We start from the raw sequence: 72,089 nt of genomic DNA, 5'->3' as shown, positions 1-72,089 counted from the left end.
CTACCATGAGGCGCGAGACCCCATTGTGAGTACTAGGTGGTTGGAAGATGTTGCTAACGTGTTCCGCACCAGTAGATGTCCCAAGGGGGACAAGGTCAGATTAGCATCCTGTCTTCTGAAGGACAGGGCGCACGACTGGTGGGAGGAGGTTGGGCATGTCATCGAGGATGACGCAACACTTGATGCTATGACTTGGATTGATTTTTCTACCAGGTTCAGAGCCGAGTTTGCACCGGTTATTGAGGTGCAACAGTTAGCCAGGGAGTTTCAGGATCTTACTCAGACTACAGAGACAGTGGCAGAGATTACCACCAAATTCAGGGAGAGGGCGCTTCTTGTTCCTCAGTATGCAGCTGATGAGGAAATGAAGAAGACCTGTTATCATGAGATGTTGTAGAGTGATATTCGCTAGTTTGTGAGCCGATCCAACTGTATAACCCTGGATGATATGATTGCAAGGGCATGCAAGAGAGAGATAGATCTAGAGATGGGAAGGAAGAGGAAGCCAAAGGTGGCTACATGTACAGGGAGTTTGGGCAAAAGGCCCAAGGTGTCAGAACATAGGTCCAGGGGACAGCAGAGCCACAGTCGGTGTGGCAAGTGTAGGAGAGTGCACGATGGGGTTTTCAAGGTAGGGAGTCCCGAATACTTTAAGTGCGGCCGGAGTGGGCATATGAGCAGAGACTGTAGAGCTACCACCACCACAACATCAGATCTGATTTGCTTTCATTGGAATCATAGGAGACATAAAAAGTCCCAGTGTTCGAGCTTAACCGCAGCAGGGAAGGTGTCGACACCTGCACCTGCTACTTTGAGGATTATGGACAGTCGTTAGGGTCGAGCCGAGGCGCCAGTGGCGAAGAGTAGAGCTTTTCAGATGACAGCAGAGGAGGCGCGAGCGACTCCTAACGTGGTGACGGGTATGTATTTCCTTTTATCTCTGCATTTATTATTGATTGTTTCTAATGTTATATATATATATATATATATATATATATATATATATATATATATATATATATATATATATATATATATATATATATATATAAATTTGCGTATAAGGTCGTTCTTAGTGAACGGCATTTCAGCTACATTATTGTTTGATTCGGGGGGCTACCCGATCATTTGTTTCGCTTGCGCTCAGCAAGAGATTTAGCAAAGCTCCGAGGGAGCTGGATTGCCCACTCGAGGTGGAGATAGCTGATGACAGGACCATCAGGGCCGCGAGAGTGCATAAGGCGTGCTCGCTGCAGTTATTCGATGAGCGGTTTCCGGTAGACCTGGTTCCTATTCCTTTGCGAGGGAAAAAGGTCATACTGGGCATAGATTGGTTGAGCCCCAATGGGGCAGTGATTGATTGTGAACTGCAGTTAGTGATGGTTCGCACTCCCAGTGGGGGAGAGCTAGTGATTCAGGGCGAGAGGCCACAACGAGGACCGATTCTTTATTCAGCAGCGAGAGCACGACGATACTTCCAATAAGGTTGCGCAGGGTATGTCCCCTATGTTTTAGATGCCCGGGAAAAGGGCAAGGCGAGCGTTGGCGATGTACCGGTGGTCCGTGAGTACCTGGATGTATTCCCGGATGATTTGCCTGGGGTACCTCCTGAGAGACAGGTCGAGTTCAGGATTGACCTGGCCAAAGCACCATATCGGTTGGCTCCTCCGGAGATGCAGGAGTTGTCTATGCAGCTGCAGGAGCTATTATATAAGGGTTTTATCAGGTCGAGTAGTTCACCATGGGGAGCCCTGATCCTATTTGTGAAGAAAAAGGATAGATCGCACCGTATATGCATAGACTACTAGGAGATGAATAAGGTAACGGTGAAGAACCGTTACCCACTCCCGAGGATAAATGACTTGTTTGACTAGCTTCAGGGAGCATCTTGGTTCACCAAGATTGATCTGCGCTCCGGATATCACTAGATGCGGTTCAGAGGGGAGGATGTCCAGACGACCGCTTTTAGGACCCGCTATGGTCATTATGAGTTTGTGGTGATGCCGTTTGGGCTCACCAATGCTCCAGCCGCATTCATGGACCTCATTAACCGCGTATACAAACCCATGCTGGATTGGTATGTAATAGTGTTCATTGGTGACATCTTGGTTTACTCCAAGACTCAGGAGCAGCACGAGGAGCACCTGAGAGAGGTGCTAGAGACGCTGAGGAGGGAGAGACTTTTTGCGAAGATCTCCAAGTGCGAGTTCTAGTTGCTCGAGGTGCAATACCTTGGTCACCTCGTCAACCAGAAGGGTATTCTAGTGGATCCGACCAAGATCGAGGTCGTGATGCAGTGGGAAGTCCCAAGGTCTCCATCTGAGATTCAGAGCTTCCTGGGATTGGCAGGGTACTATAGGAAATTCATCTAGGATTTCTCTAAGATAGCAGTTCCACTCTCTCGACTGACCAAGAAGTTGGTGGTGTTTCATTAGGGGCCTGAGCAGCAGGCGGCATTCGAGACCCTCAGGCGGAGGCTGTGCGAGGCGCCGATTCTTACCCTGCTGGAAGGTGTAGAGGATTTTGTACTCTACTGTGATGCCTCGATCACAGGTATGGGAGTAGTGTTTATGTAGTGGGGGCATGTGATAGCTTATGCCTCTAGACAGTTGAAGACTCACGAGGCTCACTACCCGACACACGATTTAGAGCTGGGGGTAGTGGTGTTTGCCCTTAAGATTTGGCAACATTACCTCTATGGGGTCCGTTGTACCATTTACATATATCATAAGAGTTTGAGGTACCTCATGGATCAGCCGAATATGAACATGAGGCAACGGCGGTGGTTAGACGTGGTGAAGAACTACGAGTGTGAGATCCTTTATCACCCGGGGAAGGCCAACGTAGTTGCCGACGCTTTGAGCCGCAAGGCGGCAGTGGCCCCAATCAGGGATATATGTCTGAGAATGACAGTGATTACTCTATTGTTGGAGCAGATTAGGGAGGCACAGGTCGAGGGCCTTAAGGAGGAGAGACAGAAGTGTGAGAGGATCGTAGGCCGAGTAACTTCCTTTGATTATGACAGTCGGGGATTGTTGACTCTTCATCAGAGAGTTTGGGTACCATAATGGGGTGGAGTGCAGTAGGTGTTGATGGACGAGGCCCATAAGTCTCGATTTTCCATCCAACCGAGGGCGACGACGATGTATAGAGATCTTCGACCTGACTATTGGTGGCCCTGCATGAAGCGGGATGTCACCTGGTATGTGGAGAGATGCCTGACCTACAGGAAGGTCAAGGCAGAGCACCAGAGACCCCACGGCAAGATGCAGCCGTTAGACATTCCCGTATGGAAATGGGAGGACATCGCTATGGATTTTATCACTAAGCTTCCCAGGACTGCACGTGGGGTGGATTCGATTTGGGTTATTGTGGATCGGTTGACGAAGAGTGCCCATTTTATACCGATCCAGGAGAGCATATCGGTTGAGAAGCTAGCCGATATCTTTGTGCGCGAGGTGGTGGCACGGTATGGAGTGGCTATTTCTGTGGTGTCAAACCGAGAGGTCCGTTTTACTTCCAGATTCTGGAAGCGGTTTCACGACGAGATGGGTACTCGTCTCCATTTCAGTACTGCGTTTCAAACACAGACGGACGGTCAGAGTGAGCGGACAATTAAAACTCTTGAGGACATGCTTCGGGCATGTGTTTTAGATTTCGGTGGTAGTTGGGATATGTATCTTCCGTTAGCGGAATTTTCATGTAACAACAGTTACGATGCCAGCATTGACCGGCCTCCCTTCGAAATGCTCTACGGGAGGAAGTGTAGGACCCTGATTTGTTGGGGCGAGGCCGATCAGCGAGTCATCGGGAGCACCGAAGTGATGCTCAAGTCCACCGAGTTGATCCAGTAGGTTCGCAGTAGACTGCAAATTGCGCAGGCTAGGCAGAAGAGTTACGCCGGCAGGAGGCGTTCGGACTTGGAGTTTCAGGTGGGCGATATGGTCCTCTTGAAGGTATCACCCTGGAAGGGTGTTATCAGGTTCTGGAAGAGGGAAAGTTGGGCCCCAGGTTCATTGGTCCTTTTAGGGTTTTGGCTCGGGTGGGTCGGGTTGCTTATCGGTTGGATCTTCCAATAGAGCTTGGTCAGATCCATAGCACCTTCCATGTTTCTCAGTTGAGGAAGTGCCTGGTGGAAGAGTCAGCAGTTGTTCCCTTGGAGGATATTTAGGTTGATAACGGCCTGAATTATATTGAGAGACCAGTTGCGATCTTAGATCGGAAGACGAAGACCTTGAGGAACAAGGTGGTTCAATTAGTGAAGGTGCAGTGAAGTTGCGATCTTGGGTTAAGGCCTACTCGACGAGTTGGTTCCCCTACTCGTCGAGTAACAAAGGGATGGGATCGCGTGATAAGTGACCTACTCAACGAGTCCATATTGGGACTCGGCGAGTAGGAGCTGGCAGATGAAACCCTAAATCTCGGGGTTTTACACCCTATTTAAAGGAACCTCAGCCTCCTTTGGGCCTCTTGACAGTTATAGAGAGCTCTTATGAGACCCTAATCCGTGTGTGTGTGTGTTCCCTTTATGTGTTAAAGCTTGAAAAGAGGATCTTTGGAGGGAGAAGGCTTGGAGTAGAAGGAGATTGGAGCAAGTGGAGTGTGGGAAGCAACACTTATCTATGTCATCATCTTCTAGAGGTACCCAAATCACCATTTCCTTCTAGATCTCTTCTATTGGTTGAGTTCTAGGGTTTCTTTTATGGAATGTTAAGTTGGTAAGATGAGCTATGGGCTAGATCTGAAGTTGTAACTTCAGATCTAGACTCTCCTTGGATTCTAGAAGCATAAAGTTGCTGTCTTGGTCATGATTGAAGTCCCTCTTGAGCATGAAGCTCCATGAAGAACTTAAAATAGGCATTTAGAGCCTTTATAGCCATGCATGCACGTAAAGTTTGTAACTTTACGTGAAAAGCATGTTGTAGAAGCTTGGATCTGAGATTTGGAGGCGCTGCATGGCTCAAAACAGGTCTGTATGGAAAAAGGACTTAATGGACTCGGCGATTCGCAAGGTTGACTCGACGAGTCATATGAAGATAGCCGTGGACTTGACGAGTAGGATGAGCAACTCGACGAGTCCGATGAAGATTGCCATAGACTTGACGAGTTGTATGAACAACTTGGCGATTCGGATGGTTTTTCCCCAAGTTATGAATGTGTGTGTATCCGTCGTGTTGTTAGAAGGAAACCCGGCGAGTAGCCTTAAGGTTTCGATCGAACATCGTAAGAACTCGGCGAGTCACCCCGGTAACTCGGCGAGTTAAGGTCAACATGGACTGTTGACCTTGACTAGGGACTTTGACTTTGATTAGGGGTAAAATGGTCATTATACCCTCAGTTCGGTTATCAGTATCTGATTTAGTGTTTGTGGAAATTGTAGCCGGGGAATTCCGGAGCAGCAGTCATCCAGCTTCGGATTTAGCATCTCAGCAGTTAGAGTTATGAGGTGAGTTTCCTTGCAGTAGCAACGGATCTAGGGCCTCAATGACAGCGCGTTTAGATAGTAGTTTCGGAATTAGTTCCGATACCGGGAGAGTCCTGAGAAATGGATATCTATGTTTGTTGTCTTTGTGATTCATGCATGTTATGTTCGATTATGTTATGTGCTATATGTACCAGACTTCGGTCTGATGCCGGGCGGGGCCCAAGATAGTTCCAGACCTTGGTCCGATTCTGGGCGGGGCCCAATGTAGTGAGCGGGGCCCAAGCTAGTCCCGGACTTCGGTCCGATGCCGGGCGGGGCCCGATGTAGTGGGCGGGGCCCAGTATTTGCTTATATGTCATTGTATCGTATGTGGTAGTTGGGGGAGCTCACTAAGCTTCATGCTTACAGTTTCAGTTTTTGGTTTCAGGTACTACCGCTAGTAAGGGGAAGAGCTCGGGATGATAGCATCGCACACACCACAGCTTCAATTTTTTTTTATCCTGAGAGTTTTCATTAGAAATTGTGATATGTTTTGATATAGTTGTTATGTTACATTTGTTCTGATATTTTGGGATATTGTTCTACACTTTTTGCTGGTATGATGTCGATGATGTGATTAACAACCCTCTTACTCCAATCGGTATCAAACATTGCATAAGAATGTGGTGTTCATGCGATTTCAACCCAATAATGTTAGTATTGGTATCGTTCACTTTTTTACGAATGTTAGAACCAAACCCATCCACCAGTTTAACATCTTTTGTAAATTGACAAAAGAGTTGTCGACTAGATTTCGTGAAAGAGTATCTTGAATGGGGTCTATGAAACTTGTCACCATTTTTTTTGCAACCATTCAGTTCTCCGAATGTTTAGTTTTTTGCAACCATTCAGTTCTCCGAATGTTTAGAATTCTCAAGTCCTCTCATGCATTTGATGTGTCTTTACTTTTATCGTTCATTAGAAGAGTACCTAACAAACTCTCGTCCACATTTTTCTGGACATGCATGAGATCTATGTTGTGTTTCAACTGTAGAGAAGACCAATACTTGAGTTCGAAGAAAATCCTTCGTTTCGACTAGTCCAACTCGTAATCGTGCAGCTTTGGCTCCCCGCCTCCATGCTCAGGGTGTTTACCCGGTTTACAAGTTAGTAGACGACCTAGTTTCTCTTGTATGTCGTCATTACTAAAGTGTCTCGGAGCGGGTCTTGTCTCTTCCATCCCGTTAAAGTCCAACCACTTTCTTAATGGATCATTAGCATCTAGGAAATGACGATGACTGATATATACGACTTTGTTTGTTGCACGGTACGAAGGAGTGTCTTCATTGCAATTCGCGGATGCTCTCAAGGTCTTTAACTTCTTGTTTTTCATTGACTACATGCACCAACAATGCGTGACACTCCTTTCACAAGTATTTTTGAGCTTTGATGCACGAAATGATGCGAAGGTTTATGCTTAGTTTATCGAGATAGATAACGAGGGCTTTGCCATTTGGCAGATTGAGGCGAATGACTTTTTCATAAAAAAGAATATCAAAGCTCAACCAATCCATGATGATGATGACATCAAAGCTCTTTATGGAAACCTACATGAGGTCAATTGGAAATGAATAATCATTTAGAGTGAGGGTGCATCCTATGAATATTTCGTTAGTGCTCTCTTTCTTTCTTTTAGCCATCTCGATGGTGAATGTTTCGGTTAAAGGTTGGGATTTATGTTCGAGTAGGTGTTTAAATGTATGACTGAAAAAACTCCTCTCCACACCACTATCAAAGAGAATGCATGCATAAGAGTTGTCAATGAGGAACGTACCTGTGACTATGTTGGGATCAGCAACTGCCTCCTCCTGACCCATTGCTAGCACTTTCCCTGTGTTTCCCGTAGTCGTTGCTTTAGGGAAATTCCTCTTGTAGTTAGAGGTACCATAGAGCAAGCCTACGATGAGAGTAGCAGAGATCAGTAACAGTAGAAGGGACTTGGTGGAGTCGAGGAAGTCCTTGAGGAAAGTACTGATAGATGTGGAAGGTAGTATGGGCCCATACTACTGAAAGCAGAGGATCCATACTTCAGTCGAGGAAGGCTGAGACGAGACTAGGAAACTTGTGATAGATGTGATCCCTCTAGATGTATCAGTATCACTGACGATTGTCATTATGTATTGCAGAATGGTGGTATTACAACTGAGGCTCGCATTTGGCAATTCAGGAGAGGGATCGAGTTCAGGTTCAGGTTCCGAACCAGTGGATGAGAGGCTATACGAGTTCATCGTATCCAAGATCACTAGAGTCATCCTTGACGCGACCCCGGTCATCTTTGGGTCGATCAAGGAAGTGATCATCGAGCTGATGGAGGATCGCCTCAGGACGTTCAAGAGTGACATGGCGACCAGCCAGTCAGGATCACACACACTATCCTTTAAGGACTTCATGGGTAATGGTACGCTGGATTTCCATGGGGCGAAGGACCCTATTTCCGCCAGACGATGGATTGCAAACATTAAGTCTGCACAGTTGACTAGCTTCTGCCCTGAGGGGTCGAAGGTGCGATATGCAGTAGGATGCTTGAGAGACTAGTCCAGGGATTGGTGGGAGTCGGTTGGTGATTCTCTGGGAGCCTCGGCTTTTGAGGCTATGACATAGCTGGATTTTGTGACCTGGTTCAGAGCTGAGTTCGCGTCTGCGGTGGAGATCCAGCATTTGGTCGGGGATTTCCTGGATATGATACAAACGACTAAGATAATGGTGGAAATCACCGCCAAGTTCCGGGAGAGGGTGTTATTGGTGCCCCAGTATGCCGGAGACGGGGATATGAGGAGGACCCGTTACCATGACATGCTGCGAGCCAACATTCTGGAGCATTTCAGTTTTTCAGCTTGCCCTACCCTGGATTCCATGATTGCCAGGGCAAGGGAGAGGGAGATTGGCCTAGAGCATGTCCGGAAGAGGAAGGTCAAGGAGAGACAGGTGACTGGGGCTTCGAGGAAGAAGTTGAAGGTATCAGACGTTGGGTCAAAAGGCCAGCAGAGTCGAGGCCGCTGCAGGAAATGCGGCAAGTCACATTCGGGAGCGTGCAGGTTGGGATCGTCGGGCTGCTATAAGTACCGCAAATTAGGGAATTTTAGCAAGGATTTTACTGCCCCTGCACCCACTATTCAGACATCCGAGTTGCTTTGTTTCTACTACAACCAGAGGGGCCATAAGAAGGCCAATTGCCCTTAGTTGACAACAACAGTTCCAATGAAGGCGCCAACTCAAGTGACCCTGCGGATTACGGATGACCGGTAGGGCAAGTCAGAGGCTTCAGTGGTAAGGAGTCTGGCCTTCTAATTGACTACCGAGGAGGCACGTGCCACACCTGATGTGGTGACGAGTATGATTCTTTCTCCCTGATTTATTCATATGAGGCTTATGATATTGATATATATATATATATATATATATATATATATATATGTGTGTGTGTGTGTGTGTGTGTGTGTGTTTAGGATCGTTCCATGTGAATGGTATCTCAGTTCAGGTGTTGTTTGATTCGGGTGCTACCCGATCGTTTGTTTCTCTTGCGCTTAGCAAGAAGTTTCCTGAGTCCTCGGGCATGTTGGATTGCCCTTTAGAGGTCGAGATTGTGGACAACCGGTCTGTGCAAGCATCATAGGTCTTTCGGGATTGTGTTTTGAGGTTATTCGAAGAGCGTTATCTAGTGGATTTGGTTCGCATACCGTTGAAGGGGAACAAGGTTATCATTGGTATCGATTGGCTAAGCCTTAATGGGGTAGTGATTGCATGCACGCAACAATTGGTTCGGATCAAGACCCCAGGTGGGGGAGAGATGGTGATTAAGGGCGAGAGGCCACACCGAGGACCAATTTTATGTTCGGCAGCGAGGGCTAGGTGCTACCTTCAGCAGGGTTGGGCAGGATACGTTGCCTATGTTATGGACACCCAGGAGATGGGAGGGGGCGACAGTGGGTGATGTGCCAGTAGTGCAAGAGTTTGCGGATGTATTCCGTGAGGAGTTGCCCGGGATACCTCCGGAGAGGCAGTTGGAGTTCAGGATCGACCTAGTCCCTGGTGCGGCTTCGATAGTCAAGGTATCCTATAGGTTGGCTCCTCCTGAGATGCAAGAGTCATCTACACAGTTGCAAGAGCTATTAGACAAGGGATTCATTAGACCGAGCAGTTCACCCTAGTGAGCCTTGATTCTATTTATAAAGAAGAAGGACGGGTCGCATCGGATGTGTATAGATTATCAGAAGCTGAATAAAGTAATGGTGAAGAACCGTTACCCACTCTCGAGGATCGATGACCTCTTTGACCAGCTACAGGGAGCATCTTGGTTCTCCAAGATTGATTTGTGTTCAGGTTATCATCAGATGAGGGTCAGAGAGCAGGATTTATAGAAGACTGCCTTTCAGATGCGTTATGGTCACTATGAGTTCGTGGTGATGCCTTTCAGGCCCACCAATGCTCCTGCTGCATTCATTGATCTCATGAACCGCGTTTGCAAACCGATGTAGGATCGATCCGTGATAGTTTTCATCGATGATATTTGGTTTATTCCAAGATACAAGAGCAACAAAACGAGCACTTGCGGGAGGTTTTCGATGCTTTGAGGAGGGAGAACTTCTATGCTAAGTTCTCCAAGTGTGAGTTCTGGTTGCGCGAGGTGCAATTTCTTGGGCACCTTGTCAACCAGAACGAGATATCGGTTGACCCGGCCAAAGTGGAGGCCGTGATAAGATGGGAGGTTCCAAGGTCTCCATCTGAGATTCAGAGTTTCCTAGGATTAGCTGGCTATTATAGGAGATTCATCCAGAATTTCTCCAAGATAGTCGTACCCATGACCAGGCTGACGAGGAAAGTCGTGGTCTTTCATTGGGGGCCTGAGCAGCAGGCTGCGTTTGAGACATTGAGATAGAGATTGTGCGAGGCGCCAATCTTAGCTCTGCCAGATGACATGGAGGATTTTGTCGTATACTACGATGTGTCCATCTTAGGTTTGGGCGTAGTTTTGATGCAGAGAGGACATGTTTTTGCTTACCCTTCGAGGCAGCTGGAGCCTCACGAGGCGAATTATCCGACGCATGATTTGGAGCTGGGGCTATTGTTTTTTCCCTGAAAATTTGGCATCATTACCTCTATGGGGTTCAATGTACCATCTATACGCATCACAAGAGCCTGAGTTATCTCATGGACCAGCCGAATCTGAATATGAGGTAGCGTCGGTGGCTTGATGTGGTGAAGGATTATGATTGCGAGATCCTCTACCATCCGCGGAAGGCCAATGTTGTGGACGACGCGCTTAGTCGCAAGGCAGCGCCGATCAGGGATATTTGTATGAGGATGACCGTGGTGGCTCTGCTGTTAGAGCGGTTCCAAGAGGCCCAACAGGAGGCGATGAAGGAGGAACACCGGAAGAGCGAGCGTATTGTGGTTCAGGTTTCCTCCTTCGACTATGATAGCAGAGGGTTGTAGACCCTTCACCATAGGGTGTGCATCCCCTATCATGGAGGCGTGCATCAGATATTAATGGAGGAGGCACATAAATCCAGGTTTTCTATTCATCCCGGAGCGACGAAGATGTATAGGGATCTTCGTCTTGACTATTGGTGGCTCTGCATGAAGTGGGATGTAGCATGGTATGTGGAGTGGTGTTTGACCTGCAGGAAGGTCAAGGCCGAGCACCAGAGGCCACACAGAAAGATGCAACCGCTGGATATTCCCATGTGGAAATGGAAAGATATTACCACGGACTTCATCACCAAACTTCCCAAGACCGCGCGGGGAGTGGATTCCATATGGGTAATTGTGAATCGGTTGACCAAGAGCACCCATTTTATACCGATCCAAGAGAGTATATCGGATGAGAAGATGGACGACATTTATATTTGAGACGTGGTGGCTCGGCATGGAGTGCCAGTCTTCGTGATTTCCGACAGGGATGTGCGGTTTACTTCCATGTTCTAGAAGAAGTTCCACAGTGAGTTTGGTACTCGTCTGCACTTTAGCACCACATTTCACTCGCAAACGGATGGTCAGAGCGAGCGGACCATCCAAACTTTGGAAGATATGATGTGGGCATGTGTGCTAGATTTCGGTGGTAGCTGGGATACTTACCTCCCATTGGTTGAATTCTCCTACAACAACAGCTACCACGCGAGTATCGATCGTCCTCCCTTTGAGATGTTATACGGGAGGAAGTGCAGGACCCCGATATGTTGGGGCGAGGTTTGCCAGAAGGTCATGGGGAGCATCGAAGTGGTGCTCAAGATGGCAGAAAGAATTTAGCAGGTAAGGAGAAGGCTTCAGACTCCATAGAGTTGGCAGAAAAGCTATGCCGACAAGTGTTGTTCAGACCTAGAGTTTCAGGTCGGGGATACGGTTCTCCTGAAGGTCTCGCCTTGGAAAGGCGTCATCCGATTCAGGAAGCGGGGCAAGCTGGGCCCCAGGTATATCGGGGCTTTCATAGTTTTGGTTCAGGTGGGCAAGGTGGCATATTGGCTAGATCTTCCTGCAGAACTCAGTCAGATCCACGACACTTTCCACGTCTCCTAGCTGTGAAGGTGTCTGGTGGATGACTCAGTAGTGGTGCACATAGAGGATATACAGGTTGATGGCATCTTGAACTACATTGAGCGGCCCGTGGTGATCATTGACCGGAAGTCGAAGGATCTGAGGAGCAAGAAGGTCGAGCTGGTAAAGGTGCAATGGCAGCACCAGAAGGGCTCGGAGTGGACGTAGGAGATAGTGGACGAGATGATGGAGCATTACCCAGAGCTTTTTCAGGACGAGCAGTAGACTTCAAGGACGAAGTCTAAGATAAGTGGGGGAGATTTGTAGAACCCGGTTCCTGTTATGAATTTCATTAAAGTATTATTCATCTTTTTTTGGCCTAGAACTCGGCGAGTTGAAGGCCAACTCGACGAGTAGGAGCAACTTGGACCCGGGAGTTTAGTGACCTACTCAACGAGTCGGCAGGTAGACTCGATGAGTAGGCCCTGACTGGACAAAACCCTAATTTAAGGGAGTGCACCCTATTTAAGCTTCTCATTCAGCCTCCCTTCGTCCCTATTTCTCTCAAGAACTCTCCATATCAAACCCTAATCATTTGTGTAAAGATCTAAGGCCTTTGTAGTGGTTTTTGGTAATTTTGGAACATAAGAAGGCAGATAAAGGCTTGAGTAATCAAGAGGATGCCAGAGGAGTTCGAGTTTGTGCACCCTCTGCAGTTCTTTAGAGGTATAAAGCTGATACCTTGCTCTTTCATATTTTAGATCCTTATTTAGGGTGATTTAGGGATTTTAAGAGCCATTCTTGGTGACCAATAATGAGTACAAGCATGGTTGGGGACTAAGACTTCAGATCCAAGGTCTTTGAGGGGTTATAAGGCAGAAAGAGACTGATTTTGGAGCCTTAGAGAGCCCCATGCATCTTAATAGTCTCATTAGGGCCATTCGAGCTCATAGTCCCATGCATGCATGTAAGGTTTGTAACTTTACGTGCTAGATCGATCTTAGAAGCCTAGATCTATCTTTTGGTCAAGTGTTGTACATCAAAAATCAAGAAATAAGACTTGGTCATTCTCAACTCGACGAGTCATTCTTAGACTCGATGAGTCCATGGCTTGACTTCCCTTTTTTGTTGTGGTTCGAAGGAACCCAGTGAGTGTTAGAGTGGTCTTAGAGGGGTCCGGGGGAGTGAGTCAACGTATTAGACTTCGCCATAGACCTGGAAATCATAGAACTCGATGAGTTGTTCATACAACTCGGCAAGTCAAGGGCGAACTTGTTCATAGGATGGGGATGAACTCGACGAGTTGTTCATACAACTCGGTGATTCGGATGAAGGTTCATTCGTGAATGTTTTAGAAGGATAACTCGTCGAGTCGTTGCTAAACTCGACGAGTAGGGGCCTGAAGAAGGAAAGATGAAGGGATAGGGACTCAACGAGTTGGAGGCCTAACTCGACGAGTCAGGTCAACTGGAAGTTGACTTTGACTTTGACTTGGTTAGGGGTAAAATAGTCATTTTACCCTAAAAGTACTTATCAGTGTCTGATTATGTTTTTTTATGGATTTATAGACGAAGGATCACCGGAGTAGCAGTCAGACATCTACCGATTAGCTTTTCAGTAGTCAGCCTTACGAGGTGAGTTACGTTCCAGTATAAGAGGTTCTAAGACACCAATGTCAGCCCACCAGTAGGAGTTGTATGTTAGATGATTGTCTTTGTGATATTCATCTAGGTTGCTACTACCTGATATTTATGTGCTAGTATGATATGATGTTATATGCTAGTAGCAGTAGGGGAGATAGTCCTTAAGATTTCCAGTTGATGGGGCCGAAGGGGGTAGTCATACCCTGTCATGCTAGATAGAATATGATTATGTGTTACATGTTATGTGGTAGTAGTAGAGGGGTGAAATAGTCCCCAGTATCCGGTTGAGAGGACCGAAGGGGAGGCCAGCACCCAGGTATGCTAGGTAGTATCCGGTCGAGACGACCGAAGGGGAGGCTAACACCCAGGTATGCTAGGCAGTATCTGGTCCAGAGGACTGAAGGGGAAGCCAACACCCAAGTATGCTAGGCAGTATCTGGTCGAGAGGACCGAAGGGGTAGTTCGGGCACCCAGATATGCCTGACAGTATATGTATGTTATGTGATTGCATGGTATGCGGTACGATGAGGGAACTCACTAAGCTTCGTGCTTACAGTTTTCAGTTTTGTTTTAGGTACCTCTTCAGCGAAGGGGAAGGAGCTGGTGTGGTAGCTACACATCATACACACACATTAGATTTCCGCATTATGAGATTCTTGGGATTGTACTCTGACATTGTTATATTATGGTTTGGTTTTTGGACATGAGATATTAGTTTTATGAAATGATATGTCTTCACTATGTTTTCTTATGGAAGTTTTATAAATCAATTAATCAAAAATGAAATTTTTGGACTCAAAATTTGGGACGTTACATATTCATCTTTAGACTCTAGAGTTCCTACTCTAGCTTTTGCATCTCACCCCGTGGGTAGTATTCGGCGAGCATTAGTTCCTTCAAATCATCCCAAGCCATAGCATTTGCCATCGGAAGAGTCAGGGATTTGACTTGGTTGTCCCACCAAGTTAGTGCTCTATCAGTGAAGGTGCATGTTGCAAACTTCACTTTGTTGGATTCGGGGCTTGCACATATCTCGAATATTCATTCAAGTTTATCCAACCAGTGGGGTAGTGCAATGACTCCTCCAGTGCCATCGAAGGATCGGGGTTTCGCATTGGTGAAGTCCTTGTACAAACACTCTTTCGTGTGTCCCTGACTGTTACTGAGGTTAGATGGGTTGGCACCACTACCCACCCCACTCGTGCCACTAGCATTGATCTACAACATGGCGGCAACCACAATGGATGTTAATGCTGCTTGGAAGACAGCAGGATCGTACTGAGGAGGTAGCAACGGCGGATTTGTTGGAGGATTTTTGTTCTTCTGTTGGACTTCTTCGAAGGTATCTTTCTCTAAAATAATTTAAGAGAAAAACAATCATAAGTCCTGTATAGTGGTCAGGAGTCAGGTGATACTGAAAAGTTTATATCTTATCCTGACAGCTATAGTGTTCTATTAATCGATTTACAGTGGAAGTATACTTAATAAAAGTAAACAATCGCCATGAAATTTATAGCAACACTTGGAATGAGATACGTACACTGTGTATGGCTCTAGTATCGTAGCGCTATGAAATACTCCTATAGTATTTTAGTTTGTATGCTTTGTTCTATTGCTCCTTTTGTATAGGGTTTGGTAAGTTTTAGACTTGTTGCAACACCATTATCACTCCCAAACACATGTTGCTCGTATCTCAAATAAATATTGTTAATCAGTCATTATTTATCCCAGATATCATTACATAACTGTCCAGGTTTAACCACAGTGTTCAACATCTAAATACTTTTGTTTTGTTCTTCTTATGATACTGCTTCTTGTATGTATGTAGTGTTAGTATACTTCTTATAAAATACTTAGATTTTAAAAGTATACTTTTAGTTCAGAGCGCTTCATCCCCGTAGTGTTTATAGTTGTATATCATGTACGGTTTTATATACTTAGTTCACTATAAACAATGCTCTTATACCAATCTATCACACCCCAAACCGAGACGGAGGAAACGTTCGGGGGTGGAGGACGTCATGTACAGTATCACAACAATTGCATCATAGTAAGCAAAGTAAACACAACCATTACATTGAATAAATAAGGTATTTACATATGTTCGATACATAGTTTGTATGACATCAAAATGTATGTCACAAGTATAAAAGACGCGACTCTAAAAGCTCCGTCTTCTCAAAACCTGTGGGTGTACCTGTCTACCGGTTCCTGAGAATACAAGTGGTTTTGAAAGTGTATGAACATTTAAGTTGGTGATTCATAAGAATGTTTTTGTAATGAAATATTGTCTTTGAATTTGTAAAAATGTTTATATGTTTCTCAAGAGAATCCCATATTTTCTTTAGTAGTTTAAAGTAATCTTAAACCCTAGGGCCAAATGTACATTCATTACTCTATTATGTAGTTGTATATGAATGTATTAGTATGTATGCTTGGTTACAAAAAACTATATCGTATAGCATTGTTTTGTATGAAAAACTTTGTATGAAAACCCTAGATACCACCAGTAATGTGTAGTATTTTTCTGTATGAAAACCCTGGCTACCACCAGTAATGTATAATATTGTTCTGTATGAAAATCCTGGCTACCACCAGTAATGTATAGTATTGTTATGTATGAAAACCCTGGCTACCACCAGTAATGTATAACATTGTTCTATATGAAAACCCTAGCTACCACCAGTAATGTATAGTATTGTTCTATATGAAAACCCTGGCTACCACCAGTAATGTATAGTATTTTTATTACTTAAAATAAAACCATGTCTTTGTATTTCCTGGAATCCTCTAGTTGCAGTGTATGGTAGTTCTATTAATTAAAATAAAACTATCTGAAGAATTGAAATCCCGTAAACAAATGGTTAGTTTATACTGTTGTGAGTTTGGTATAACCATGCTTGATTTGACCTAGTGACCTCTACGACGTTCTTCAGGCATCAGAATGGTATGCCATTTGTCACCCCAGGCCTGCTGGCCTAACTGTAGCTAACAGTTCATGTGTGAGATTGTCAGTCCCGTATAGATCTATACACAAATCTCATGCTCTCCCTCTAGGAGACTATGATGATAATGTATATGATTTAGTTCCGTACCCTGTAGGATACAATTGAAGTAGTGTCTCACAACCCTGTATTAACTAGTTTACGTGTAGTGTTGTAGTGTTCTTTTGTACTTGAAATTGTATGTATAACTTGTAGAGTAAAAATAATTATACTTAAATAATTATTTAGTTTTGTACTCTAGTATTCAGAAAAAAGTATAGTATAGCATAAACTATATCTACCATAGTTTATATGTTCGTTTCTGTATAAAGCTCTTGAATTAGTAAAATCATGTAATGTATCACAAACTATACCTACTATAGTTTGTGTGTATGTTCTCGTTTCATGTATTGAATTCTATAAAAGTTCGGTAATGTTCCCAAACTATATCGATAATAGTTTGATTGTATCTTATGTATTGTACTGAAAAATTTGCAATTATGGTTATATGTTGAAAACTACCCTTATGCTCAGCATGTTACAAAAGGGATAAAAATATCTGAATATTTTTATAAAATGTAATGATTTATCGGTTTGTATCAATTGCAAAAGTTTTTAATTTGTTTGAAATCGTTTGTATAAAAACACAAAATTCCTTATGTTTTACTTGTATTCCCCCATGAAAACATTAAAACCAGTGAAAATGTCGGGATATGAACTAACAATTGTCTTTTCACGTGTTGGATAGCGAGACTGAAAAGATGACCCTCGAGTTGATGTACGCAGAATTAACGGTATCCTAATGATAATTAAACACAGAATTGTATTTATATTAGCGAAACCATTAATTAAGGTGTTAAAAAAACACTTTTTTGTGTTAGGAATAGTTACCACAAATTTTTTGAAGTGAATAGGAGGGTTTACGGTCAAGGCTCAATCCCAGAACCAGATTCTCAGTTCTGAGGAGTTTTCGGTCTAAACTGGTTTTCGGCCGAACACAGGTTTCGGTTCTGCTGTTGTTTTCGGCCACTTGATAATATGAAGGTTGTTCTTGGTATTCTTGGTGTTATTGGTGTTCTTGGTGGAAAATATAAAGATTTGAAGGTTTCCACTTGAATGTATGAGTGTTCGTGGGTGATCCTTGGGAGCAAAATGAGAGTGCTTTCGGGTGGAAAATGTGAGAAATTATCTAGTTTTCGGATGAAAAACCATTATACCGGTTGGGTTTTCAGTCGGAGACCGAGATCTGTTTTCGGTCCGAGGGTTTTCGGCCGAAAACGAGTGGTTGAACGAGTTTTACCGTTTTGTGGAAAAATCTTTGTTTTTCGAGTGCTTTTTGTTCTAAAAACTTATATAAACCTAATTTATATCTTTTAGATTATTTTCTAACCCTCACGAACTTAACCGAATAATAAAAACTCAATTTTTTATTTATTGGGTTTGACTTTTATTGACTAAAAAAGTATCGGGTTGTCACATGATCCAAGTATGAGACTTGTGCTTCCGGTAGTATAGGCCTCTACTACCATTCACACCTACTCATACTCGTCCCAAATATTGTCTCGCAGTTTTCCAAGTCACCATACAAGAAAAATCATAAAAATTTAACACACCAGATAACAAAATGAAGGTTTTATATTATTCATTGAAACGATTACATAGGTGTTAAAGTTAACCCTAGACTATGCCTCTAATAGGCTACACCATATAATACTATCCACATGGCTACTACATAACTCGATCTTCGAATATCAAATCCTCACTCCTTATTCCTTGCATCGTCAGTAACTTCATCAAGGATCATCTGGATTGCTCTTTTCTTTGGCTTTGGTGGCACTTTTGGTTTCGTAGCCCCTTCCTTATTCGGAAAGTCTTTCTTGAAGTATCCTTCTTCACCACACTTAAAGTAGACTTCTTTCTTGGCAATGCATTCATCGACATAGTAAGCAGGTCAACTCTTTAGAGCATCTCCCAACGGGTTTCCTTCTACACTTGTCAAACCATTGTGCTCCTTCCACGAACTTCTTCGAACCAGACTTTGAGAACTTTCTCTTTTTGTCAGACCTTGAAGATCCTTCAAAATTTCTCTTCTCACCAATTTCAACCTTGTTGGCGGCTCTACTCTTGATCTTTTCCTCAACAAACTTAGTAGCCCATATAGCTTCCTCAAGAGTAGGTTCCTGACTTAATGGCACAATATATTCCCACGGTAGTCCCTTTGTATACTTATGGATTTTCATCAGCTCGTCAGCGACAATGCGTAAAGAAAATTTCTTCTTGCCAGTGAAGGCATTGGTGTATTCGTCAATAGACATGTTGCCCTTCTTCAAAGTTAGCAATTGGTTCTCTAGTTCTACCAGATTTGGGGCCGAGCAGAACTTTCGTTTGAAATGCACCAATAACTATGCCCAATTCAGTTGTAGTGGCTCATTAGGGTTCATGATCTTTCTCAAAGTGTTCCACCAACGAACAGTGTCACCCCTGAACTGACGCACTGCATAGGTGGTTTGTAGCTTGCCTTTGCATCCACATGTTATGAAAGCCAACTCCATCTTCGAGATCCAGTTCATTACTCCAACTAGATCCTCTTTCCCAGTGAATGTCGATGGTTTGCAAGTTGTGAAATCCTTATACTTTCATCCGATTCTCTCAATTCCTTCCTCTCGGTTATTCCTCCTAACCACTGGCGGTTCAACTTGACCAATGGTTCTACTGTAATTCTCTTCTTCCAACTGTCCATAATTTAGTTATGGTTGTTCAACAAGCATGGTAGGTTTTTCCCTATTGTTCAGCAGGAATTGCCTCATTTCTTCCCTCTATTAGGTAATCATAGCCTGAACCATGGCTTGTACTCCAGCCATTGTGATAGGCTCAGGTGCAACTTTTGCTACTATTACTTGCTCAATCACCTGAGGTTCCTGATTCTTGTTTCTATTCGTGTTTCCAACTCCGCTTCGGGTTCTTACCATTTTGATCTATACACCAAACCATTCATTCGCTATGTAATGACAAGAATTAAGATAGGAAAGATTTTATTTACGATTGACGTATAAATCTCCTTATCACTCCGAAAAGGTATATGCCAGTTCTAATACTGTAACTAAACGTTTAGAAATCTGAACATATAATGTTTCCATAACCGTTCGATAACAAACCATAGATCCGATCAAACGATAGCATCATAATGCATCACAAAATCATTTAGCACATACATGCATGTTAAGCATTTTCCCTAAATAAGCTAGTGCTTGTGTCTACTTAGGTGTACTACCTAAAATATTTTAGACCCATTCCTCATGGTCATCGCTTAGCATTCTAAGTTTAAGTCTAGAAATAAATCCTTATTCCTAGTTTACTTAAACTAATGCTCTGATACCAACTGTGACATCCCCATTTTCACAGCCAGAAAATACCGATTTCGTTTATGCTTTATAAAAATAAGAGTACCGTTTTAATAAAAATGTTGCGGAATTTGTTCCCAGAAAAATATGATACTTATATTATCAAATGATTTTTGAAGAAATGTATTTTTTTCCTTTTAAAACATTGGGATGTCATCGTCAATATAGAAACATAAGCATAAACAGGCCTTACATTCATTTACACTAACGATCTACATCTCCTTAGTCTCTCAGTGTAATATAGCTTCGTATCGACAAATGTGATACAAATAAACTGAGTGGGTCAGGTTAGGAAACCTGGTGAGTACATAGGGATTTCAATCCCACGATGTTATATCATATATATAATTTAGAACTCACAAAATATACAATTTCACCATACATATAAGCAACTCTTACCCCACCCCGTGATCCTCTCAACGACAATATCCGTACTCTCAGACCTAATATTTTACCTCTTACTTAACCCATACTCCCGGATCTAATCCATGATCTCAAATCAATAACTATGCCCATTTTATACTCTCAGACTAGGGACAAATGTCTAAATCCATAATCGTAGATTAATGTCCAATAACTATGTCCTATCCATATTCCCGGACTAAGGACTACTGACTATGTCTTAATCCATACTCCCGGATTAATGATAATTGACTATGTCCAATCCATACTCTAGGACTAGGGACAATAACTATGTCTAATTCATGCTCCCGGATCAATGACATATTTTAAAGTTCTATTCTCTGTGTATAACTCACTCGTACTCATAAGAAGATTCTATCCAATATTCCTCATAATTAATTAGGTTTACTCTTTATCCTAAATCATCATATATAATCAGGTATGTTCTTTAACATGTATTTCAGGCAACATCAAATAACTCATACATAAACATATATTTAATACTTTAATCAATATTTGTATTAAAATCATGTTGATAAAAGGGGCTATGCAGTCACTTGTTAAAGTGATGATTCCAAACTCGACCAGCGCTTCGCTTCTAACGATTCTACTTTCCTTCGATGAAACCTTGCATTATTATTGCTAAGTTTTAGTCTAATCCTTATTGCGACTATTTATTAGTATAGATTCATCATTAACTAAAAGTCTACTTTCACGATCTATTAAGTAAGGAACAACCGAGTAGGATCATATCGGAGGTAGGTCCAATTTGGTATACAAAGTATACTATTTGAAAATCTCACTTTAAACACCTCACTAAATCACAGCCTAAACATCATCCCCGTAAGTAGATCAATCAGTATAATGACTTGGAATCACTGATAAATCTTGTTTATAGGCTCACTTACTAGGGGGTTTGGTTAGGAACCGGACTCTACGGGGGCAGAACTTGACCTTAAACATAAGTTATACATAAAGTATGGTAAGCATAACTCACTTACTAGGGGGTTTGGTTAGGAACCAGACTCTACGGGGGCAGAACTTCTGAACCAAAATCTCTTCTTCTTGGAGCCTTCTGGTGCTCCGGGACTCGCTTCTAACACCTTGGAGGTGCTAGGGAAAAACCTTGAGGGTTTGGGGGTATTTGGGAGAAAAGAAGTGGAGAGATTAGAAGAAAATGGGAGATTTGTGCCTCTATTTATAGGTCGAGTTCGGTGTGAACGCAACGCGTTCAAGAGACAAACATAGCGCGTTCGTGAATGCAACGCATTCCCTAGATGAATTTAGGGCGTTTGTGGCCAGGTGTCACCATCTGGAGGCAACTCGTGGTAAGGAAGCAATGGCTCAGATCACGCCACGTGTCGCCTCCTTTTATTTTAAAAACTAATCATCTTCTAATTTCCATAACTTTTGCATATAAGCTTCGTTTTTTCCATTCTTTATATCCACGTGTAGGTAGCGATGGGATCTACAACTTTCTTTTTGACCCCATCGGATAATTCTCAACCGATTTTAATTTTAATAGTATGAGAAGATTACACTATGTTAACGACCGTGTAAAGTTCATAACTTCTCATACAGACTCCATTTTCAACAGTCTTTTATCGTTAAACTCCTATTAATGAGATCTTCAATTCTCATTTAGGTTGTGTCAGCTAAAAATCGATCGATCTCAAATTCGAATTTCGGGTTGTGCACTGTCATGTTAAATCTTAGAAAAATCACAACTTCCTCATACAAAGTCAGATTTGGACGTTCTTTTTACGCATGCACTCGCTTTAATGTATACTATGAATTTCATTTTGATCACTAAGTCTAAAAATCATTTTATTGTAAACTCACTTTTTACATCACACAGCTTCGTGCCAGTTTTGTCGTGAAACTTCGACTGGTCATAACTTCTTCGTTATAACTTGGATTTTTGCATTCTTGATATGTATGGAACCCTTGTGACATGTGCTAAAACTTAGTTAAGATTGTTCATTCTACATAATCTTCTTCCAAAAATGTCATTTTCGACGCTTATTGTCTTTAATTTGACTAGCCCGAATCTGCAGGGGTTACACTACCTAAATTAGATTTCAATGTGCTCATGCATTGCATATCCTAAATGGCATTATATATATATATATATATATATATATATATATATATATATATATATATATATATATATATATATATATATATATAAGCTTTTCTTTTTATGGTGGCTTGGTTTAGGTTTTATTTATGGCGCGTGAAAAAAGAGTTTGAGTCCTCTGTGAAGCTCAATTGCCTGTTCCATCTCATTCTCCACCTGTGCATGTCTTCCAAACATCTAGACATGTGTCTTGCTACAGACGCTTGAGAAAAGTTGTCCACCACCACCGATGCTCCAGTTTCCCATAAAGCCTTTCGCCTTGAAGAAGAAGCTTTCCCCAAGATATGACATTTGATCGAAGCTTCACAAGGCAACTATTTATTTCTCTTTTTATAATCCCTCGTCTCTCTTATTCGACGAAGTTTGGGTAGAGTTTTTTATTCCGGGTTATTCTTTTCTCTCGTTTTTTCTCCATCATTATTTAACATCATGTTTTTTTTTCTCCGATGTTTTTTTTTTTTTTAAGTTTTTGGGCTCTTGTTTTTCCCTTTTCAATTGATTATCATTAATTTCAATACACTAATTTTGTGCCATATTCTTGCAATTCGAAGATTCAAGAGTAAAGCATAAAGAAAAGGATGACATATATAGTTTCTTTCAGTAATCGTGAGCCCTGATTGTATGAAATTTTCTCAATTCGATGATTCGAGACTCATTAAAATTTTCGACTGCCACAAGGTAATAAGTATTTTAGGTCTTCGTTCCTTATTTATTTTCAGTTGATGACTTTCTTTTCTAAATGCACCCTTGAAACAGGAGAATATGGGATTTTTCAATTAATTTATGGAGGATCGCTTTCCATGAATACTATTTTATTAAAGTTCAACATGGATTTGATATTTTTGGTAACAAGAAATAGTATGCTTCATTCCCTTAAGTTTGTTTGATTTATTCTTTACTTATAATTTTGTTGTCCCATGTGTAAATGATGGTGCTCTTGATGTTAACTTTGAGGCATTCTTATTGAATGTTTTTTGTGTTAAGTTGATCAAAGATGGGTGGTTTGAGCCTAAGATCTCCTGAGATCTTGAACCAAAGTTTTCAAAGATGAAATAAGGATGTAGTTGCTGAGGGGAAGAAGGTGGATAATGATTTCTGCGATTTTGAAGATATTTGATCTGAAGGTTCTTTTGATATGTGCGTATCTTTCATGAGGTGTTTTTTTGACTGTTTCACCACTCTTTTTTCCCAATTAAACAATGAGTTTAGAGGAATCCACCATCATTGCCCCTTTCATCGGTACTTTCAATATGCTTAGGACACCTGCCTCTTCTCATTGTCTCCATTAAAAGCTCCCTTCTTCTTCTCCATCGCTTTTCTGACAAAAGTGACACCTGTTTATCCACTATCTTTTATTTTTCGGCAGAGTGGGTATGTTCTTCTTCCTCTATAAATAATATTTTACTCTTTATTAGTATCCTTGAAATCATGTTTTGGTTTTTGAACTTTGGTTCAAACATACATATGCAATGAGACTATTTGAAGAATCATTGTCGTCTCAAAGATAAACCGCAGATGAAGCTATATATCGTTTATTAAATCCAGGTTTGTCTATATGAATCCCTCTCTATCTTTTATGGTTTTGTCTCGGTGGTTCGTTGATGACCTTTTTTGTTTATGTCCTCGCTTCGTCTTGGAGTTTTGAAAATTTCAATTTGTTTATCAAGCATGTACGATCCCTCCATGTTGTGCAGCGGTTCGAGTGACCTAGCCAATGTTTTCCACTTTGTGTTAGTATTTTTTTTTCTTCGTTTTCTATTGTACACAAGGAAGTTCAAAAACACAAAACAATTACATTTAGCTTTTGTTCTCTTTCGTTAAAACTTTTATGGTAGCTTATAATTACTGCAATTTGTGAGGTTAAAGAAACCTAAAAAAATCTTTTCCATGCAGTTTATGAGGTTTAAGAAACATAAAATCTTTTGTGTCTAAATTGATACATATGCTTCTGAAACAAGAATTTTGTCAGTAATAACCTGGAAATCCTTGCCAATTAACCAAATCATTAGTGCTTCGTTCTTTAGTTTCACCAAAGATGGAGAAAGCCATGGTATTGTTTGAAGAAATTCCTACATAAGATATAACGTTAACTGTAATGATTCCAAGTCACTTACAAAAAAATGTATTTAAGACGCTTACAACCTGTTCGATGAAGTGCTTCACCAAGATACATTTGCATGGAACTTGATCATCCATGGGTAGGTTAAAACAGAACTTGAGCTGAATTTTATGTATACTTACAGTGAAAAATGTGTTGAATAACGTGTGAAAGTCTCAATATTTTTTTTTGAAATTTATATTGTTGTACCAGTTATGCATGCTTTAATTCAACAATTTAGTTTATTTTAAATTGTTTTCCTCTCATATGATATAGGTCAATTTTGGTATTTTTGTCAATGATGAATTTTTTAATTGACCATTCATGGAAAGCAGGGCACCTCATCTTGACCTGGTAATGAAAGATGTAAGCCAATGCAAACATTTTGAAGTTATCTGTTTCAGGGAAAATTTCTAATATACTACCATAGCAACTGTTATTCATACAGTACTTGCTTTTGGAATTTTCCAAGTGGATGCATGTCATTGACTTCACATAGAAACACACTCTGAGTTTTAAAGGAGTTGATGACATTTTTAGGCTAGATGACGAAGTTAGAAACACGTTGAAATGTTTGAAGGTTTCTAATCTCCAAATAAAAAAGTTCACGTATTTTTAGTGTTTGAACTATAATCTATCTTATGGTTCTCATATCATACTTTTGTTCTTTCATAATGTAATTTTCTTTTTAGGCCTCTTACAAAGGATGAAGAGGAAACGATCGCTCTTTCATGATGGTGAAAAGTGATTTCCTTTGCAAGTGATTCTTTTGGATTCATTTGTTGGCATGTTTGATTGTTGCTTTTTTTAGTATATTTGATAATTTATTTTTAGAGTAAGTGCTCTTGATTCTGCTTCTTCACTGTTACAATTGCCTATTAAATCACTAAAAAGAACATTCTGTTAAGCGTTAATATTTCTTTGGTGCACATAAACCCACCATTACAGATGATACTCTGGCTTTTTAACAAAATATCCACATGAAGACATACTATAATAAAAGGGTATTTAGACATTTACTAATTCCTACTTCATTTAAACCCAATCACTTTCTCAATTTTAAGAGATGTTTTTTTTTTTGAATATTTGTGTTTCATCCCTAAACCAAGTGGAAACTGTAAACAAAAGGGTATCAGATAAGAATAGATAACTATTTAGATAAATTGTATTTATCTTCTATCTTGTACAACTTACAAATCCTATATTTTAGGATCTCAATTGTAATAATCTTTAATATAAATATATCATCGTTCTACTGTAAGATACTTTTAAGCCAAAATACGTCGTCCTTTAACTAGATATCAAAGTACAGAATCTCGAGATCCTTCATACCCTTCATGTTAAATCGACCCTCCTTTGATCAATTACCATGACCACCCACAGTCTCATAAATTCCTCAAAAATAGCCACAACAATAACCTGTAAGTTGACTCGTATGGATTTTCTACTATGGAAGGCACAGGTAGTTCCAATCCTGCAAGGGGTCAAACTTTTTGGCTACCATGATGGAACCATAGTCATGCTAGCAGCAAAAATCACTGTTGGTTCAAGAGGTGCAGTAAAACAAGAGGAAAATCCTGAGTATGAGTCATGGGTCACTCAAGATCAAGCAGTACTTAGTGACTTACTATCTTCCATGACTGAAGAAGTGTTATCTTAACTCACTCATTATACAGATGCATCCAACCAACTATGGACTTCTCTCCAAACTATGTTTATTGCTCAACATAAAGGTGACTCTATTCAGATCCGTACACAACTCTTAAATACAAAGAAAGGTGACATGATAGCCTCTGAATACTATCAGAAGATGACTTCTCTTGCTGACACCATGGCCAATATTGGTCACCCGATGATTGATGAGGATGTTATTGGCTATATTTTAGTCGGGTTAGGTCCAGGTTATGGATACCTGTTTACATCCATCACGGTTCTAAGTAACACCCAAGAAGTCAAGTTGTCATAATTCTACTCATATCTCATCGCTCATGAATCCCAGACAACATTGATGAATGGATCAACAGATTTTGTAACCTCTGCCAACTCTATTGCAAAGCAGGGGGCTAGCAACCCTAGTAAGGCTCAAGGCAATAACAGGTACAATAATTTAAACCATAGCAGTAACCAGAGAAACAAGTATCGCAACAATGGCAACCGTGGTCGAGGACGTGGCAAAGGAAGACAATATGGTGGAGGCCCAAGGTTTCATGTTTGTGGCATACCAGGACTCACAACTTTGAACTACAGGAATCGGTTCAATCATGCATATCAAGCCGATGAGTATCATGCTGGGAATAGTGCCACATATGGAACTTACACCCATGATCCAAATTGCTATCTTGACACCAGAGCAACAGATCACCTTACAAATGACTTTGATCGTTTTTCTATTAATCCTAAACACTACCAAGGAAAAGATCAGGTTCAAGTAGCTAACGGAACAGGTTTGCATATCTCTCATGTTGGTCATTCTAAAACTTAAAGTTTAGGTCTTCCACTTGTTCTTAAAAATATCTTGCATGTTCCTGACATTAACAAACATCTTCTGTCAACCAATAAACTTGTTACTGATAATCATGTGTTTATTGAAATTTACCCCAATGCTTTCTTTGTTAAGGACATACACATGAAGAAAACGCTTCTAATCGGTAAAAGCAAACATGGTCTCTTCCCGGTGCCCATTTGTCATACTCCTTGCTATGTTGGATCAAGCACCAAAGATTCGTCATCCCAGTGGCATCAACGCCTTGGTCATCCTACTTCAACAATTGTCAAGTCTATCTTGAAGTCTAATAATTTAGATTTTTCCTTTAGTAATGAGTCATCTGTTTTTGATGCATGTCAACGTGCAAAGAGTCATCAACTTCCTTATAATAATTTTGTTCATGTCACTTCATCACCACTTGAGCCTATTCACATTGATGTTTGGGGACTTGCTCAAGTGACTAGTGGTGGTTTTAGATATTATGTTAGTTTTTTGGATGATTTTAGTTGTTACACTTGGATTTATTGCATTAAACAAAAATATGATGTTGAACAAGTTTTCTACAGTTTTCAAAACCATGTTGACCGTTTACTGAACACTAAAATTCGTATCATACAATCTTATTGGGGGGGGGGGGGTGAATACCATAAACTTCACAAATATTTTCAACAATGTGGGATATCTCACCGAGTGTCATGTCTGCATACATCTCAACAAAACGATATGTCTGAACGAAAACATCGCCATATCATTGAAACAGGCTTGGCCTTGCTTGCTCACTCGTCCCTTCCTCTTCGATATTGGGATGAAGCTTTTCTCATAGCCTATTACCTAATAAATCGTATGCCAAGTCGTACTATCCAAAACTCTGCCTCTATTACTCGTCTCATGAACATCATACCTGACTACACCTTCTTACGCACTTTTGGGTGTGCTTGTTGGCCAAGTATCCGTAAATATAGCACACATAAGCTCTCTTTTCGATCTACCTTATGTGTTTTCTTGGGTTATAGTTCTATGCACAAAGGGTACAAGTGTCTCGATAAATAAACAAGTAGAATTTACATTTCTCGAGATGTGGTTTTTGATGAGTCTCGTTTTCCATTCGCTACTTTGTATCATCTATACCACAATCATCATCTCCCAGTGTGTCGTTCCCTCAAAACGAGCCAAATGTTATGAAAGACCACATGATAAAATATGATCTATGATTGTTATTAGCTTACTCTTTTGATGCATTTGTAGTTCCTGTGATGCTTAATACCAGGTCTCACACACCAAAAAACACACCTACGATGCCTCTTCCAAGAATCTCACCACCGGTACCCTCAAATGATGTACCTATCCACTTACTAGATGCAACAACTTTGACTGGTACAACTACAGTAGCCGACGGTACAACCCACGAAGAATCTACACCAGCGTCCCCTGCTCCATCTAATCCACCTGTTACATCTAGCCCATATGTCTCTCCATTCAACTCATATGTCGCTCCTTCTGGTAGAGTTACACGAAGTCAAGTCGAAATTTTTTTCCCAAAACAGTTTTCTGATGGAACAATCCTTTATAATCCAAACAGACGTGCCTTTCTTGCTGAACCTACATCACATCAGCATGCTCTTACTGATTCTAAATGGTGTAGTGCTATGGAAGATGAATTTACCGCATTATAGAAAAATAACACCTGGTCTCTAGTACCTAAACCACATGGGGAAAACATAGTTGGATGTAAGTGGATTTTTAAAACCAAACTTAATCCCGATGGCTCTCTTGATAAACACAAGGCGCGTTTAGTTTCTCATGGTTTCACTCAACAATATGGTATTGATTATCATAATACATTTAGTACGGTGGTCAAATCTGCTACTATTCATTTAGTTCCTGTCCTTGCCGTCTCCAAAAGTTAGCACTTACGACAAATTGATGTTAGCAATGCCTTCTTGCATGGGTTCTTAAACGAGGATGTTTATATGAAACAACCCCCCGGGTTTGAAGATTCTCGTCATCCTCATTATGTATTTAAACTTCAGAAGGCTATCTATGGGCTCAAACAGTCACCCCATGCTTGGTTCTCTCGCTTTAGTGAAAAATTGTATCATATTGGCTTCTATTCATCCAAGGTTGATACTTCCTTGTTTGTGTTTCATCATGGCAAGCATACTGTCTACATGTTTGTCTATGTAGATGACATCGTTATTGTTGGATCTTCCAAATCGCTTGTGGATTGGTTTATGAGGGATCTTTCCTTGTCTTTTCCTATTAAAGATCTTGGCCGTCTTCATTATTTTCTTGGGATTGAAGTCACTCACAATCCAGGGGGAATTACATTATTTCAACACAAGTATGCCTTTGATCTTATTCGTCAAGCTCATATGGAGAACTGTAAGAGTGTATCAACCCCCATGTCTGTCACAGATAAATTTGCAAAGGATTGTGGTAAAGTTTTAAGTGATGATGATGCTTTCAAGTATAGGAGCATGGTTGGAGGTTTACAATATCTTACCTTAACACGACTTAATATTTCATTTGCAGTCAACAAAGTTTGTCAGTATCTCTCCAAACCTACCGATATGCATTGTGAGGTAGTAAAACGTATACGTAGGTATATAAAAGGCACAGTTAACATTGGACTTAATATTCAGAAGTCTAATTCTACACTACTTAGTGACTTTACATATGCAGATTGGGCTGGTTGCTTAGATTATTGCAGATCCACCGAAGGTTTTGCGGTTTTCTTAGGGCCAAATTTGATCTCATTGAGTTTTCGTAAGCAACCTGCAATATCTCGTTCAAGTAAAGAGGCATAATACAAGGCGTTGGCAAATGGTACTGCTGAAGTAATATGGGTACAATCATTATTCAAGGAACTTGGAGTGTGCCAACCAAGACCACCAGTTTTGTGGTGTGGTAATATAGGTGTCACCTATCTAACACTAAATCATGTGTTTCATGCAAGAACAAAACACATTGAAGTTGATTTTCATTTTGTTAGAGTAAAGGTGGCAATGGGGGCTCTTGATGTTAGATTTATTTCTACTAATGATCAGATAGCCGGTGGATTTACTAAACCAGTTACTCGTGACATGCTGGATCGTATGAAGTACAATATTAACCTTGTGATGGTTAAGATTAAGGGGGAATATAAACATAAGGGTATCCGATAAGAGTAGATAAGTATTTAGATAAATTGTATTTATCTTCTATCTGTTGTACAACTTACAGATCCTATATTTTAGGATCTCAATTGTAATCATCTTTAATATAAATATATCATCTTTCTCCTGTGGGAGACTTTTAAGCCAAAATACTCTTGTCTTTTAACTGAAACAATATTAGTGTGATATACTGTACAGTTCCTTTATGAATGGATATTTTTTTTCTCAGCCATTCTTTGCTTGCATAGTTTCATATTGATATTGATTTGTATTAAATTTGATGAATCGGTCTTGTTATTTATTTGAGTCAGTTATATTTTGTTCTTTACATTTGCTACAATACTTCTTTGATTCATTTTGTCATCACTAACCATGATGCTCAAACCTTCCACTCCAACTATAGTGGACTTTTCTTTAGTCTTTTTCATTATTTCAAATATTGTACGCTTTTAGCTTTTAGCACTGATATTTGATCATAAAAAATAGTTACTCCTATTAGGATGCAGGAAAAAGGTGATAATGAAGGACTCATGCAGAAGTTTAATGGCAATGTACTCTCATTTTCTTTAATATAGTATTTTACTTGCAAATTTTTTGGGTTAATGTTAACATCTTACTTCTATTTCTTAATTGTTTGTGTATTATATATAGCATATGTTTATTTCTTTTTTTACAACTTTGTACTTTCACTTTGAGAGATGATGTTTCCAATATGTTTATTATCCATTTTGATTATTTATAAAGTTTACTTGGCTGCCTACATCAATTTGCAGAATTTCCAAAAGAAACCTGTGGACCGTACTTAGCAAACCCTTAAACTACCCTAGTATATATATTATTAAAAGTAATTTTTTTTGCACAAATACTTAAACTACCCTAGTATATATTATTAAAAGTAATTTTTTTTTGCACAAATACATAAATTCGTGCATCGCACGAGACATTTTGTTTTAAGTACGTTATGTGTTATGCATTCATGTGTAATGGATTTGAAGAAACTTTATCAGCCTTTGTTTGAGAAGAAATTAGCCCAATCATCTTACCTGTTGCTTTGTTTGAAAAGAAATTAGCCCAATCATCTTTACTCTCTTAGTTGTTGCGGGTAAAATTTTTAGACCATTCACCATTTTTGTCTTGTTTTAATATTTAAGGGTGTGGTTTTAGATGACTTGTTCGGCTAGTTTTTGTCTTTAATTAATATTTGATTTTGGCTTTATATAATTATAATAATTATAATAGAGGCGGAAACGTTTGAACAATATAATCTCTCTCTCATTGTATTTTTACTCTTTCAATTATCTATTGAAAAATTAGATATTCTTTTACTTTTCTTCTTATCCACATTCTTACCCATTTAAAATCGAAGTGTCCTAAAATATTATTGAGAAAAGAAAACTAGACACTTAACATAATTTTAACTGGATAGGAATGTAGATAGTAGAAAAACATAAAAGGATATTTTCTCTTATCTCTTAAAAAAAACGTTTCGGTTAAGCTTTATTTTCATAAACACTTTAGCCTCTTATTTGATAACAATAAGGTCCCTGTATAATTCTGTCCACACTTTGGCTATGTCTTAACACCAAGTTACTCCAGCGACTTTCATATAACTTTTTTTAGTCTGTTTTTAGTTTTTACTCTCTGGTTTCATACTGTGAATTATGTTTAAAATAATCAACAACTTAAAAGACAAAATGGAGTAATAGATGTATTCTGACAAGTTTATTCTATTACTCTTTAGTATGAATATAAATTCAAAACCTCTTGATTTTTTTAGGACATTTGTCACATGAAAACACATCCAGCATCAAAGAAAACCCATGTTAATGAATAAACCTTTCCTTATTTACGGATAAGGAAAGTTCAAGCGGGACAAGCAAATGACATTATGGTCGCAATTTTCTTTAAAGAGATTACACTATTTATGATCTTTCGTATGGCTGTACGTTATAATATAAACTTTAATTATTGTAGTAGCACTACTATTTAACTTTTCTTACGCATGTACAATCATCGAACGTAGATAGAATCGAGAATCACGTAAATAATGTATCGACGTGACAACTTAATAAAATTATTTCCATGCATAATATTGGGAATCCCTCACGCAATATCCCTTTACCCACAACTATTTGCATCATCCTATATGATACATGCTAACTTTCTTTATGCTATAAATATAACCACTCTAGATAGACCACTCACGACACACAATTAAGCAAAAAAGAACCATGGTTATTCATGGAACTCACATGGTCCGAGTTTTGGTGGTTTGGTGCATTGTGGCTAGTCCTAGTGCACGCGCTATGAACCATGGCTTTGCGCCCTCTTTCGACTACAAGGACGCACTTAGCAAGGCGATATTATTCTTTGAAGGCCAACGTTCCGGAAAATTGCCCTCGACTCAGCGAGTTAAATGGCGTGATGACTCAGCCCTCTTCGATGGGGAGTCTAAGGGTGTACGTTTAACTTAATTATAATGTTGAAGTGATCGTAAGTCATATTGTATAACATGCACTTATATTAATATAACACATGCAAATGCATATCAGGTGAATTTAAGCGGTGGATACTATGATGCTGGTGATAACGTGAAGTTTGGGTGGCCGATGGCCTATACAATATGCTTGTTGAGTTGGGCTGCAATCGAGTACCCGAGACAAATAAACTCAGTGCATCAACTCGGTTACCTACAATCAGAAATCCGTTGGGGCTCCGATTTTATTCTCAAGGCACACGTTTCGTCCACAAAACTCTACACCCAGGTCATTAATTCTCCCCAACGTCGCTAATACCCGATCACTTATATGATACAAATTTAAATATATACTACAAAATATTGATAAATTGCTAAATTAATGAAATCATTGATTTATCAACACGATGGATAACATTTTATGTATATAGGTAGGAGATGGAAACAGAGATCACTCATGTTGGGAGCGGCCCGAGGATATGGACACCCCACGGACCGTAATAGAGATCAACGCTCAGTCTCCAGGGACCGAGGTGGCAGCCGAGTCTGCAGCCGCACTCGCTGCAGCCTCCATTGTTTTTAAATCGGTTGACTCTAAATACTCATCAAAGCTACTAAAGCATTCAAAATCAGTATGTACTCTAGCTAATATACATATATTATTTTACTTGTATTATTATTATCATACTTAACTTTTATATATATGATAAATTAAATTTCAGTTGTTCGAATTTGCTGATAAATACAGAGGATCGTATCAGGGTTCTTGCCCTTTCTACTGCTCCTACTCTGGTTACAATGTAAATTTTTTTCCCCTCCACTCCTTGGAACACTTCAAAATTTTCGGTTTTATATCATATCAATTTCTATTTCAAGAAACATATCTCAAACTCGAAGTCTAACTTCTTATGGTTTAAGTTTAAAATCAAACAGGGGACGTAATTACCTAAAAATTTAATAGAAATTCATTTTTTAACGGGGTTTAAAAAATGAACTTAAAACTATTTGTGTACGTCGCAATACTTTTTTTTTTTTTTTTTTTTTTTTTTTGTAATTAATGTGGTGATTATGTATATATTTATATATGACTTAATTTATGGGGCAAATAGGATGAGTTGTTGTGGGCATCGGCTTGGCTATACAAAGCAACTGGAGAAAGCCGATACTTGAATTACGCCACAAGCAATCAAAGATGGAGCCAAGCCGCTACAGAGTTCAGTTGGGATAACAAGTTTGTGGGAGCTCAGACATTACTAGCAAAGGTGATAAAAATACATATTTTACTAAATTTAGAAAAGTAAGCACCGATTTTTCTTTCCTTTTTAGGAATATTTTGCAGGAAAAAGCGACTTGGAGACGTTTAAAGCCGGAGCGGACTCGTTCGTATGCGCCGTGATGCCAAAAAGTGGCTCCGTCCAAATCAGGACTACTCCCGGTGAGCTCTTGGATTACAACCAAGATTGTTATCATATACAAGATATGATTAATTAAGTAGCTTCATCAAAACTATTTTCTGATTGATTTTTATTAACACTAGTAAGCAGCTATAAAACCTAAAAAATTACAAAGGGACGACAATAAATGGGTTATGTAACAACGAAGCTATTACAATAATTTCACGATTTCTACTAACAAACGAATAATCAATTATCATTGCGAAAAGTGTATCCGTTCTACGCCTCTTATGATCGAAAAATAATATTGTTAAGAAAGCTCCAAAACATCTACCAAGTAATTAACCAAAAGGCTTTTGGCCTAGCGGTAAGGAGTGGCGCTCTCAAATAAGAAGTCATGGATTCAAGTCTCGCTATGAGACATATATGGTGTTTAGGATTATATTAGAAGTAGGATAGTTTGCCGTTTAAAAGAAAATCTACCAAATCATTAAAACAACACATTCAATAGCTCATATTTTAGTATAGGACAACGCTAACAAGTCTATCCACGGTATAATATAATAACAGAGCAAAATGAATGAACCTCTAAAGCTACCCACCGAGCAATTACAGTCCACGTTCGAGTCATAACTTCGCACTTTAAGAAAAAGACGATTCATCTCTCTTCTATGTTATTAGAATACAATGGACATATAATCGAAGACACGTTAATACCCACATTTACTTTACGATGGAGGGAGTGTTGCCACAAAAGTTGCATTCCCTTTACTGCCACGTAGGTACCACCTCACACTTTACCACAAAAGTGTGGTTTCATACGATACCTAAGGAGGGGTGCCACACTTAGTTTTTTTTTAATAAATAAAATGGACCAATCAGGAGAGGTAAGACAAAGGGATCAATCACATTGCTTGAAGAAGTGCTCATTTGGAATGCCGCATTGCACCCTTTATCGTACCTCTACCGCAACCAAGGGGCGGTGTTCCTACTGACGTGACACTCAAGTGTGGTAGGGGCCACAACCCACTCCCTCTGATCTTATATGGTCTCGTGGAAAGACGGCTCAAAATGAGCCACCAGGTTAGAATGTTTACTTTCCACAGAACAAAATGGTTCCACCTCGTAGCAACGTTACCATCATCCAACATAAAATCATATATGCAATGTCTAGTACCATGGATCATAAAATCTCCTAAGTTTTCTAAATCCTAAATACACTTGTCTCTTTGTGAATTCGGATAAACATTCGCAACTAAAGTAACTAGTTTTACAAGTTATGAGTTCTTGGATCCACCTCTTACGTCCCCCGTGAATTCCAAGACCACATGGTATCCACTTACTGATCTCTAATAAGTCACTCTTTATCTCTTTCTAACAAATACAATCTTAGAAAAACGATCCTTTAGAGACACGTCACTAACCCTAAATATCCTCTTGAAACATGGTTAAAGCACCATCCTCAACCTTTTTATGAAGAATAGAATGAATGATTATACTTCTCTTTAATGAACTTTGTTAATGGAAGCTATGATTCTCGACCAAAACCACAATCCATAGATACAACATCACCAAATCATATACCAACACTAGTACTGTGAATACACCTGATAACCTTGACCCAAAGTACATTATCGTCATCTGAAAATCCCTACATATATTTTTGAAGTAATGCATAATTAAAACAATCAAAACTTATAATTTAGACTCCACTTTTTTCTTTAGATGCAAGTATCAACTTCCGTTTCACCAAACAATTTTCTTCTTGACTCCTTCAAAGCACCAAAATTTGTTATCCAAGAGCCTCAAAATATTTTTTTTTGATACTAGTCAGAATCAATAAAATAAAGATATATTAATTTCTTAAGGATTTTAGAACTTAACTTCTAAACATAAAATGACCAATAATTGAAACCGGCTTAGTTTCACTTTGAGAGTTAATTTTCAAGTATGTCAATGCCCGTTTTCTACACGCCCACTATAGCCAATGTTCGATCCGACAGGAATACCAAGATATATAAACATAGATTTTTCCAATTTGTAGTCTGTCAAAACCGTAAATTGTTCTACCATATCCCTGTACGACAAGAATACATCATATGCATAAAATAAACGAGAATCCATAAGGACATCGTTTCTAACCTTAGCTCCCTTATATAAGTTGACCACAATCATGAATTGCATAATTTGTTCTAGATAATCCTAAGTAAGTATGTTATACACCTTTTTAAAATCAATTTTAAAACCATGATTTCTTTCTTTCTTTTCTTGTATCATTCTAATAACTCATTCACAATTAATGTCCATCAAGAATCTACAACCCCTTTATAAAAAAAACATATTTATAAGACTTATAGGCTAAATTCCTTAAACAATACCAAATTCACCACTTTAGGAATTAACATAAAGAATGAGAAATTACACACCAGTAGGATGTCGATAGTAGCATAAAATATTTTACAAGAAAAAATATATGTTTTATGAATCCCAATACCTTTTTCACAAAAGAAAGATTAAAACTATCATGATCATATGCCCTTTCACTACCATACCACCAAATCACATCTTTAACTTCTTGCTTTGTGAAAACCGGTTCCAAAGATGACACATGAGTCGAAGAGGGAGTTTTAAATCGGGGATTTCAGTTTAAGATATGAATACCTCTAGTGAAATATATTTTTTTCTTTAAAAAACACTTTTTAACCCATACTTGATCAATAATCTAATATCTTTCATGTTCAATACCCTACATAGCCAATTGCCATTCCGATAAAGAATACCATGGAATATTTTGGAATTTTCGTCTTCTTTAATTACTCACTTGATCTTTGTTTTTAAGCATTGTGAAGCTCTACTCTCTCCAAATAACCTAATTCTTTTGAATATTACACATTTCCATACCAATTTGTTGGGATAAATTTCCATTATATATAACTTTGTCCACTTCAAACAACCTCCTTTGAAGCTCTTGTTTATGTAGTCTTTTTTTTTGCTTTTAAACTCCCTTTGCTAAACTTTGATATCCATCTTTAAATTAATGAGTTTATTTTTTTTTACTTAGTGTTTTTTTTCTCCTAATTATTTGACATATGAGAATTCCAAGTATTGTTCACAGTTTCATTTAAATCTTCCAACTCCATCCAAGAATTAAACATCTTCAAAGGAATAGGACCATAATCCCTAACCAGTCTTTTAAGAATGATATGCCTATGATCTAAACCATACACTCCAAATCCAAGAAAGTGATACATAGGAAGACATCAAACACATATTCAAAAACCAAAAGCTTGTTCAATTTACTCAATTTTCACAACCTCTATTCTATATAGTAAAAACAAAACCACCCATAGTAATGTCATATAGATACGCTTATGAATGAAGGTATAAAAACGATAGGAAGAAGACTGAAAAAAAAATCGACCACTGCCTTACCAAAGGGTCCAGCACAACAATACCATCTGCAAACAAAATACATGATCCTAGCTAACGTAGCATAAAAATGAATATAATTCCAAAGCATCATCTTACTATAATCATCTTGAGGAGTGTACATGTTAATCATAAAACAGTTAAATTTAGAATACACCCATTCTCCTTCAACTAAGTAAATTATCCATACATGTAATACCACTTCACACAAGAACAAAAGGAATCCAAATGAAGAAGATTCCCCCTTATTGACATGTATCACTGTAACAAGTATAATCGGATTGCTAATTAAGCATAAAGTTGTAATTTAAAAAGACCCAATAGTCACATGAGATTCTTGGATTCAATAAAAACTTTATTGTACTTCAAACATAAATTTATAATTGATCGCCTCTTGTTATTGTTTCCAATACCACAACCATTCAAAGACAAGCCATTTATTAATCAAATTTGTTAAATTAGTCTTACACCATTCATTTTGCACCCCAAAACATTTCCCATCCGAGTTTTACGTAGGATTTTCGTTAATCAAATAAACTTCATTTATGATTTTATTTACTACTCTTGTGGCATGTGACTTACCTTTTGAAGGATCAACTAACATGGCTGAAAAACTAGAGAAATTTATAGAAACGAAAGTCGAGAGAGCCTCTATCATAGTTAAAGTAAATGTCTTACTGGATGGAAGCTTTGAAACATCTAGAGAATGGAATTAGATACCTTGGAAACCAAAATGTCTTGAGCTTGATGAAATTAGATTTAAGGTCGAATTTAGTCCACTGAACGAAGCTAACATTTTTCTCAAGCACATATGAACATAATTCCAAGACATCACCCCATCGATGCTTGTTTTTCCTATCTCGATCTCCCTCAATCGAAGTAACATCAATAATTTTACCATTTATCAATTCTACATGTAAATTCTTTTTAGATTTTCTTTCTAATTTCCAACTTCTTTTTGTTTTTCATCCGCTTTACTTTTACCATTTGAGTTATGGTCATGCCCTTCCTGTTTATACATTTCATTATCACCAGAATCACCACTATTATCATCTTCATCATCCTCGTCAAAACTATCATTTGAATTTTGTTGTTTATTATCATTTTAAACCAAAGTAGCTTCTTCTTTTATGATTGTTGGAACGTACACCGATATCTCCTCAACACACACATCATAATCCAAGTTATCAATGGAAACTGTAACTTTTTTTTGGATATAATACTAGTAATTTGAGTTTTGATACAAACTCTACCACATCAAATACTCTTCTGTAGATAGTCATCCAACACATGACCTCTCCTGTTGTACCAGCTACCATTTTTGATGCATTTATAGTCCATGCACATAAAAGGAGTCCATCAAACACATGACCTCTCCCGTTGTACTAGCTATCATTTTTTAAGCATTTATAGCCCATGCACATAAAAGGAGTCCATCAATTTCTATCCAACACATGACCTCTTCCGTTGTACCAGCTACCATTTTTGAAGCATTTATAGCCCATGCACATAAAAGGAGCCCATCAATTTCTATCCAAACCATTTTTTATTCACAAGAATGTTCATTGATGTTGGTTTCAATTCATTAAAGTACCATTTCATATGTGATCGGTCCAAAGATATAGTGGGCCTTGGGCAAAAAGAAAAAATGGACCCTCAAAGTTATAAATATAATAAAATTTAAATAGAAAATAGATACACCATTATAAAATTCACTATTAATATTCAAAAAACACAAATATGGTTACAACATTACAAAAACAACTAATTTAAAAATATCTCCTAAATTTTTTAGATAAGTTAGTTTTTTCTCTATATAATTATCACATATACTCTAGGAATTTTGGGCCCCTTAGAGACATGAGCCCTGGGCGGGCGGTCACCCACCGTTATGGTTGTGGCTGATTTCATATCATCATGTTTCTTGAACTTTAAAAGCATGCACTTTAGGACTTAAACCCCATACCCTATCCAAAATATAGTTAATCATAATGTTAGAAAATCCTTCTTATTTAAACACTTTATAAAGATTCGCTAATAAGAATAAATGAACATCGGGAACATAACCTCAATGCTATACATGAAGAGTCATGTACTACAAGTAAATCATGTGGATTAGGAATATTTTTTCTTAAGGAATCTTCGTTAGGGATACACCATCATTGGAATTATTTCCTATCAAAATAGATGCAAAAGTTCATACCTTTCTAACATTTGAATGCACATCATTCTTCAATTTATCATGTGTATATATAACCTTATCTGCTTCCTTATGAGATTTATGTCTATATTCTCGAATAAATAATGTTACTGATCTAAATACATGATGACTTCCAAACCTTATTGAACATAATGTAATATCTAACACTTTCAACCCAAAAAATCTTTCTTCTAAATGATAGTTTAAAAAAAAACTTTCACACGTACATAAAAATCCATTTGTTCAATATTGTAAAACTATAGTATCAAATTAGAGTCATATCACAAAATCATTGAAAGTCTCAAAATAAATTCATATCACCGATGCAAGTATAGTCACTCTACGTCCTTTCATTTATCACCAGAACAACCTGAAAAACTTTTAACCTTAAAATTTAAGCACAAGGTTCAATGAATTCCCCAATATACCACATATTCCATTTCACATACAATGCATACCAATTGTAAGCTCACGGTCAACACCTCAGTGGGCTAGTAGGAACTCAGCCAATGTCCCAATTGACATGCAGGCATCCAGTTGGCTCGTAGTCAAATCATTAATAGTTTATAATCCCGATTGACCTATAGACTCCTAGTCATCCTCCTAGCAGGCCTAAAGGCTTGTAACTAACATCCCCTAGGATGTTCCAAATATCATAACACAAGACTAATATACTATAACCAACTATCCTACTACATAAGGACATATAATGTCACATGTAGTATAATAAGAAAACTCACCTGAATCTAGTAACCACAATCTCAAAAGCAGTATCAACAATTGAAACAACTAACTCAAAACCACCTAATACCAAACAACGATCAAACCTCATTTTAAAATTCATATCCATTGAAGTTTGACCAAAATCAAATTGGTTAAAAAGTCAATGGTCAATAGTAACTAACATATGGATACGATGCATCCACTACCGTAGAAAATAATCACGAATGGACCCTATGAGAAGCGTTGTAGTCTTCAAATGGACACGTCACATCTACTACCTTAACAACCTCATTTGTTAAGTCTTAATCCTTTAATATAGAATCTATAACTTTCCAAAAAAACTTCAACTGACTTTCCTAATGGATAAAGTTTCTAACTCTTTCCACATGCAATATTTTAACCTGACAATCACTAACCTTGGATCCAAACTGAGCCTAAAAGGCTAAACTTTCTTGCATGGTTTATAGAGAGCTTAAACATGCTCTATTTTCACCTCAAAGTTTCTAGAAGTGATCTTCACACAAGCCCATGAGCTTGGAGTTTCCCAAAATCTAAGAACATCCAAATAAATGGGATCAAAATGCATCTAAACACTCTAAAACAATAAATCTATAGAGGAAACACATAAATTTTGAAGCTTTATTACTTACAAAGAAATATGAAGTGGCAAGAATGTTAAAACTTCAATGCATCTTTCTTCCTTGCCCCAAATACACATTTCTTCTTATTCTTTGTCAAGTTTCACTCTTAAGGCACTAAAATCGCAAAGATCGAAAGGAGGAGGTAGGGTTCTCTCTTTAGGGTTTTAAGGAGGGTGGAAGTTAAGAATGAGAGAAAACCTAGAAGTTGGTGCCTTTACATAAGTCTTCAGCTCGAGATAAGGGTTTGGGATGATTGCATCGACGCGTCACACCTTACTTGGGACACACCGTGACATATGAAGAGAAGCATCACATAAAAGCCCACAACCAAGTTTTCCTTAATCTTTATGATGAATAAATTGACAAATGCACATACCAGTAAATAGAGTGTTACACATAAGTTACAAAGACCAGTACAATATACATATCCACTACTACACCATACTCTTTACATTGTTTCTATAAGTCCCATGATTCAATTGATGTTGAAAAATTCATCACATAAATTGGAACAACAAGTTTTCCCATCACTTTTGAAATTAGGTTTTCCATTTTTCACTCTACTAAAAAAATTCATATCCTCAACCATCGTTCTTGATCGCCATTTTCCATCGTGTTCACCTTCGATAATGTAAATATACAAAGAAAGAACATCATCAAAATCGACTACTAAAATTGTCTTTATATATATATATATATATATATATATATATATATATATATGCACACACACCCATACACACACGTATGTGAAAATGTTTGAAACAAACAAAAAAAAATAGAAAATTAACTGAACATCAAATAAAATTTATTAAAGCAAACAAGTGAGACACTAGAATGTTACAAAACAAAATTGCATTCATTTTAGATTTTCAGATTTTCGATATCAATTCATCCTATTTAGATGCCTAATCAGTTTTAGTCATATTTTTAATCTATTGAAAGATATAATACTAAACATCACTATACATAATTTTGATATTTTTCACCCTACTATTAAAGACTCTCGTTTCTACTAAAATGTAACATATACATTCAAGTAAAATGTTGATTAATAATATAATTATACTCTGTTAATTATATTAGCCAATCAAACAAAAAAATATATGGTTTTGCAAACTAAGAACTTCCATCTTTAACTAATTGTAACAAATAAATTTAAATAAAATAATCTTTTTTCTTTTGGCTTCAAAAGTACAACCATAAATATTTTTTAGAAATCTAAAGAAAATAGATCGGTATTGGATGGTATAATTTCTATGATTAATCATTTATGATATAATTATAGCATCTCCAATGATTAAATTCTAATATAAATTAAACTTATTGTCATATTACAATTCAAATAACTTAACCTATAATTAAATAATCACTCCAGTGGTTAACCTTTACTAACATATCATTCGGAAAAACTAATACGAGAAAACTATTACGGAATAGTCATAAAAAATATTGAAAAAAAACTTATATAATCATTATAATTTTATATTTCATTAATGAAATGTCATTAGATATTTAATACAAGTAAATAATAAGTAAATGAATAAAATATATTTAAAACTATAATATATTTAAGAAGGTAAAGTGAAATATGATTAAAGTATAAGGGGTTAAATGACAAACCATAGAAGTATATTTACCATTTAATATATATTGAATGGTTAATAAAAAAACTAAATAACCTTTATATTCTAATGATAAAAAGCTGTTAACAAGAAAAGATAAGTTATAAAAAAAATAAGAGATGTTGTTAGAAAAAGAATTCCCAAAAAAAGTTATCATATATTTTAAACCTTTTGCTTACAATGTTGCTATGATCAATGAATTAATCTGGTTTTTGATTTTCTCAAATAATTCTTCAGTAATGTATTGAAACTTATTTAATTTGTAGGACTTTTAACATTTTTAACAACAAATTGCAACATTAAAAATATTTTTAACCGATGACATTTTGTAAATAATTCTTTTATATATATATATATATATATATATATATATATATATATATATATATATATATATATATATATATATATATATATATATATATATATTATTTTCGGAAATAATTTTAAAATGCAAAATAAATTGAAAAATACAAAAATTCTTTTTTTAAATATTATTTTCGGAACTTGAATTAACTAAAAAAAAATTAAAAAAAAATATCCTGTTTTTTTGAAAAATACGTGAAATATTCTAATAGAATATTACACTGACATATTCTAAAAAATAATTTTAAAATGCAAAATAAATGAAAAAATCTAAAAATTCTTTTTTTAAATATTATTTTCGGAACTTGAATTAACTAAAAAAAAATTAAAAAAAATCCTGTTTTTTTGAAAAATACGTGAAATATTCTAATAGAATATTACACTGACATATTCTAAAAAATAATTTTAAAATGCAAACTAAATGGAAAAATCTAAATTTTTTTTTTAAATATTATTTTCGGAACTTGAATTAACTAAAAAAAATAAAAATAAAAATCTCGTTTTTTTTTTTTTTGAAAAATACGTAAAATATTCTAATAGAATATTACACTGTACATATTCTAAAAATTAAATTTATAATGCAAAATAAATGGAAAAATCCAAAAATTCTTTTTTTAAATATTATTTTCGAAACTTGAATTAACTAAAAAAAATAAAAAAATGCGTCTCACGATCTCACAAAATTAGGCCGTCTCACATGAATCTAACCCTATATATATATATATATATATATATATATATATATATATATATATATATATATATATATATATATATATATATATATATATATATATATATAGATATATATATAGAGAGAGAGAGAAAGAGAGAGAGAATTTGAGTTTTGATATCTAACTTCAAAATACTTCATAGTGGGTCCTAGTGGTTTTCAACTTCTATTGTGATCAGTATTTCGCCAATGTAAAAGACTTATATACTCCTTTCATCTCTTATTATAATTATTTTTAGACAAAAGCTAAAAAAACAAAATAAATAACCCCACCTTTGGTTCCATCTCTCTCTCACACACACAGTTGGACACTCGAGAACACATAATTGAGTTTCTTTAATCGAAAAATCCAAACCAAACCACAAAAACCATGATTTTTTTTTGAGTTTAAGGACTAAAACTCATATGCTAAGAAACCACAAAGACTATTTATGAAGTTTTGTCCTTTTTATTTACGGTTTAAGTCTCGTTAGAGACAAAAAAAAGTTATAATTTAGATGTAGTGTTAAGTCTCGTTAGAGACAAAAAAAAAAAGTTATAATTTAGTTGTAGTATATACACTGTATGTTTTTCATTTTAAACAAAATAAATTAAACTTACAATTTGTTATACTATGTTAACAGAAATCTACAGTTTACAAATTGTTACAGAATACTGAAATATACATTTTACAATGGTGGTGATATTTTAGGGCCCACGATGAACCCAGCCCAGGTAGGATCTGAAATGGATCAACCAGGCTTTTACTTCTCATGTTTTGTAATAAGCTTTTAAGTCTGATATTTTTAAAACATAAAAAATGTATATAATTTAGAAAACACATGAATTCAAGATATTACGATTAGTGGTAAATTTCGACATTCTTTTACAGAACGCAACATACTTGACAAGGGCGATGACACATTATTTTTAAGGGTGACTATCAAGGTTTTGAAAACCAGAATGGAGACCGAACCAACCATTTTACCGGTTTGATGATTCAACTTGTTCAACCGGTCAGACTGGTCTCAAAAACAGATAAACCGGATGTTATCATAATTACATAATTATTTAGTTTAATTATATAAAACTACATAAAATGAAAAAAAATAAATATTTTTTAAATTCCTGATTTTTACTGGTTCGGCAGGATTGTTTTTTATCGGTTCATATGAGGAACAATTTTTTGGCTTCTAAAAATCAAATCCCGGACCGATTTTCGGTTAAAGTCCAGTCCAATTTTCAAAACATGAGTGTCTGTGGACTTCCTTCAATTATAAAATTTTCATTTTAGAGATATAGCATTTTTTGATTGGACCCTCTCAATTTTTTAATGAAAACTTTTATAATTATTAAATAGACGGCGTTATAAATTTTGAGTTAAACAATAGTAAAATAAAGTTGTTTCATTTTCATGTGTTGGTTAACAAACAAAATAAAATATTGTATCAGATATGAAAATATATTTTGAGTTTTCAAGTAATCGAGTTATTAAATTATAAGAAGAAAAAACATGATCGGTGAGAAAGATCAATAAGTAAAAAAAATAAAAAACTGTAAAAACATATTAACTTATTGTATTGGGTTTTTGGAGTTTCTCAGACACCATCGAGTGCTTCTATCCTTCTCCGATCATCTGCTTATCTCTCCACTCTGAGTTTACGACAAATAGGTTTCGTTAGAAAGAATTCACCCTTTACAGTACTTAAGTTAATAATTTACTTTCCTTATCGCATTATTGATGGTGTTTTCTGATCATCAATTTTTTTTCGTCCCATTAATAATGTCACATCAAATAAGTTGGATAGTTGCGAGTTTCTATAATTGATTATAATTCGTCACTGGTACTTGATTACCATAAGACGGTTTGTAAACCAACAAATTCATTTTTCATTTAATCACAAGGTGTTCGACATACTTCGTCCTTATTTCCTATAAATATTTGAGGTTATGTTCTACATAATTCGTGCTTATTTCCTATAAAGATTTGAGGTTATAGTGTTCTTAGAGCCATATATTGCTAATAGAATATACACCATAAATATCTTTAGAAAACTACTATAGCATACAATGATATCAAAATCATTGGTTTGATACTATTTTTGTTTAGAACTCTAAAAGGCAAATCTGAACATAGATCTCTCAAACACGCTCTTTTAGGTTATATATCAATAAAAATGATAGTTTCTATATAATCTGAAAATATGGTAATTATCAATCGTATTCTTCTTGTAATGTCTCTTGACGGGCAACTCTTAGAATTTTCTAGTCATACCAACGTACCACTGGTGGCCATTCTGACCATTTTTATATTGTCACTCAAACATGTCTAGGGGTGTAAGTGAGCCGAGCTACTCGTGAGCTACTCGGGATCGACTCATTAAAAGCTCGACTCGAGATCGAATTAAACGAGCCCGAGCCGAGCTCGAACCTAAATATAAGGCTCGTTTATTAAATGAGCTCGAGCCGAGCTTCAATTAATGGGCTCGCGAGCTTAAACGAGCCTCTCTCTCTCTCTCTCTATATATATATATATATATACACACACACACACACACATACATACATACATACACACACACACATAGAGGCTCGTTTAGGCTCGATTAGGCTCGCGAGCCCACTAAATTATTCATGAGCCGAGCTCGAGCTTCATTTTAAGGCTCGAATCGAGCTCGAGCTTCCTCAAATTAAACGAGCCGAGCTCGAGCTTTGTCAGGCTCGGGCTCGGCTCGACTCGTTTACACCCCTAAACATGTCTATATCCTTTCTCCTAATAAAAATATGGGAATAACAATTTTGTTTTTTTTTTTGTTTTTTGTTGTGTCATTTATTATTTTGTAGGGAAACTACACCTAAGATTTTTAAGAGGGACATTGATTGCATCCGTTTAATTTGGTGTTTGGCTAAGCTTAAAAAATAGTCTTTTAGCTAATTACTGATTCTATATCGGTATTGGTTAAAATGAATGTTTGGATAGACTGTTTTTTAAAAACAACTTGTAACTACGTGGAAACCAAAGATAAATCACTTTTGATAAGTTAATAACTCCTAACTTATCAAAACTTCTTATAGCTTATGGTTACCTAACATTTCTAGAAATCTTTTTTTGGTCATTTTGCTAAAAGCGAAAAAATAAAAGTTTATTTACTTATAACGTTTTGACATCGGATAAAGTAATCCAAACATTTTTTTTAAAACTCTCTTTTGACACCGATATAAGTTAATAATGTATAATTTAAAAATAATAAGCATTAATGTATAATTTAAAAACAATAAGCATTTTTTATAGGCTTAACCAAACACCCTCTAACAATGACTTTTCAAAAAAACACCTAATGCATGTTAGCTTATTGACATAGATCACAAGCATTTAATGATTTTGATTTGAATTATTGATAGGAGTATATAATATAATAGTTTTGTAAAAATATACATGAAATATATGAAGCACAACGATGGAAGTCTATTAATGATATACATGACTATAAAAACACTATAACCAAAAAAATTTATAGGAAAATAAACATGAAGATTGTCGGACACCTTGTGACATAAGAAAATATAAAATTGGAGGTTACCAAATGTTCAATAGTTAGGAAATATGCGATACGTTGTAAAAAATGGCTTTTAAAAAGAAATACGAAATCTTTTAAAAATATGAATGATTTTTTTTTTGAAAACTTTTGAAAAAATGCCTACCTTTTTTAAGAAAAAAACAAAGTTATGACTTTTCATGTGAACTAGAAAAGAGGGTCTGTGCAACACCGGGTTGGATTTTTTTATCGATAATATTTTTAATGTTTGGATTTGTTTTTTTACCCAATTTATAATACAACCCTTTGATTTGCAACATGACACATGATCAGAATGATTCATCATCTTGAATTATACTCACGCTTTTAGTAAACTCTACATTTGAAATATCAAACCGTAATTCTCTAAAACTACAAACCTTTCTGAAGGGAAAAAGTTGATAACATAAAAATCTCTTTTCTTACCAACATCACAACTCTAGTACCTATTTTTTCTTTTTTCTAACTTAAACCACTAAGCTTTTTATATACCAAAATCCGCAACACGAATTGAGTTGATCAATTTTTATCCCAAGCCATATCTATATCAAATCATCAAATTTGAAAGTCTATCACTAAGCATAAGTGAATATATACCTTAGAAATCGCGAGAGAGCTTGGGATTAAGGTAATGACTGCAACCAAATCGACAAATAATCTTAACCGGTTATATAGTGATGCCAGAAGCGGGCTATCTCTTTTTTCGACACCTAAACATACAAAGAGATGTATGGCCGATTAGAATCATAAAATTACATATTGAGGAATAAAATATTTGAGCAGGGGAAAATAAATAAATTGAGGTAACATGTATCATTAAAAAAAGGTTAGTAATATGACCGACTCTTATTAAAATTAACACAACTTCATTTAGTATGATTAAAAGTTGGACGGCGAAAGAGAGTTAGACAAACAACCTTTGACTCAATCATTTCTTCTGAATAATACCCTTCAATGTAATCAATAAGAACTCTCATTAAATCCCTAACATAAAAAAATAAGAAAAAGTAAGCATATATTATTTAGGAGATCTTAAAAATTGAAAATTTTGATCAAGCCTCAAACCCATCGAAAGACATTTTCTCCTGGCATCAACAATAGTTATAGTCAAGAAAAAAAAATCATGGCCTACATGAGATCTGACAATAAACAACTTACAAATTATCAGAGATCATATACTTAAGACCTCTATTTAAGTTGAAATTTTTGGTAACAAATAATTTGATTTCTAATATCTCTATGTGTGCATGACAATACCTAACCGACAGGTTATGTCTAGCACATATACTGGGTAAATGTCTCAAAGTATTCCACCACCATCATCCATAGCAAGATGACCTAGAAACGATAGAAGCGAGTCCAATGTATGATTTAGGAATGATAATACAAATAATGTTATTGGAATCTAAGAACTCAAAGTTTATTTAGATAATATGACAGTTCCATTTCTCAGGTATGCATACACATTCGACACTTGATGTCTTACTTTCCCTGTCTTTTTCTAAAATATGATTTCGGGGAAATGACACAAATGGCCTATAAAGTTTCTAGGGTTGGTCGATTCAGTCCCTAAAGTTTTTGTTAGGCTCTAAGGGTCACTAAAAGTTTCTAGGGTTGGTCGATTCAGTCAACCTGTAATAGCCGATTCACCATGCCACATTGACCATTTAGACCAAAAAACTCACATTGTGCCCCTATAAGGTCAAAAAAATAAGTTCGAAGGATCAAGTGCTTATGCCACAAGATTGAAGTGATTTAGGATAAGAATGAAAGATAGCAGCCCATATGATTTGTTGTGTGTCTTCGTGTATACCAACATCCAACAACAAAAATTGACTTTATTAGCTCTCCTTCTTTTCTTCTAAAGCTGATTCACAATCAATTCATACCCTCCCAAGAAATTGATCGATGCTTTTCATTTCGTCTTCACTCTCGACTGTCACACACACTCACCGAAGATTACAAACCTCTTCTCCTTATAATTGATTTTCGATTATAGCCCCATTCCACTCTTTTCTTTAATTGGATATCAGTTTTTCAAAGAATTGACCCCTTCCTTCCTTATTCTCTTTTCAAAATCGCACAAGGTACCTCTTCTTCTCCTTCCAAGTTACAGGTTTGATAAATGCGAGGTTGAGAATGATGTGTAGGTTCGATGAGGTTCATAGAGAAAGTGAGAGTTAATCTTTTTTTTCCCTCGATTTTGTAGGTGATTGGTTATGGTGGATGACTGGTGGTTTTTGTGGGTTATGGGTGCTCTGGTGGTGGTTGATTTCATGAGACAAAGGGAGGAATAAGGGTTGGCTGATTGGGCTATTGTGATATTGATTCGATGATGATTGAGGTGGGTTATGGTGGCTGTAATGGATGAATAAAATGTTGATGAGCAGTTGGTTCAGGTAGGGTGATGGGTTAACGGAAGAGGTTGTGAGGAAGGTGGAATAAGGGTGGTATTGGGTGGATATGAAGGTGAGATTAGCATTTGATCCCCAAACTTATTTTTTTTTGTTGGCTTCATAGGGGCATAATGTGAGTTTTTTTGGTCTAAATGGTCACTGTCGCATGGTGAACTGGCTTTTACAGGTTGACAGAGACTAAAAGAGCATGTTGTATCCAAGTTTAGGGATCCATAAAGCCCGACAAAAACTTTAGGGACTGAATCGACTAACCCTAGAAACTTTGTAGGGCATTTGTGTGTATTAGGTTCAAAATTATGTTTTAATAATAAATTTAATGCAACTAATACCTAGAACAACAAAAGATTTCCAAAGCTACAATAAGTGGGGAATATACGTAAATTGATCTTTAAAATGAGAATATTGAATATTAAGATTGATACAAATGCAACTGACCTCTCCTCAAAGAGCCATTAGGACAAGACAATCCAACTCTTCTTTCCATGAAATTGGTGATTCCTCATTTGAAAGGAATTGTCAAAAAACTCTTCTTCAATGCTTGCTTTCACAAGTTTGGAAACAGACTCTGTTTTTCGTTCCACATGTTAGATCGTTCCTCCTCTTCCTCCCAAATCCATGAAAAAATTTATAAATGTTTTTTGAAAGGTAGATAAGAGAGGAAATGAAGAGAGTGATACCTTGTAAATGCTTTAATATTCATGCTATCTCGGCACAACAAAACCATAAGCATCTTTGTCATGTCAAAATCATTTATCACATAATCACATGATCATGTGAAATAAACAAAATCCAATTAACTTGTTTACCAATATCTTCTGATAAATCAAAGTCTCCACACTAAAAGTTTAAAATTCAAACTCTTCCTAATGATAAAATTAAACTTGTAAGGGTAAAATAGTAATCTGAATTTATATGAAAAAATAATATTGTTATAAGCGTTAACTTAAAAATATGAGAAAATCAAAATATTGGTACATTTTATGAAAACAGTCATCGCCATCTAAGCACAAGACCTCAACAAAATGCCTATTTGTTATTACGCGAACCTTATTTGTACTCCAAGAGTTAACCAACACCATATAACAAAAAGTACACCGCCCTTATTTATACTACATCCCCACAAAGAAAACAAACACAATATGCCCACATAGAAGACTTACATGTATAGAATCTTAAAACTACCCTAAATTAACACACACCAAACTCATTTTCCGAACTCTACGATAAGGTAAACATGAAAGCAAATATGACACTAAAATACCCACACACATCAAGAAACCATAATCCCTACATTAGTAGATTTGAAAATTTGGTTGTAACGATTATTCAGGGTAAAATAAGACAAAATATGATAAGGAGTAACTCTTATATGAAGTTTCATTTCAAAGTGAAAATGATAAATCTTGAAAATCTTGTATAAAGTAAATTAGCTTCTGAGAATTTGGATTCAGGATATGTCATAATGAAACCAGATATAAGCATCATATATAAACACAAAAACAGATCTGAGGCACCCATAGTTTGAAAACCTTAAGTTTATGCATCTATGTTGCCTTTTTTACTGGATTTATTTTGCAGTCGATTATAGATTTTGGATTTTATTCTAACTATCACCAAAAATCAAACCTTAAAATAAAAAGATAGAAATCAAACATGAGATATCATAAAATTGAACATGTTTTAAGTGAAACAAATCGATTTAGGTCTAAAGATGATATAGCCACTAAATCAAGCAAAACAAATAGAATATACTTCAAGCAAATCAAATTTAATTAGGGCTAAAATGAAAAAAAAAAAAAAACGTGGTAAAAGATTATGAACTTGGCTTCGATTTGAGGTTAAGTGGTCTAATGAAGCTTAAAATTTGGTTTAGACATTTTAACATACACATAATATGCATAATTTGTTGATCAGAACACATTGCCTTTCAATTCTCACAAAACCTAAGAAAAGTAATAAAGAAATACACGAAACGAAACCAAATCAGATTTTCTAACAAAAACTAATTAATCAAAGATTGTAGCATTATCCAACACAATCACAAAAGGGAATTGAGCAAATAAGGAATTGATTCTGATTAATGGTGAATGATGAAAAATTGAAGTAGTACCAATGGAAGGGGAACGGCGTTAGAGTTTGGTGTCCAAACTTACATTTGGTATCGCTTCAAGAACAAACTCAAATCTCAAGTTTTGTAAGCTTCAAATCAGAAACAACTTGACAAACCTATCTTCATCAATATAGTTTGGTGCACTAGAGAAGGCTCAAAAGAAAAAAAGGGAAAAGAGAAAAGGGGAAGACCAAGGATTGATGTAATTGACAATACTCAGTCGATTGTTTTAAGGACTCGTTGATCGGAATAGAGAAACAAAGTGGTGTTCCATTTGTTTAAAAGTGATAATAATGAAAACAGTGGAGATTCTGGGCAGTCGGTGGAAGAAGAAGAATGAAAGAGGATCAATGGATAAACGGTGGACTGATGGAGGTGTAATTTCCAGTAGGCCAAAAGAAGAAGGCGAACACCGATAATTTTAGGCAACAGTCGAATGATTGAAGGTTTTGTGGGTTCTTCTAGATCAGCGAGGAGGAAAGGAAAGAAAACATAATGGCCAACAGTGAATGATGGTGGTGTGGAGGCAGATCGTGACGTAGGTGAAGGTGTTGAGCCATGGTGTCGTCTTGAAATCCCACCTGCCAACATCGAACGAAATCGGTGGAGGAGACATCAAATTCAGATAACAAGGTAGTAGAAGAGGTGTCAGGTCGGTAGAGGATAATGCTAGTGCCTTGAAGAAAATAGCGAGATAACAGAAGATTAACTTCACCGATTGATATTAACGATTGAAATTGGCAGCTGATGATATTTAAAGGAAAATGATTGGATTGGGGTTGTGGTGATAGAGTAACATAACACGTATCAAACATTAACCATCGACTAGGAATTTATATATTATTTGATTAGGGATTAAAACTGACAAAACCCACAAACAACAAAAGTCCAAGGGAAAAGAAATGATAAACATCCTTTTTACTATTCATAAAAGTAAAAGGGATATATATATATATATATATATATATATATATATATATATATATATATATATATATATATATATATATATATATATATATATATATAATGACCGAAAATGTAAGAATTATTCTTTAACTTTTCTTCATGTTCATGGAAGGAAGCTATACTATATGCAATTATACATTTATAGCATAATGAGATATTATTATTATTATTATTATTATTATTAATAATAATAATAATAATAATAATAATAATAATAATAATAATAATAATAATAATAATGAGGAATTATAGATATTTATGAAACAGCAAATTTCTAATTATTGATCTTTCCTACTATAGACATCATGAGACGATCAAAATTTGTTTTTATTTGTTTTTTTAAGTACTAAGAGGTACTAACTTTTTTGAAGAAAAAAACAAAATAATGACTTTTGATGTGAATGATTGAAAGTATAAGAATAACACTTAAATTTTTGGCAATGCTAAACATTTATACCACCAACTATATATATATATATATATATATATATATATATATATATATATATATATATATATATATATATATATATATATATATATATATATATATATATATATATATATATATTACTAATGAGGAATTTTAGATATTTATGAAACAGTCTTCCTATTACACACATCATATGGATCAAAATTTGTTGTTATTTGTTTTTTTATTACTAAGAGGCACTATAAACATTTATTAACTTATTAGATTGTCAAAAACAATTCTTATCAATTTTCTTATCTTCAGATGCATCAGCATCATACACTTTTATAATTGTTTAAAACTTCTATTATTAGATGTATTATATATAGACATATGTATAGCATCATACACTTTTATAATTGTTTAAAACTTCTATTATTAGTTGTATTATATATAGACATATGTAATATAAATATTCTTATCATTTAAATGGTATTATGAAATATGAAAGTTTTAAATAACATCAGATAATACTAGACAGCAATGTCAAACCTCAAACTTTAATTTATAACCTGTGGCGAACCATATCATTTGTAAGACGTGAATGAATGTGACAATTATATATATAATTAATAACTATATATATATATATATATATATATATATATATATATATATATATATATATATATATGACTTAATGTTTTTGTTAAAGCGTGATGTCAAGTACACACTTTGGAACGATGACGAAATTATAAGTTATAACGATTTTTTAGAACCTTGGGTATTATTAAGATTCTAAATAACGTAAGGCGTGACATGACGGTAATGGCGAGCCACGTTGTTTGTAAGATGTGATATCGGATGAAAATTTTATATATAATTAATATTTTTATATTTGTTTTTAATTATTATTTATTTCTATACATATATATGAATTAATGCGGCGTTTTGGTAAAACTTGACAATATGTTAAAACCTTGGAGCCGTGACGGGCTTTTTAGAACCTTGAGTATTATAGATACTTGGGATAATGACTTGAAAGGGTAACAAACTTTCGATTTTTGTCACATTTAGTCACTAAACTTTTTTTTTTTCGTTATCTATTTGCCATTGAACTATTGAAACTGTTCACATTTTACCCTTATGACCGGCTGTTGCCGGTCATAGGGGTAAAATGTGAATAGTTTCAATAGTTCAATGGCAAATAGATAACGAAAAAAAGTTTAGTGACTAAATATGAACAAAATCGAAAGTTCGTTTCCCTCTAAAAAGTTCAATGACTAAATGTGAACAAACTTTCTCTTGTATTATGTTTTACCAAATTATTTATTTTTGTTAAATTGTAGCAACATTTGTTGATGAAGAAATCTATGAAATAAAACAACAAAAAAAACCCTGAAAATATATTTAAAACAAAAAACAAAAAACCAAAACCGAAATAAAAAACCAATGGTTTGACATTTTCCAAAATAAAAAATCAAAATTTCCAATCTGATTTTGATTTTACAAAAAAATGAACCATTCTCACTGATGTGAATTATGATCATTGGTTTGGCATGCGACCGAAATAAAAAACCAATGGTTTGACATTTTCCAAAATAAAAAATCAAAATTTCCAATCTGATTTTGGTCTTACAAAAAAATGAACCATTTTCAGTGATGTGAATTATGACCATTGGTTTGGTATGCGAAATTTGTGACATCTCATGAATATGTAGTTACAACATCTTCTAAACTCGTAATTCATAGTAAGGGGTTAGAGTATCATCGCATGAATACGTAGTTACAACATCGTTTGAAATCGTAATTAATCACCTACAGGTTATGGGCCTGCTGGTGTTTCCACTAGGTTGTCTAGAATAGTCCGTGGTTGCCATCTATACTCTGGTAGATTACTACATTGCCACATTGCTGTTTAAGGTTATGGTATCTCCTTTCATCGTACATCACATATTCATCATCATCTATTTACCTAATTGTCATCACCTTTCTATCATCACCTATCTCTCATCATTTTATTTCATCACATTGTTGGTTAAGGTTATTTCATCACATTTTATTTCATCACATCGTACATCACATACTCTACTAAAGCTTCATATTCTCGACTCTCTAGACCTAGAAGGGTCCAGATCTATCACACCAAAAAGCTCAAGATAGATCTTCCTCTCACTCTACACACTCAAGCTCGCTAGGGTTCTCACTTATGGGAAAGGTAGTCGCAATTGAAGGCCATAAGTGCCTTTAAATATGGCTCGGGCCCAAAGATTTAGGGTTTCTGCCAACAGCGTGGACTCGTCAAGTCGCCTCACCGACTCGTCGAGTCCATTCATTAATCTAAGTCATCAGTCGCGACCTTACTCGACGAGTTGAGGCGTCAACTCGTCGAGTCTCCCTTCTTAACTCAAAAGAAAAATACTTAAATTATGATACCTGGAAATCCAGATGTTACATTTTGTTTTTTTATTTCATAGATTTCTTCATCAACAAATGTTGCTACAATTAAACAAAAATAAATAATTTTGCTAAAACATAATACAATAGGAATAGGAAGTTTGTTCACATTTAGTCATTGAACTTTTTAGAGGGAAATGAACTTTCGATTTTGTTCACGTTTAGTCACTAAACTTTTTTTCGTTATCTATTTGCCACTAAACTATTGAAACTGTGCACATTTTACCCTTATGATCGGTAACAGCCGGTCATAAGGGTAAAATGTGAACAGTTTCAATAGTTCAATAGCAAATAAATAACGAAAAAAAGTTTAGCGACTAAACGTGACAAAAATAGAAAGTTCGTTACATTTTCAAGTCATTATCCCTAGATACTTTTTAGAGTAAAAAAAGTAATAATTCTTTATTTACTATTATTATTAAAGAGTACAGATTGACGATATAAAATGTGTTATTAATTTTATTTTCTTATATTAGTATGAAGTATAATAAAAATTTATCGTTTAATTAAATTTTTTTATTATTAATGATCATATCGTGAACATTTATGAGATAGTAAAAAATTCTTATTATTTGGTTTCCTAAAATTAAATATACATACAGGTGGACTCTTGTACACTAGAGATAGTAGCAATTTACAGTATGCTTCAGGTGCTTCCATGGTGTTACTTGCCTACTCCAACGTAATCATTGGAGGCGTCCAATGCGGCCCTACGAAATTCACTCCTGATCAGATCAAATCCTTTGCAAAATCCCAGGTTAATTATTTTTTGTATATTAAATCACGGAACAAATTAAAACATTTGAAAAATAATTACTACGAACTTGGAAATTTGATCAGGTTGACTACATTCTTGGAAAAAACCCTCTAAAGATGTCATACATGGTTGGGTACAGTAGCAAGTATCCAACACATGTGCACCACCGAGGTGCATCCATCGACTCAGTCTATGCTCACCCAGCTAAGGTCGGTTGCAACGATGGCTACTCAAGCTATTATTCTTCTAGTAATCCGAACCCTAATATCCATGTGGGTGCGATTGTTGGAGGGCCAGACTCAAACGATGGGTTCGCTGATATGAGATCAGACTCTTCACATTTAGAACCCACAACTTATATGAATGCCGCTTTTGTCGGATCCGTGGCTGCGTTTCTTGGTGATAATAGTAATTGCCAATTAGATTGGCTTCAAACCCCCAAAACAAATCTTGTTGATATCATCTAGCTTAATTTGGTGCATGGGGTCACCGTTTCATATTTAATGGATGTGCATGTAACAAATAAGATCCTAAGACTTTGAGAGTGAAAAATGGTAACTTTATGAATGAATTTAGTGCATTTATAAATTTGTGTGTTCTTTTTGTTGATTTAAACACTTAATACTACTGAATACAAATTAAATGTATGCCCCAACTAAATGAGAGCGGATACTTTTTTTTTTTTTTTTTTGAAACGGCGAAAATTTATAAAAAAAAAGAAACAAGGGCCGAAGCGTACAAGTTAAGACTTGGCAAACAACTAAGCTAAAACACAACACCAAAGCAACACCAAACCCCACGCCCCCCACCCAAGACAAAGCTACAAGACACTAAACGGGGAACAACACCAATTCGTCAAATTACAATTACCAAAATTACCCCTATGCTTAACCCACCCAAAGACCATAGTTATAATGTTGTCTGCAACTTTGGCAAGGGTTGTAGACACCTGATTAAAAAGCTTATCATTCCGGTCCTTCTAAATACACCACAGACCTCTGTACATTATGGCAAGAAGGGCCTTCCTTTTTTTTGGGGGCAATTCCCCCACTTAGCAGCAAAATTCAAGGCTTCAGAGACTGAAGAGAAGGAGACGAAGGGGACCTCACACCACTTAAAAATCCACTTGAACACTTCCTTAGCGTAATCCCAAGCAATAAGCAAGTGGACCGTTTCATCCACACCATTAATGCAAAAGAGGCACCTGGTAGAAGCTACACCTACACCCCTCCTTGAAAGAGCCATGGAGGAAGGGATACCATCCAAACTAGCCCTCCAAACAAAGCAGATAAATTTTAAGGGGACAAGATGCACCCAGACAGTTGGACTATTGGTCCTAACGGTGGCTTTGGAGTCGATAAGCTTACGAATGTCTTAAACATAGAACTGCTCATCACTAGAAAGTTTGGATTTCCAAGAGTCAGGCTCTGAGGACAAGGTAAGACCATCGAGGAGCCGACAGATTTGGGCCAGTTCTGTCATTTCCACGGGAAGGTTGGGTTTTTTCCTCCAAGCCCATAAAAAACCATGCGAAGAAAATCTATCTGCCAGAAAACAAGTCTTACGTTTATCCAAAGCATATAAATTAGGAAACCTTAAGGCCAATTTTCCGCCACCAGAGCAGTTATCAAGCCAAAAAGGATATTCCGCCACGACCCAATCTTGGTAGAGACGAAATGGTAAAAGTCGAGGCCCAACTCTCCCAAAAAGCTCGATACATCTGCAGAACTTTAAAGCAAAATAACAATTATGTTCCTTTGTAATTAGTTATTCTGTAAACCTCATTTAGATTCTTTAAACATCCAACTATCCAAATCCCATGCAAGTTCTTGAGGTCACCGCACACCCAACTCGAGTTTCCTAAGATGACCCGTTTTAATTCAGTATCTTTCTAGTAGTTGCTTTAGTTCTTTATCCATTCTAATCATCTTCTTACCCTCTTCATCTTCCATAACCACCCTCACCATCTGGTTTGTCTCCTTTCTCCCCAATAACACCACACCTTCTTTATTCCTTCCCCTACAACGACCAACACCTTCACTAATAATCCTATCTTATTGCTTTACATCGTCGCATTCAACATCTTATCTGTATATGACGGTCACCAATCATCAGAATGGTAACATCGTACTTTTAAAATACCATTATATATTGATAAACATATGGTTTTACAAAACTTTTAAATCATTAATTAAAGTTTACAACTTTTGGTGTTACAAAACATATCAACAATGTAACACCTATAATCCAGATTGGATGTGGCATGTCATTTAAATGAAAAGCATGTCCAGATGGACACCACGACATGATAAGATGGGGGCCATGATGTGGTGGCTGCTACAGCCCAAGCTCGAGTTTTTTAGGGTTTCTCCCATGTTAAGGATCTTAACTCTTTGATAGGTCATCTCCTTTAACCTCCAACTCCTCATTTCGAAACCCTAGCATATCTTTTTGTCTTTTGATCTCTTTTTTGGTGTTTTGGCTATTTGAAGGTTGAAGGCAGGCTTTGTTGAATAAAGGATCAACTAGAAAACTCATCCCCATCTCTTGGTGCATATTCTGGACTTTTTAAGTTTCCAAGTTCTCGTTTTTATGGTTTACCTTTTGTGGATCTAGGTTTTAAGCTCATTTTCCTTCATGATATGTTAATATGAATGGGTGGTTTTGATAAAGTTGGCAACGTTATCACTAATTAAGGTCCCTAAGTCATTATTGTTGGATTAGGTGTCTAAGCTCATAACTATAATTGATATTTACTTCACCTGATAGTAACATGATCTTTTTGGGTTGCCTTCACCATAGCAACTTGATTGGATGAATTATGGATTGATGTAATGCTCAAAATCCATTAGTGGTATCAGAGCCTAGGATAGTTTTTCTGTTATATGATTCAAAAGTAAAGTTTTCAAAGCTGGAAATTTTTGATTTTCGATTCTGTACCAGGTTCATGACGTGACACAAGCTTGTCACGACGTGAAGTTGGTTCTGACAGCAGAATTTCAAGCTTTTGCTAAAATTGGATTTTAATAATTACCATAAATTATTTTTGTAATTAAAATTTATTTTTATATATTATGGTAATGCATATCTTAATCTAATTGGAAGATAATGATTGAAATTTAAGATAATTACTAGATTATGTGATAAACTAATTATTTGTAAATTTTAATTTGTAATTATCTTGCCAAAATAAAAGGAAATTAGATTAGGTCAAATTTAGATAATAATAAATTATATAATTAATTTAATTGTTTTTCAAATTTGATCTAAAAGATTTTGGAAAGTTTTAAAATTTTCCCTCAAGTTTTGGAATTTAAATTTTGATTAAAAAGTTTTGATTTTGAAGTATTTAATTTCTAAACCTTAGAGTTTTAAAAGTTTAAAATTCAACCCTTATACTATTATAATATTAAAGGATTAATAATTATATATATATATATATATATATATATATATATATATATATATATATATATATATATATATATATATATATATATATAAGACAATTCAGTCTTACCGTTAGTAGGCCTCATTCACGAAGCCGATCTATAAGGGGGTATAAGGAAACTGCCTATAAAATGACAGTTAAATGGGTGTCCACTCTCACCCACCGCTTCCTTGATTGGTGGTGGGTCATTAGCCGAACGGGTAGGATAGGACAAACTACTCCTCATTAATAAGTATAATGATTTTATAAAGTAACTAAATGTTTTCATAAATACCCAATCTTAGTTACTTTAGGAAAAATGTGAAAATGATGTCATTCCATGAAATTGCACTTTGCACCTTGTCAAGTCGTTAGTGGAGCGTGTGTGGCTAACCGACACACACTAATTTGGGACTAACAAGGGCGGCAAAGGGTAGCTCGATGTTTATCATAGATCAATGAAGCGTGTCTGGTTAATCGGCACATTGATTAGGTGATAAATGACATCGAGAATACCAAGCATATTTGTATGGTTATTTACACCTTGTTTGTGATCCTCGGTATCCCAGTCACAAAATTGAAGGGCATAATCGAGATTGTAACATGCCATTGAAAAGTTCAATGAATTTCAAAAGAATCTAGGAATTTCAATTCATTTAAAACTTAATATTCTTTTTCGTTTCTCATGGTGGAAATTGGTAAATTGTCATTTACCTACCTTCAAATATTTTGCAATTGGATTACGAAATCCCTCTTCTGAATTGTGAAATATTTGTTGGGTCCTAGCCTTAATATTTCATTTGGGTGTTATATTAAGGATTGTTATTTAATCTAAACTTTGTCTCTTTTCTTTTTCATATGTCTGCATCAAACAACACTTCTTGTTCAAACGCTTTTGGCTCCTTTTCCCTCATGAACTTATGTGGGAGGGTGATCTTTGATGGATCTAATTTTAACGATTGGATTTGTAACATTCGCATGGTCACTCTCTATGAGGACAAGGAGTATGTCCTCGACAAAGAGCTAAATGAGATCAATGAAGAAACTACTACTTCTAAAGAAATCACTGAGTATAGGGCACATGAGAAGGACACGACAAAGGTGTCGTGTATCATGCTTGCCACTATGAGTGCTGAACTCCAAGAGTCCTACGAGGACTACTATCCTTTTGAAATGCGCCAAGACTTGATGGAAAGGTACCATCAAAGTGCTCAAAGATATGAGATCATTGCCTCCATGATAACAACAAAGATGAAGGATGGAGAGTCCATCACGACCCACTTGCAAAAGATGCAAAGGTTTGTGGACAGCTTGCTGAAGTTGAATGTCAACTTTGATGAAGAGTTTGCTATTGACATTATCCTACACTCTTTGCCTCCCTGTTATGATCAGTTCCGAATGACGTATCATATGAACAAGTAGGAAGTCACTCTAAGCAAGCTTCAAGGCCTTCTAAGAATTGTTGAGAGTAGTTTGAAAGACAAGTCTATTGTATCCACTCCTACCGTTGTTGCCCTTGTCTTGGCAATTGGACAAGGGAAAGGAAAGAAGAGGAAGGCTCATCCTAAGAGCCATAAGGGAAAGTCCCATGATGGATCCTCTTCTAGTGGGACCAAAGGTGGTTCTACTACTCCTTCCTCTAATCCGAAGGATGCAGAGTGCTTCCACTGTCACGATAAAGGGCATTAGAAACGAAGATGCCCTAAATACTTGCAAGACAACAATGATGGGAAGATAAAGCCCACCTTTGTAGGTATTACACTATTCAATATAACAACTCATCACATGTATTTTCTTGGGTTCTTGATACAGGATGTGGTTTTCACATTTGTTCTGATTTGTAGGGTCTAAGAAGAAGTAGGGATGTGGAGCACAGGAATATGAACTTGATCATAGGGACTAGGAAAGTATCGTCTGTCACCAATATTGGAGTTTATTATTTATTGATTAGTAGTGGCTTATGGTTAGATTTGAATGATTGTTTCTACTCGTCAGAAATGGCGAAAAACATTATTTTTTTTCAAGGTTTGTACAGACAAGGTTTTAGATTTTCATTTAATAATGAAATTGGTTCTATAAATGCTTTCTATAATGATATTTTTTATTTTGAAGCATTGCCTTGTAATGGAGTATATGAAACTGTGAAGGTTTGTAACACCCCCAAACCAAAACGGCGAAAACGTTCGGGAGCAGAGGACTTCATGTACAGTATCATCATAAATGAATAATAGTAATCAAAGAAAAAACAACCATTGTATTGATAATAGAGTGTTTACATTGTATTCAAATTACAAATGATTGATTTCAAAAGTAAATAACAAAAACTAAGACTTGAAGCTATTATACTCCATCTTCTCAAAACCTGTGTGTGTACCTGTCTACTGGTTCCCTGAGAATACAAGTGGTTTTATAATTGTATCAACATTTAAGTTGGTGAGTCCATAAGCAACTTTGTATTTGAAAATATGCTCTTTGTTCCTTGAAAACGTTAGTGTGTTTCTTCAGAAGATCCAATATTTTCATAGTAGATAAAATGTAAGTAAGGTGAACCATACTAGTTCCTTCAACAATCACTTAATGAATACGAGTTATATATATAATCCAGATCGATCCGACAGTCGATTGTGAGGCTCTGCCCTAAGCCCATAACCAAACAAGGACCAGGAAGTAAGGCGGAAATCACACATTCCACTTCTTTTCGGGCATTCATTGCGTATCACCCTAACATATTCACTAGGTAATCACAGAGTTAACAATAATGGTCCTTATTGAAATGTAATTTACTATGTACTAGTAAAGTAGTATAATGTAGTTGTAATTGTATGCAACCCTTATGTATGTATACACTTGGATAACTATTCCTCTAAAATTGAAAATTTTCCATACTTATGATTGTATATGCGATTTTAAATAAATAAAAACTATTTTGAATGTAAGATAATTTCCAAAATGAAAGTTGTTCTGTACTTGAAAACAGTGTAATGGAGTTTTATGATGATAATAAAACTCCTTTTATGTGATTCTTATATCCATGTAAACTATATGTGTTGTTGTTTCCCTATGTGGGTTATTATAACCGTGCAATTGACATAGTAATCCTGTTATGACGTACTTCGGGCATCATAATGTTTTGAGAATTATCACCCTAGACCTGCCGGTCTAGCTGTTGCATGCAGCTTATGTGCAGGATTGTTAGTCCCAATATAGATTTATATACAAGTATCACACTCTTCCTACAAGAGACTATGGTTATAATACATGACTTTAACCAGTACTCTAAAGAGTACAATGAAGTAATGTCTCATAAGTTTAAATCAATGAGTTTACATGTAGTGTGAATGAAAACCCTTTTTGTAGTATAAATGAATCCTTCCTTAGTATGTTCGTAGTGTTAATGTACCATAAATTATACCTTTTATAGTTTACATGTAGTGTGAATGAAAACCCTTTTTGTAGTATAAATGAATCCTTCCTTAGTATGTTCGTAGTGTTAATGTACCATAAATTATACCTTTTATAGTTTATCATATGAGTTTGTAATGATGAAAAACCCTTATTATGAATAGTTATTTGTGTTTCATGGAAGTAAACTAACAAGAAATACAATCAATATGTAGCTATTTATTGTTATATACTTTGCTCAACATGCTACAAAGTGTTAATGAACTTGTAAACTATTTTGCTAGTTTTAACATTTCTGTCACTGTATTTAGAAAAATCATAGAAAAATCACCGTATGTCAAAAGCTAGATCTGTAAACTCTGAGATTTTAAAAAATGAGTCTACTTTGTTAATCATTTTTATTATGATTTTTAGTGGTCTCAAAATAGTGTGAAAATGTTCATCTTCACTGACTGGTCCGAAATCACTTTTGAAATGCTAGGCAGTTTTGTAAAACTCGCCATATATTGTAGAAAAATCGTATGAATGAGTGAAAGTAGTCATTAGAAAGTTATAAACCTAAAATATTTTCATATTGAAAAGTTCTGGAAAATATTAACTTTAAGATGGTCAAAACACTTCGTTAATAGACTATAACTATTCTGTTGAAAGCTGATGTTTGAGTTTAGGATGTGTTTTGGTGTTGTAACTTGTATCCCCCCCCCCCCCCCCCTAAAACTTGAAGAAACATGAAAATACAGGTGTATGAACTAACCTTTTGTGGTTTCTTGTGGTGGAAGGTTAAAGATGAGAGTTTCAAGTCAAGAACACTTGAAAGTTGCTTGAAAATTTTAAGATCCTAAGAACAAATATGTAGATATTTGTGTAAATAATCCATGATTTATATAAAGATGTGAAGATTGTATAAAAGTTAAAGGAAAATACTTACCAAAATGGAGGAAATACTTGAGAATCTCCTGGGAAAATCATGTATGAGAAAGGAGAGAGAGAATGAAAGTTTGCTTTTGGTGATGAGAGTTGATGAATCTTGGATGAGAAGTGAAAAAATCCCTTAGATTTGTTTATAAAGGTTGATTTGATAGGAAGAGTGTTGAAGAAGCTTAATGAATTGACTAGCTAGATGTGAATAGTGACATAAAGTAGATATAAATTTAACATGAAGTTGGTTGGTGTCATAACTTTGTGAGAAAGTCAAAGAGATCATTTATGTACTCTTGATATTATCCTAAGAAAAATATGATTTATATTAAATAAATCTTCAAAACGGGGATAAGATAAGAGTTTAGAGGGTTTAAAATGTCAAAATAATGAATTTGGTGAAAATCCCGCATCAAAAACATCAAAGACGGGATTAAAACACGAAAGTAGTCAAAAACTGGGAAGAAGATGCAAGACTGTGAAGGTTGTTGAGGATCCGAGGGTGTTCGTGGTCTGAGAAGGGTAGTGACTGCGAAAGTGGATTCGGTGTGATAGGGTTTTGCTCGGATACGAAGGCTCTCGATGAGGAGGCTGCGAACCTCGCCGATTATGAGGGTGAGGTTCAGAGCGAGAGGCACGCATGCGAGGATGCCCGACTAGAATGCGAAATTGCTCGGTTCGTTACGAAGCTCGTCATTATGCGAATGAGTCTGGTTCACTGTGAGAGGAGGTTTCGATCCAAGAGGCTAGGTTTCGTGCAAGATTTACCAGCTAAGCTGTGAACGTTGACTAAGAAGCGAACGTGTCTAGTGCCTGTGAAGGCTTGCGAGCGTTCGGAGGTGAATAGTAACCTGCGAACCGCCAGGCCCCTTTTAGACCTCCTTCTTTCGTTTTAAGCTGTTTTTGACCAAGGGAAGGTTCGGGATGGCATGGGTGTTCATAGAAAAGTTAAAAGAGATGATTTTTATTACCAAGGGGGTTTGAGAGAGATTAGGAGAGATTTGGGAGAGATAGAGAGATAGAATGGGAGAGATTGGGAGAGGCTTTGTTTGTAGCCTTTGTTAGTGTTTGGCTTCGTAATGTAAGGTTTGTAAACCCCACTATGCCTCATCATGAGTGTTTCGCACCCCCCAATGGGTTCATAATAGTGCTTTATAGAGTCGTTACATCACTCACCCTGGTTAGGGTTTAGAATTTCTAAACATGTGAAACTTCTAAGTGACACTTTATATTAATATAATGGGTTGTACATTAGTAAACGTAGAGTAAGATGTATCATACAAGTACTAGTTGAGTTGACTGGTTTGACTTGTTGACTTATTTTGACTTTGACTTGACTAAAAATTGATGGTTGTCACATCATCCCCCCATTGGAAGGAATTTCGTCCTGAAATTAACATTTCGAATTAGACTTCAAGGATTGGGGAAAAGATGTGGGTGTATTTTTTGTTTCATCTGATCTTCACGTTCCCAGGTGAACTCGGGTGCTCGTTTTAGCATTCCATCGAACTTTCACAATAGGAATGTGACTTTGTTTCGTTCTTTTGATCTCCCTATCCATGTTTTCTACCAGTTCTCCCATGAAGTGGAGACTCTCATTGATTTCGATTTCATCAAGTGGGATGACGAGATTCTCATCAGACAAGCGCTTGTTAAGGTTGGACACGTGAAGGGTAGGATGTACGTTACTAAGATCTTATGGTAATTGAAGCTTGTATGCTACCGGTTCGATATACCTTAGATTTAGTTTCCCACGTTCTCCAAAATGTATCGTTCCTTTCTAGGGTGAGACCTTTAGCAGTACCTAGTCCCCAACCTGGAATTTCCAAGGGCTTCCATCTTTTATCCGCATAACTCTTCTGTCTGTCTCTAGAAACTTTAATCGTTCTTAGTTTTTGGATAATCTTCTCGCTCATTTCTCTTATGATCTCCGAGCCAGTGATGGTGCTGTTAGGTACTTGCCTCTTAGCTAGTTGTGAGTCACCCATTCCGGCCCAGCACAGAGGTGATCTACACTTGCGGCCATAGAGGGCTTTGAATGGAGCAACCTTGATTCTAGTATGATAGCTGTTATTGTATGAGAACTCGATGAGCGGTAAATGTGTATCCCAAGCTTTACCCAAATCAATCACATAAGCTCTCAGCATGTCTTTAGCGTTTGTATAGTTCTCTCACTCTACCCATCGGTTTATGGGTGGTAGGCTGTACTCATGTCGAGTTTAGTTCCCACGAGGGTTTTGAAGTGACTACCATAACCGCGAGGTAAATCGACTATTCCTGCCAGAGATAATGGATATTGGCACTCCATGTAGTCTATCAATCTGTCAACTATCACCCAAATAGCATCGAGACCACCCGTCGCCTTGGGTGACTTGGTTATGAAGTTTGAAGTACAACTCATACTCGGTTCATCTATCATTGTTTTTTTTCATACAAGTCGTATATAATTAGGATTTAGAAGACAGTTGAGTAACTGATTCTGCCCCAAGCCCACAACACAAGAGTTAAGAGGGAATCACACAACTGAAATTCGTATAATCTTAATTATATACAACCCTCACGTATACCCTTAGTTGTGATAGGTGAACTGTATGGGTCCATAGTCCCTATTCTTGAACTTGACTTGCTGTACGAGGGTATTCCTGGGAGGTCTGCCGGGAACACTTTTGTGACAACCGTTAATTTCTGGTCAATTCAAAGTCAAATAAAGTCAACAGGTCAAACCGGTCAACTCAGCTAACCCTTGCGTTTTAGGGCTTACGTTATGTATTTAATAAACAACTCCCTATTCTAATGAGAGATCATAAATCAAAAAGTGCGAACATCTAGATCTCCTTAACCTAAAACTGTGGTACGTGGCGAGCCAAACCGATACAACAATGTTGCATACTCATCGGGAGCATGTAAGATCCTTAAACAAGGCTTAACAGGGTTTACAAACCTTGCATTGCGAAGCCGGACACTCACAATTGTCACACATGGAACCTCTCTCAATCATTTTCACTCTATCTCTCTCTCTATGTCAAATCTCTCCTAAATCTCTCCAAGTATGTGAAATCTCTCTTAAATATCTCTTTGTATGAGAAATCTCTCCAAGAATGTCAAATCTCTCCCAAATCTCTCCAAGTATGTGAAATCTCTCTCAAATATCTCTTTGTATGAGAAATATCTCCAAGAATGTCAAATCTCTCCCAAATCTCTCTAAGTATGTGAAATCTCTCTCAAATATCTCTTTGTATGAGAAATCGCTCCCAAGTCTCTCCAAGTATGTGAAACATCTCTCAAATATCTCTTTGTATGAGAAATCTCTCCAAGAATGTCAAATCTCTCCCAAATCTCTCCAAGTATGTGAAATCTCTCCCAAATCTCTCTCAAAAGTTCCCGTAACTTTTTAGAATCATTCGGGTCATTCCGACCCTTAACTGGGTTAAAAACGGCTCAAAACGGAGTGAAAACGAGTAAAATAGGCTTTAGGAACCGAAACCCTTCTTAGGAACCAAAACCAAGAAGAGAGGCCTCTCGGGCCGAAACTCGCGAGGACAGAGCCTCTGTTCTCGGTCTCTGTCCCTTTGTCGGTTCCCATGTTCGCCTCTCGGCCTTCTCTCCTCTCGGCTCTCTGTTCGCTTCTCGGCCTTCTCTCCTCTCGGTCTCTGTCTCCTTCTCTCCTCTCTGTCTCTGTTCGCTTCTTGGCTCTTCCTTCTCATCTATCGGTCTCTGCTCTCTCTTCTCCCCTCTCGGTTTCTGCCCTCTCTCCTCTCGGTTCTAGCATCAGAAGGCCGAACCTCGGCCAGATTTCGGAATTTTGTCACTTTTAGCCCATTTTTGATATTTTTAACATTTTAAGCCCGTTTTTCGTGTTTTTAACGCGAGATTTTCTCCAGAAATTATATTTTAACATAATAAACCCTAAATATTCATAATTTAAACATATTTTCATGAAAATCATTATCTAAATAATAAATATCTAATGGGGGATTTATTTAAGGTGGAGTGTTGACCTTACCTTAACTTATGTCACAAGCAACCACCCCACACCCACTCTATGACAAGCCACACCTCCCCACCTTACCTAGGTCACTTCAATGTCCCTTACACTCAATTTCCACTTATTCCCACGTTTTTAGAGCTGGAACAAAACACCCTCTCTCCTCATTTCTCTCATTTGCTCTCATTTCACTAAGTATCAAACACCACTTTTCTCTCAAACTTTTTTCTCTACCAAATTCGAAATTCAAGGCTGATTTTCAAGTGTTCTTCCACTCTTAGTAAGTATAATTTATCCTCCTTATGATTATTGCACTTCATTCTACTCAAATCATTGATTGCTTACACAAACTCCATAACTATGATGTTAGATTCTCGAAAATCTTCAAGGCATCTCCAAGTGTTCTTGAGTTAAACACTTCCATTCTTCAACAATCATCTACTGAAATCACTTAACGTGAGTTCATACCCCTACATTTTAATGTTTTCTCAAGTTTTTAAGGGGGGAATACAAGTTAAAACACCAAGAACATAACTAAAATTTTCTAACAGCCTTCATCAGAAAAGTTCAACTCCATTCATGGACTGTTTTGGACAACTTAAACATTTTATTTTTCAAAACTATTTTAGGTACAAGTAGTTCCACTTCTTAGCTTTAAAATGACTACTTGCACATCTCCACACGATTTTTCTACAATTTATGATGATTTTTACAAAACAGATGTCTTTTCAAACACAAATCCGGACCAGTCTGTGAATATGAGCATTATAAGACAAGTTAAAGACTTCCAAAAATCATGATAAAAATTATGAGTAAACTAGATTCATTTTAGGAACTCTCAGAATTTACGGATCTAGTTTTCGACTTGGTATGATTTTTCTAAAATAGTGCAGAAAGATTAAGAATTAGTTAACAGCTTCCAACTATCAAAACACTTTGTAACATGTTGAGCAAAGTGTTAAGTCTTTGATGACTTCATATATTACATGTATTTCTTGTTATGATATATTTGTATAATAGGAAATTACTTACTGAATTTATAAGAATCCTCCATCATAATCATTAGTACAAAACAAAGCAAGTTAAACATAGCTATATTGTACTATACATTTGACTTACAAAGAATGGGATTCTTAAACACCACAAAGAAACATACTAAACTATAATAGGTATAGTTAGGGTACATATACATTTCAAACATTTTAATAAACTATAATAGGTATAGTTTATGATCATTTACATAACACACTCGTACAAAAAGAAAGAGTACAAATACAAAGTGTCGGGTTTATATACAAAAGGGGGTACAAATACAAAGTACCAGGTTTTTATATAAAAAGGGGTACAAATACAAAGTGTTGGGTTTATATACAAAAGGGGTACAAATACAAAGTTTCGGGTTTATATACAAAAAGGGGTACAAATACAAAGTGCCGGTTTTTATACAAAAAGGGGTACATATACAAAGTGTCGGGTTTATACACAAAAAGGGGTACAAATACAAAGTACCGGGTTTTTATACAAAAAGGTGTACAAATACAAAGTGTCGGGTCTTTATACAAAAAAGGGGTACCGATACAAAGTACCAGGTTCACTTAAGATAGTTATTATGATATTAAAACTATATTTCATCTAGAATTGTTAGACTTCAACTATAATCGCTGAGCGTATATGTTTGAGTCATATAAGAATGTAGTCTCGATTGGCTTAGAATTAGTGGGGCCCGCCTCATCTCCTGTTCCTCGTTGGGTTGTGGACGTAGGGCAAACCCACTATATTCAACGTTTTATCTAATTTAAACCTTATATAACTTATATACGCTGGACGATTATAGAGGAACTCTACGGGTAATTCTAGGGTTCATTAATGCATCATATAGGAATATTTCTATTCACACTTAACTAAGAAAATATGGTATTTTCTGGAAATCAAACTATATCGATTTTACAAGGAAAACGGTTTCTACTTCAAACAAAACTCTTATGAACTCACCAACTTAATTGTTGACACTTTTTCAAAACTACTTGTATTCTCAGGAAATCAGTGAAATAGGAAAACTTCAGGGCTTTGAGGATGGGACGTTAAACCGTCAACAATTTATTTTTGTCATCATAATGTAATTGATTTTGAATCATGTAAATATATACTTTGGTGTAACTTTTTCAATTATATTTATGATGGTTGTATTTACTTTGAGCACTATTATATTCGTTGTTATGATACTGTACATGAAGTCCTCCACCCCCGGACGTTTCCGCCATCCTTTGTTTGGGGGTGTGACAGATTGGTATCAGAGCATTGTTTATAGTGAGCTAAGTATATTGAACCACATAAGATATACAAACTATAAATGCATTGGGACTAAGGTCTCTGATTTAAAGTTTTCAAAACAACTATACCTTTAGAAATAAATAGCTTTTTGTTAAAAGTATACATGCATGCATACATACTAAGGTCAGCATCATTTTAGGACAAAACAAAAGTAATGAGTGTTGGATATCACAGGTAAGCTTGGGGATGTATAGTCAGTCTTGGGAGTGGCATAGCCTAATCAACTATGCTGGTCCGAGGAGTGATTAGCATATGCCTAAGAATGGTTGTGATGTGGCAACAAGTCAAAAAAAAAAAAACTTACCAACACTACCACAATGAAATACCATAGGGGTATTTGGTGTTATTATAATTACTTATCTGAGAACTAAATAGATTTTTATCAATAGGTCAATAATTTCTTAGTGGATACATTAAAATTATATGTATCCAGGATGTCATAGACTTAGAATCCGTGGATCTTTGCTTTACAACCTGTTCTCGTTGGATTGGGGATTTAGAGTTAGGGTCGCTTATTCGAAGGTCTATCCTGTCCCAAATACATATGACTAGTATGCACTAAACAATGTGTTGAAGTACCTGATAAAGATCATCATATAATTATCTAATTAGCATGTCTACTTAGTTATTTCTTATATCCCCATTTCTCGCATGGATATCATGGCTGGATTTCCTTCCCCACGACGACCCGTACTACCCTAACCACGACGATACTGAATGACTCGGAGAGGAGCCAGAGAATGATCACCCAACCCCTGTGGATGGTCACCAAGCTGAAGGCTATGCTGATGGTTCTAACTCCGACCCTGAAGTGGAGAACCTATCCCCAATGACCCGTGATCCAAATCCCAACCCTCGACCGGCTTTTCAAGGCTCGACGCCTCCTTGGGTAGAGTGCTTGGAAACCTGGAGCGAAGAGCAAGACCAACCTATGCCGTTTAATGGAGACCGAAGCTTCTACAACATAAACGAAGGAAACTCAGCAGATAGAATTTTTCCAATCCTGGTCCGTAGAGTTGCCCGAAACGAGATTCAGGGCAGAACAACTCTCCATAGTATCGCAGAGGTTGATGCAAATGCAAGAATGCATACAATCCACACCAATCGCCTTGAGCACACTCGTGAAGAGTCTAAGAGAGACCATAAAACCTTGTTGCAAGCACTGGCTGAAACACGAACCGAAGTCATAGAACTTCGAGTACGCTAGAGGTTGTACGAAAGGCCCATGCTTGATATGGAGCGGCAACTAGCTGAACTGAGGGTTCACCAGAGGGAAGACCGCCGCCAGTAGTAAATGCCTTACTTTCTTTCCCTATTAACAAGGAATTTTTCTTTTCCCTATCTATGTCCTATGTGGCATTCTCTATGAAACCATCTTGTACTGTAAGTACTTTTAGTTAGGCCTTTAGGCGGCCAAAACTCTCCTACTCCGGATGTGATGTAAGACCCTCTACAAAGTTAATTTTTCCCAAGCTTGTTATGTCTTAAACATCAATGACATTGTCAGTCAGATA

The 72,089-nt window shown here is 36.5% G+C and overlaps 1 protein-coding gene across 1 annotated transcript; it reads left to right on the top strand.

Annotated features, from left to right (window-relative positions):
- Window positions 1–32,442: 32,442 nt before the first annotated feature.
- On the top strand, window positions 32,443–57,099 carry LOC145034399 (endoglucanase-like). Its single transcript, XM_078982802.1, has 8 exons — window positions 32,443–32,705; window positions 32,799–33,011; window positions 33,154–33,354; window positions 33,445–33,522; window positions 33,832–33,984; window positions 34,049–34,157; window positions 56,355–56,509; window positions 56,593–57,099. The coding sequence occupies exons 1-8, from the start codon at window positions 32,478–32,480 to the stop codon at window positions 56,974–56,976; spliced, it is 1,521 nt and encodes a 506-aa protein (XP_078838928.1). The 5' UTR covers window positions 32,443–32,477; the 3' UTR covers window positions 56,977–57,099.
- Window positions 57,100–72,089: the final 14,990 nt, after the last annotated feature.

Source organism: Lactuca saligna, chromosome 3, assembly GCF_052625555.1.
Source record: "Lactuca saligna cultivar CGN05327 chromosome 3, ASM5262555v1, whole genome shotgun sequence".
NCBI lineage: Eukaryota > Viridiplantae > Streptophyta > Magnoliopsida > Asterales > Asteraceae > Lactuca > Lactuca saligna.
Note: the sequence above shows the minus strand (reverse complement) of the source record. Positions and strands in the feature narration are given on the sequence as shown.

Excerpts from the sequence above, each read along its gene's own strand:
- LOC145034399 (XM_078982802.1), top strand. The coding sequence starts at position 32,478 with ATGGTTATTCATGGAACTCACATGGTCCGAGTTTTGGTGGTTTGGTGC. Across the intron at positions 33,012-33,153 it reads CCACAAAACTCTACACCCAG|GTAGGAGATGGAAACAGAGA; the intron begins GTCATTAATTCT and ends TTATGTATATAG. Across the intron at positions 33,985-34,048 it reads CTCAGACATTACTAGCAAAG|GAATATTTTGCAGGAAAAAG; the intron begins GTGATAAAAATA and ends TTTCCTTTTTAG.